Here is a 55,302-nt window from a genome sequence, read left to right on the forward strand (position 1 = left end):
GTGGTACCGGTAGGCTTATTTCTCGCAAATCCTAGAGACTTCTTACCGTTAGATCTGAGGTAGCCGGTGGTACCGGTGGTTGCCCCGGTAGTACCGGCAGTTGTTCAGGACCTATGTATAAATAGCTCTTCCCTCATTTCTAACCGTTAGCTCTCCCATTCCTTCAACTCTAGATCTGAGAAAATAGTCTCCAAGCTTTGACTCACCCACTCTCTCTCCCTCTTTGCTCCTAGACTTCACTCCTTGAGAGATTCGAGCTAGAGAAGTGAGATTAGAGAGTTGGGAGCTTCGATTTGTGACTTGAACACTTGGATTCTTCGTCTTGTCGGTTTGGTTTGCATTTGTTACTCTTGGGTTCTTGGAACCCTAGCCGGCTAGGCGTTCTTCGTGGTTGCCCGTGTTGATTCATTTGTGAGGGCACCCCGAAGTGTTTGTATAACCCTTTGATTCTTAGTGGAAATCTTGAGCTAACCTGTGTGGTTGCTTGAGGGAGGAGACCTAAGTGGTCGGACCTTCGTGGTCACCTCAACAACGGGGACGTAGGAACTCCTTTGTGGGGATTGCCGAACCTCGGGAAAAATATCTTGTCTTGCTGTGGAGGTAGCATCGACTACCCTTGTTCTTGTGTTCTTCATGTTCTTCCTCTCTACTCCCTTTCATAGGTGAACAAGAGCCGATCTACGTTTTGGAGAAGAACCGAGCCAAGGGGAACCTCAACATCACCCTCTACTACATCTAGGAGAGTGGGGTAACTCTCAGATCTGAAATCAAAACTCAATATACTCTGATTTCGTAGCTCTCTTAGGGCGTCGGTAGTACCAACAGTTGCGTCGGTAGTACTGGCTGTCTTACACCAGTAGTACCGGCCCAAACTGTCGGTAGTACCGGCAGGCATTTAACTTCCGCATCTTGAGTTTTTGAGTTTCAGGTTTTTAAGATACGCCTATTCACCCCCCTCTAGGCCAATTAGATCCTTTCAATTGGTATCAGAGCAAGGTTCCTCGTACAAACGCTTCACCGCGTGAGGAGCAACATTGGCCAAGATGGATCCAATAGCACAAAAGCAAATTGTTGATCAAATCACAGCACAGATCACTGCATCCTTGCAGCTGCAGCAACAAGAGCAAATGCAGAAGATGCAAACAGAGCTTGACAAGATGAGAGAGCTCCTAGGCAAAAAGAATCATGAATCGGGTAGCAAAGATGAAAATGAAGATAGTAGCAAAACATCAAGGAACTACAACAAAGCTAGCTTTGACTGTGGTGGTTCAAGCAAGAATCCAACCTTGTCAATGATCAATCCTGGAAAACCACCTCCATTTGATGGTGTAAGGTACACCGATTGGGCTCATAGGATGAAGCTACATCTCATAGCCGCAAGATGTTGGGAAGTGGTGGACATTGGAGTAAATCCGCCGCAAGATCCAAATGAGTGGACACTTGAAGATGAGAGAGACTTTCACCTAAATGCAATGGCAGCCACCTTGATCTTGCAATGCCTCACTCCGGAGGACAACAACAAAGTAAATGGTATGGTGAATGCAAAGCAAATCTGGGACACTTTGAAGGTGTCATTTTAAGGAGATAAAAGTGTAAGATTTGGAAACATTGAACTCTTACAAAGTAAGATTGAGAATTTTTGCATGATTGAGGGAGAAACAACAAAGGCCATGTTTGATAGATTCATGTCCTTGATCAACCAAATTAGAGCACTTGGAGCAACAACATGGGATGACAACTCTGCAGCAAGAAAGATATGTAGGGTGTATAGACAAAAGAACAATATGCTTGCATCTGTCATTATGGAGAAAGACAATTACCACACGATCACACCTCAAGAGATGCTTGCAAAATTGATGCATCATGAAGTCTTGGATGATGAAGCTAAGGAGACAATCAATCAAAGAAAGGGCATTGCACTCACGGCATCACAAGGAAGTGAGTCAAGTCATTGCAACAAAGAGTGTTGTGAGCATAAGCATAATGATGACGATGGTCTTGATAAAGAGCAAGCTATGCTAGTGGGAAACTACAAGAATTACTTGAGAATGAAGAAAGATAGTAAGAGGAGATATGGAGGAAACAAGCCATACAAGAAGAGGTTTTGCTATGAGTGTGGTGACACCGGCCATCTTGCGGCCGATTGTCCTAATAAAGAGGAGAGGTCAAGATACAACAAGCAAGGTGACAAGAAGTACAAGGATAAGAAGAGAGGTGAAACACATCTAGATCAAGAATGGCAATCTGACAGTGACAGTGATGATGACAATGACAATAAGAAGAAGAGTATGGTTGCCCTCGCCATACAAGAGGCATCTTCCTCAACAAACATCTTCACCAACAATGCTTCATCGACCTCTCTCTTCACCCACACTTCTTCATCAACTAGACTCTTCGCCAACCTCTCCGACGATGACCATGACACTCCTACATGCCTCATGGCAAGAGGAGATAAGGTACAATTTGACTCTCCCACTCACACCACTAGTAAATATGATAGTGATGATGAAGATGATGAAAACTATGCATCAAATCTCATTAAGAAATATGGTAAAGCTGCTGCAACTAAAATCTTAAAGCTAATATATGCTAAAGATAAGCTTGAGTCATGCATTGAGTCGCAAGGGGAATTGCTCCTAGAGGAAAGGGAGAAGAACCAAGGACTTGAAGCATGTCTCTCCAAGGAAAAGGAGAGGGCTGATAAGTTGAGTGTAGAATTGTCTTTAGCCAAAGATGCTAATGATCATTTGTCTAAGGGACATTCTTCACTTAATGACTCTTTGGCTAGCCTAAAGAATGATCATAGTTTGGCTCAAGAGAGCCTTACAAGCTTGACAACGAAATATCATGAGCTTGAACTAAACTATGACAAGCTTTGGACTAGCACCTCTACCATTTCCAAGGATTCCAAAGCTTCAACAAGTAAAAGCTGTGAAAGATGCTTAAATGTTGATATGAATGCTTGTGTTACTAACCTTGTTGAGCTAGCAAAGAAGGACAAGGAGATCCAAAGATTAAACACAATTGTCAAGATTGGTTGCAAGTGCAAGGACAAGCAACCGGCAAATGTGTTCAAGGCATCAAGGCACCCCATAATCAAGGATGGCCTCGGTTACAATAGGTATAATGGTAAGGCCAATGGAAGAAACATGATAAATGGGGTGGCTTGTGTGAAGTTCAACAAGAGTGTGCCTCTTGTTGACCTTATTGACAAGGTGAACAATATTGCTACTCCTACAATTCCTCTTACAAACAACAAGAACATCAAGAAGAAGCAAGTGGAGGTGCCCAAGCAACAAGTGCCTATTTCACGCAATCACATTTGTGATTACATGTGTTGTTGGGACAAGGATGGCAAGATTGTTGTGAAGTATGTGGGTGCCCTTAAGAAGAGACAAATCTTAAGGAGTGTTTGGGTGCCCAAGTCTTATATTTCTAACCCCCTAGGTCCCATCTCGGGACCTAAAACAAAAGCTTAATCTTGTGTTGTAGGAATACTCCTCCGGTGGACCAAAATGGGTGCTTGATAATGGATGCACCAATCATATGACCAGAGAGAAGAACATGTTCACATCCTTTAAATCAAATCAAGTTGCAAGTGAAAGGATTGTCTTTGGTGACAATAGTAAAGGAGATATCCTTGGTTTGGGTAAAATTGCTATCTCAAATGATAATTCAATTTCAAATGTATTACTTGTGAATTTGTTGGGATACAGTTTGTTGTCCATCTCACAACTTTGTGAGAAGGATTACAATTGTCTCTTTACGGATAAGGGTGTAGAAGTCTCTAGAAGGTCGGATTCCTCTATTGCTTTTACGGGTCAACTTAAGGGCAAGCTCTATCGAGTTGATTTCTCATCTAGTAGAGTGGGGTCCAAGACTTGTTTAGTGGCAAAATCTAGCATGGGCTGGTTATGGCATCTGTCTAGCTCATGTTGGGATGAGGAACTTGGCCGATCTTCAAAGAGGTGGATACATCCTAGGACTAACAAATGTTTCTTTTGAGAAAGATAGAATTTGCAGTGCATGTCAAGCGGGAAAGCAAGTTGGAGACAAGCATCCCACTAAAAGCATCATGACTACATCAAAGACCATGAGTTACTTCACATGGACTTATTCGGACCCAATGCTTATATAAGTATTGGAGGTAACAAATATGGTTTTGTAATTGTTGATGATTTTTCTCGCTTCACTTGGGTGTTCTTTTTGAGAGATAAAGGTGAAACCCAAGGGATCTTCAAGAAGTTTGTAAGAAGAGCTCAAAGTAAGTTTGAAATGAAGATCAAGAAAGTGAGAAGTGACAACAGAAGAGAGTTTAGAAACACCAACACTGAAGCTTTCCTTGATAAAAGAAGGCATCAAGCATGAGTTCTCGGTTCCATACTCTTCACAACAAAATGGTGTTGTGGAGAGGAAGAACCTGACACTCATTGAAGCCATAATAGCAATGTTGGATGAATACTAGATTTCACAAGAAGACTATTGGGCGGAAGCCGTCAACACGGCATGTCATACTATCAACCGTTTGTACCTCCACAAGTTGAGGAAGAAAACCGCCTACGAGCTTCTAACCGGTAAAAAGCCTAAGGTGGACTACTTTAGAGTTTTTGGATGCAAGTGTTTCATACTTAATAATAAATCCAAAAGCTCTAAGTTTGCACCAAAGGTTGATGAAGGTTTCTTACTTGGTTATGGTACTAACGAACATGGCTACCGTGTCTTCAATGAGACCACCGATCAAATTGAAATAGTGGTAGACATGACTTTTGATGAAAGCGACGGCTCTCAAAAGGAGCAAGTCAATGCTAAAATTTTAGGTGAAGAAGAACCATCTCATCAAGTGATCAAAAAGGCTTGCTACCGGTGAAGTGAAACCCGTTGATAAAGAAGAAGATGATGCACATATGCAAATTCCTCATGATCCAAACTTGCATCATGGGTCAACCAATGCCCATGATGATACTTCCACTTCAAGAAGGGGTCATGACTCAAGGTAATAAGCTAATCAAGATTCACCACAAGCTCAAGACCCAACCAAGGTGGTGATCAAGACAATCAAGATCTTGATTCTCAAATCAACCAAGATAATGAAGATGAAGATGACTGGCCATTTCAAACAAGAACAACAGTACCTCACCCAAGAGTTCATCAATTCATTCAATGAGATCATCCCATTTATAGCATTTTGGGAGACACACAACGAGGGGTAACAACACACTCTCGTTTAGTTGGTTTTTGTGAATATTACTCTTTTGTCTCCTTGATGTTGCCAAACAGGGTGAAGAATGCTTTGAAGGACCCGGATGGGGTGATTGCCATGCAAGTGGAGCTAAACAATTTCACCAAGAATAAAGTCTAGTCCTTGGTGGAAAGATCCAAGCAAAATGTGTTAGGTACCAAATGGGTCTTCCGCAACAAAGAAGATGAGTATGACATGGTCACAAGGAACAAGGCATGGTTGGTAGCCAAAGGTTTCACTCAAATCAAAGGTTTGTATTTTGGGGAGACCTATGCACCTACAGCTAAGCTTAATTAAATCTATTCGCATATTACTTGCCTTTGCTGCTCTCCATGATTTCAAGTTGTTTCAAATGGACGTGAAAAGTGCATTCCTCAATGGCCGCCTCTCCGAAACCGTGTATGTGGAGCAACCGTCGGGTTTTGAAGATCCACATCATCCTGATCATGTCTACAAGCTTTACAAGGCACTTTATGGGCTCAAACAAGCCCCTAGAGCTTGGTATGGTTGTATCAAAGATTTCCTACTCAAACAAGGGTTGAGATTGGAAAGGCCGATCTCACTTTATTTACTCGCAAAGTCAATAATGATATTTTTATATGCCAAATATATGTCGATGACATTATATTTGGTAGTACTAATGTGGACTTCAGTGAGCAATTTAGTAGGATCATGACCAAGAGGTTCGAGATGTCCATGATGGGGGAGTTGACATACTTTCTTGGATTTCAAATCAAGCAACTCAAAGACGGCACGTTCATAAGTCAAACCAAGTACACAACCGACATGCTAAAGAAGTTTGACATTGACAAGGCCAAACCCATAAAGACACCAATGCCAACAACCGGACATCTTAACCTTGATGGAGACGACAAGGCCATTGATCAAAAGGTATATCATTCCATGATTTAATCTTTGCTTTACCTTTGTGCATCTAGGCCTGTTATTATGCTTAGTGTGTGCATGTGTGTATTCGAATAGGCAAAAACTCTTATGAAAAATTGTGTGAATTTTTCAAAAACTATTTTTCACAGCTCAAATGTGTCCATAGTTATGTAATGGCTTCATGAAATCTGGACAAATTTGAGTTGGTTTGAGTATACTATGTGGTTCGCCTCCTTTAGAATTTCTGCTCACTGGTTTTTGACCTCCTGCAACTTATGACATTCAAGCATAACTGGAACACAGAGGTTATTTGTCAGTTTTGGGACACAGTTTACATTGATGTAGAGCACAAGATACTTCACTAGATGACTGGGGGCCTTCACTGTCAGTATGATTACCGCCAATTCTCCCACCTTTTTGGGTTTGATCACCATGTCTGTGATGCTCCTAGCTTATATGGTCATTGTCCAAATGGTGTGGGCAGTGCTGATTTCATTGAAGGAGCCTAATGTTGATCCGACTAAGGCAAATGGTAAGACAGAAGGTCTAAAGCCCTATTTCTATGTGCTCAACAATTTGCTCCGTGCTACTATTGACACAAAGGTTGGTGATGCTACTTCAGTTCAGAATCATACTCCAACCATCCATGTTTGCTTTGGGCTTAAGAAGAGGTTCAGTGTGACAGATCTCTTGTGGCATCACATTGAGGAGGGTTCCTAGACCTCCAACCAGTCCTTCCCCTATGCTCCGTATCTCATGTATATCATGGAGCAAGTCACTGGCTTTGCATTCTAGCAAGACAGCAAGCACCTGGATTAGAATGTCAGATGTATATATGCTAAGTCCAATCAAAGGGAAAGGACTAGTGGCAACAGTGCAGCACAGGATGATGAGGGGTACCGTGACACTGAGTTTGAGCAGCAGCAGGGTTTTTAGTGAACCGGTGCTTTTGATGATGATGATGATGATAATGTTGAGTAGTTCACCTACTGCCTTTGCCCCTTGGAGCTTCTTGAAGCCTACCCTTTTTGGCATTTGATGCCAAAGGGGGAGTGTTAGGCTTATCTCATATGGTATTAGGCTTGGTATTAGGATTATCTCGTGTGGTGAACCATGTGGTAAACTTAAACTTTGTGTGTGTGATGGTTGATTGTAAGCTAAACACCTTTGCTTCATTATTATATCCTGCTTGTGTTAGCTGTTTTGGGATTGTGTTGATGCAATGTTGTTTATGAATGGTTATGATAAGCTTTAAGTCCTTCTCTTTCTTGCATAACCATTCAAGTTCTTTCTTTTAATTCTTTGTGATATATCTTGTCATATGCATCACACTTTATTATCTCACACACACTTAGGCACCCCACGGATTCCAAAATTTAGGGGGACCTTGTTCTTGATGTATGCCATCTTGATTCTAATCAAGATTTGAAATTCCGAATCCAATGCATACATTAAGAGGGAGCTCAACTTGAATTTTTGGAATTCAAAAGCTTCAATTCTTTCAATTTTTATAAGCCTAAGTTGGTTGTCATCAATTACCAAAAAGGGGGAGTTTGTAAGTGCATTCGCCCCCGGTGTGGGTTTTGATAATTAATGACAACCAAATTAGGGACTAACATGTTTATCGAGCATAATCTACAGGTGTTAGTCCATTGATGGAATTGAACGAAAACATTTGGTGAATTATAGCACCCCTAATTTTCCAATGGATGAACGGTGTTTCGACTCAAGTGGCTACAAAGTTTTTATTCTTTGCTTGAGTTATAGGAAACGCCGCACTATCAAGAGGGATGCAAATTGAGTTGGTAAGATGAGGATAAGAGTGCTCAGGTCAACTTAGCTCTTGCGCTTGAGAGACACACTTGCACGCATGAAACAACTAGGAATTTTCTTCTCTGCCAGGGTGACCCGGTAGTACCAACCCTCAGGGCCGGTGGTACCGGCAGTGCCATCCCTTCTCCTGAGTTTTGCGAGAAAATGAACTACCGGTAGTACCGGGCTCGGGCCGGTGGTACCGGCCAGCACCAGTAGTACCGGTGTGAAACATCGGTAGTACCGGCAGGCCAAATCTGCGCTGACTTTGGTTGCGAAGATTTGAACTGCCGGTGGTACCGGCCTTCCACCGGTGGTACCGGCAATGGTCGGTAGTACCGACAAAAGCCCAGTGGTACCGGTAGGCTTATTTCTCGCAAATCCTAGAGACTTCTTACCGTTAGATCTGAGGTAGCCGGTGGTACCGGTGGTTGCCCCGGTAGTACCGGCAGTTGTTCAGGACCTATGTATAAATAGCTCTTCCCTCATTTCTAACCGTTAGCTCTCCCATTCCTTCAACTCTAGATCTGAGAAAATAGTCTCCAAGCTTTGACTCACCCACTCTCTCTCCCTCTTTGCTCCTAGACTTCACTCCTTGAGAGATTCGAGCTAGAGAAGTGAGATTAGAGAGTTGGGAGCTTCGATTTGTGACTTGAACACTTGGATTCTTCGTCTTGTCGGTTTGGTTTGCATTTGTTACTCTTGGGTTCTTGGAACCCTAGCCGGCTAGGCGTTCTTCGTGGTTGCCCGTGTTGATTCATTTGTGAGGGCACCCCGAAGTGTTTGTATAACCCTTTGATTCTTAGTGGAAATCTTGAGCTAACCTGTGTGGTTGCTTGAGGGAGGAGACCTAAGTGGTCGGACCTTCGTGGTCACCTCAACAACGGGGACGTAGGAACTCCTTTGTGGGGATTGCCGAACCTCGGGAAAAATATCTTGTCTTGCTGTGGAGGTAGCATCGACTACCCTTGTTCTTGTGTTCTTCATGTTCTTCCTCTCTACTCCCTTTCATAGGTGAACAAGAGCCGATCTACGTTTTGGAGAAGAACCGAGCCAAGGGGAACCTGAACATCACCCTCTACTACATCTAGGAGAGTGGGGTAACTCTCAGATCTGAAATCAAAACTCAATATACTCTGATTTCGTAGCTCTCTTAGGGCGTCGGTAGTACCAACAGTTGCGTCGGTAGTACTGGCTGTCTTACACCAGTAGTACCGGCCCAAACTGTCGGTAGTACCGGCAGGCATTTAACTTCCGCATCTTGAGTTTTGGAGTTTCAGGTTTCTAAGATACGCCTATTCACCCCCCTCTAGGCCAATTAGATCCTTTCAACTGTAAAGAAGGACGTGCTTAGCTAGAAAACAACAACAAAGCCAACCACAATGTACTGAAGTACACTATGAGATTGAAAACGTGAGAGAACCAGGAAGGAGTAACACACTACAAAGCGAGCACAAGCAAGAGATGAGAGAGGATGATCGAGGCAGTCTATGGTGATGAATATAATCCAAAAAATTGAAAATAAGTATTAAGAGATTTTGGTCCACAAGTAGGGCCAAGGCCTTAGTGGCCCTAGGTGGAGATCCGCCCCTGGATGGGATGACACCCTTCATGAATTGGTAGGGTTTGGTTTGCTAAGATTACTGGGATGAGAAAATCCCTGTATAGAGAATATACCACAATATATATTGGATTTACCACAATATTGGATTTCCTAGTTCGTAAAAATATCACGGATCAGCTTAATTATCCATGTCTTCTAAATCCACACCCGAACTAAAAAAAAAATCTAAAACCACCCCGAACAACATTTCAGGTGATAATCCTAACTCAAAACTAAACACAGTGGATCCCCAAAACCCAATTAGTTCCCTGAAACCTGAAACCCACCACTTTATCACAATAAAAAAAGACAATAAGGAATTTCTAGCTTCACATGTTTTAACAAGAGGCAATAAACGACACATAATTTCATGACTTAACTTAGAATAAACTTAATTAATAGTTATACAAACAATTTATTAATAAACATTAGTACAGAAAAGATTATTACTAACCGTCAAAAATAATTTTCAAAGTCGGTTTAAAACCGCTAGTATGCCATCGATTGTAAAAAGAAATGATTTTCAGGGGCACTTTTAAACCTATCCCTAGATATTGATTTTTAGGGATGATGTTCTTAAGACAACCATCTTTAAAAATCTATTTTCATGATCAATTCACTTAAGTCAACCGTTCGTAGAAGTATTTCTCAGATTTTTTAAAAAATCACGTAGAATCTGTGTAAAAATAAGAAAAATGTTTTAGTGTGGCGAATAGCTCTGAACCACTGGCGGAGTTTAGTGGCGGTCAACCTGGGCGCCGGCCCCCTTCCTCTACGCTAGTTTCACTACATGCATGTATGGTCACTGGTTATCATCTCTGTATCTCATCTGGCTAGCGACTGCAAGACAATGGTAAAAAAGAAAAAAAAATCAGGACAAGTACTAGACGCGTGTATTGAAAAAGAATAAGACGGTTCGTTTATCTAAGCCTTGAAAACTTGAGGATCATCATAAAGATTGGGCTATAACTAAACTAAACTTTGTACACCAGCACGACGTGCATAACAATCTTTTGTGTCAAGTACCGCCACTGCCGAGGACCAATCCACTACCATGAAAGGATTTACAGCAATGGCCCCTTTTTTTTTAAGGAGTCGCTCCTACAAATGTTTTTCAAACGATGCCGCCTATAAATCCATTTGTAGAGGCTGCTCGTTTTATCAACTGCTCCTACAAATGACCCTATTTGTAGGGGCAGCTCTATAACCAGCCATTTCTACAAATCTAATTTGTACACATAGCTCTATATTGAGCCGCCCCTAGATGCGAGTAGTAAAAATTAAGTACTTAAATTCAAAATTTTGAAACGATCTTAGATGGAGAAATGATCAAAATAAAAGTTGTAGATCTTAAAAAGTTATACAACTTTGTTGTTTACAATGTTTTTATTTGAAATTATTTACTGTTTCAAAATGCTATTTGAACTTCAGCTTTTAAATTGGTGTAGAACTCTGGTTTCTCTTTGTAATCTCTGGCTAAAGCTTGTAATTTTTGAAGCAGTAAATGATTTTAACTGAAAAAGTCATTAATATAGAACTCATCAAAATCTACATCTTTTATTTTAATCATTTCTTCATGGGATAAAATGATAGTAACACTATCCACAAACTTTGCATATCTCTCTTATAGTTTATGAAACTATATGTGGCATATGTAAAATTGTGAAGAATGTTACCACCACTTTGTTGGATGAATAAATGACTAAAACAAAATTTATAGATCTTGATGAGTTATAAAACTTTTGTTCTCATGACTTTTTCATTTGAAATCATTTTGTCAAGAAAAACTAAGTTTGGATGTCTCAAATTTTAAATTTACATTTTTTCAAATGACCAAGGATGAAGAAACAACCAACATGAAAGTTGTTCCACTCAAAAAGTTATAACTTTGTAGTTGACAAAATTTTCATTTTAAATTATATCTAAATTTCTCAAATTTAAAATTTAAATTTTTTAAATAACCTTAGATGGGCAAACAGAAAAAACAAAAGTTGTAGATCTCAAAAAATTATGCAGCTTTATAGTTGATAATTTTTTTATTTCAATTTATTTAGGATCTCAAGCAATTAATTTGAACTCAGTTGAGCATAATGTGAGGAGGTTCAAAATCCATTATAGACATAAATGAGTGTGAGGTGTAGCTATAGAGGACTAAGAAAGGTCACGGGTTTTAGGCCTTGTTTAGTTCCAAAAAATTTTGCAAAATTTTTCAGATTCTCCGTCACATTGAATCTTTAGACGCATGCATGTAGTATTAAATATAGACGAAAATAAAAATTAATTGCACAGTTTGGTCGAAATTGACGAAACGAATCCTTTGACCATAGTTAGTCTATGATTGGACAATATTTGTTAAATACAAACGAAAGTGTTACTATTTATATTTTGCAAAAAAAATTTAGAAGTAAACAAGGCCCGTCTCGTCGGTCATGAAGCGCGCGAAAAAAATGCTATGAATTGCAACTTCGATGGAGCAGGCGGGTGGTTGACCCGTGGGGCCTCCATGGATTAAAATTTATTTCTATTTATTTGGCCTGATTTCGTGATTTGTGGAACATGGAATCAGATTTATAGGGACTGGCTAACCGGTCCTATAAATCGGCCATTTATAGCTATGGTTTGATAGGGACAGCTGGCAAAAAAAAATCCTACAGGACGTAGTGACGAGGACGTAGTGACGAGCCACTATGGCCACAGAGCATCTCCAACAGTTTACTAAAACACTTGCTATCTTATAAATTTTGGCAAATCAATGATAAAAATTCTCTCTAACAGTTTGCTAAATATGTTTACCAAAAACCTAGACTTGCTATCCTCCTCATCCGCGCTCGCACTTCTACACGCGCGGACTCGCCGCGTATCTCGTCCCCGCGCCGTTCGTTAGTCTATGATTAGATAATATTTGTCACGAGATGAATCTTTTGATCCTAGCGTTTGTATTTGACAAATATTATCCAATCATAGACTAACTAGGCTCAAAAGATTCGTCTCGTCAATTCCGACCAAACTGTGTAATTAGTTTTTATTTTCGTCTATATTTAATACTTCATGCATACGTCTAAAGATTCAATGTGACGGGGAATCTGAAACATTTTGTAAAATTTTTTGGGAAGTAAATAAGCCCTATATTTCTAAGGCCAGATGAGTTTTATCTTCTAGTTTTCAACACATGAAACATTGACTTGAAATAAGGTTCTCTCACAGTATAAAATTTCATTGCACGGTTTTATAGCTTATTTTACTATTTTTTCTCTCATCTCTATCTTTCCTCTCCCTATCTCGTCGAGATCAATAACTTAGTTTATTTAGAAAATATTTTATAATTTAGCTACATGTCTTGGGCCTTGTTTAGTTCCCGAAGTGAAAAATTTCGTGACACTATAGCTCTTTCGTTTGTTTGTGGTAATTATTGTCCAACCATGGACTAACTAGGCTCAAAAGATTCGTCTCGTCAATTTCGACCAAACTGTGCAATTAGTTTTTATTTTTGTTTATATTTAATACTCCATGCATGCGTCTAAAGATTCGATGTGACGAGAAATCTTGAAAAATTTTAGGTTTTTGGGTGGAAGTAAACAAGCCCTTAATTGAGGTGAGCATCTCGTCAAAATTTAGATGGGCTTTGGCCCAAATAAGAGTTGATTGTATTCCTAAGAAAATCTCAAAGGCCCGTTCATGTATGCAAAAGAGAGAAGGTGAGAACTTTTGGAAAAAGCCTACTTTAGGTCCCTCAACTTTCGCGAAAGTCTAATTTTCATCCCTGAACTCTAAAACCGGACAAAATACATCCCTCAACTTTTAAAACCATGCACATTACATCCTTGACCTGGTTTTGAAAGCGGTTTTACCTTTTTCTTTTTATTTATTTTGGCTGAATTTTTTGAAAAATCACAGTAAATCACATAAAAATCATAAAATAGAAAACTCAATTTTTGTTGGACTTTAGATCAGTAGATCTACACATTGAATATATAATATAGTATGTTCTAGTACAAATTTTTTTGATGTATCTTTAGATCTATGTTTTTCTCTAATTAATTAGATTAATTATAGCTACATTTTCTATGGTCTAATCGTGATGAAATTTATATGGTGAGCTAATTATTCTATGTTTGAGTTATAGTAAAAATTTTATACTCATTGAATCACGTATTAGTTAGTTATAGATTTATTTAGGTTTATGCTTGTTAAATTATAATAAATCTATAACTAAGTTATACATGATCTAATGAGTATGAAATTTTTACCATAGTTTAAATATATAATAATTAGTCTAACATAAAAAATTCACCACAATTGCACCATACAAACTATAGCTATGCATTATTCTAATTAATTATAGAAAAACACAGATCTAAAGCTACAATAAAAAATTTGTACTAAAGCATACTATATTATATGTTCACTATGTAGATCTACTTATCTGAAGTTCAACAAAGTTAGAATTACTATTTTATGAATTTTATGTGATTTACTATAATTTTACAAATATTTAGCCAGAATAAATAAAAATGAAAAAGACAAAACTGCCTTCAAAACCGCTCATAACCATGTCAGGGACATAATATGCATGGTTTCAAAAATTGAGGGATGTATTTTATCCGGTTTTGAAGTTCAGGGATGAAAAACAGACTTTTGCAAAAGTTGAGGGACCTGAAGTGGACTTCTTCCACTCCATAGTCCATGCAGAAGCGGGCTCCACACAACTGGGCTTTGCTTTTTCCAACTTGATGAATGATGACCCAGCCTGTTTCGTACAAGTAAGCGGCGGCGGCATGTCTAGTCACCACTTCACAACATACTATTGATCTGCTATGGGGCTGATTGGTTGCCCCAACGGGATAGTGCAAAGGCCCATCCGGCTTCATTTGATGCACTCGGCCTGTGTTTGGTTGCTCGTCTTGTATCCTTTCGTTCTTTTCCCCTCCACCATCTAAGGCGCCTCCATCTTCTCGACCTTAGCTTCCCTCATGAGCCGGGACAACGTGGTGCTTGGCGAGATGGATTTAGTTGAGCGCGGGAGATGGCCACATCCGAGCGCGCAGGGATTCACAGCTAGGGTTACCGCCCCCCCCCCCTCCCCCATATCCACACCTCTTCTTCGCCTTTTGCTCTGGTGCGCCCTCTCCTCTTCATCCCTATCGACCTCGGTTCATCGATCGAGTCCACCTACTCCGTCGGCTCCGGTGCTGGTCTTCCAGAAATCCGACGACGCCTGAATCCTCTAGTCTCCTATGCGGCGATTTTGTTGATTTATTTGTGGATTTTGTTTGTTGTGCCATGAACTTTAGGGTTCGTACCATGAACTTCAGATTTGTGCTCTGCTACTGCTGATCTACATGTGTTTACTTCAGATCTGGATTTCGTTTCTTGATTCGTCTTCTTCCACTCTCGGATTTGTGCGATGCACTCCTCTTTTTAGCTATACATATGTGGTCTTGCTTTAGATCATGCACATGATGTTCATGCCATTTTTTATTCACACTGAGCAAAGTGTCTAAGTCAATGATGTTGAATTTGTAGGCGCAGGAGGAGCACCCTTGGGTGCGGCAGCCGCGCCTTGCTTAAGATTGTTGTCTACAGTTTTTACTTACTATCAGTACACCCCACAGTGCATCATCCCTTTCTAATTTGCACTACTTCCTCTTGGTATCTGTGTACTAGTAGCTTTGATGAGAACTTGTAATATTAATTGAAACCTAAGGCACTTTGCAATGATGTTTCTAATGCTCCAAGGTCATTTTTAATGATGATGCATAATGATCCGAGTCTGAAGAATTGTTGAATTATTTTGTGTTGTAGTTTTTTTCTATTGATTACGGTGGTAACCTCACCATTTCTATACCTGGGTGTTTACACCTCACTCCATTCTTGCAACCAAACACAACTAGGAGGCCAATTTTGTTCTGGCAATCGGTCGAACGGGACAACCAAACAAACTCGCTCTCATCCTGTGTAAGTCACTTTTGGGCAACCAAACACATGTGAGTGTATGGTTTAGATGTGTATGAAACCAGCTGGGACAGGGACTCCATCCTGGCTCACCGACGAAGGAGCAACCAATCACCCCCTATCTAACTCATGTTGACCTACGTGCTGCGTATCACGAGAGGAAGGAATTGTCAGCACGAACAGCATGATGCACATGAATATATCAGCCACACAAACATATACCCACACCCTCAAAGGCTCAAATTAATATATATCCCAATCTATAGTCAACCAAGTCACCTAAGTCAAAATATGATACTTATATTTCAGTTATTGACGTGCTAAGATCTCATGAAGGTTGTTTAGCTGATGTTGATTTGTTATGAGAGATAAATACTATGAATAAAAAAGTATGGCTTCTGGCTGATACAGAGAGAGTCCCACTGTACGCTTGAACTTGATAAGGGGCACTATTTATAGTGCACTTTTTATAAAGGGGGGGCCAAATTAAAAAAAAAAAACCTCATGCTACCCTAGATTTCAAGAAAATTTCTATCCTAAAAAAAGGTATTTTGGTCCTTCTCAGTATACATTAGTCAAAGTCGGATTTGGCCGTTCGGAACAGCCCGTCAACAATGCAACCTTGCTGCAAATGCTAGTCTTGACCCTTCATTCTCATTGAAGTGGGCTTCCGTTGAGTCCGATGATGCGTGAAACTCATGGGCAACGACAGGTTGCGCTGCGGGCCGAGGTCGCCGGCCACCGGGCGTGGGCAAGGCCGCCTGGTGCGGGCGGGGCACCGCCATGGAGCGCGCCCGTAACCACCTGTTCACGCGCTCCCTCCTCCTTCGGCTCCCTGCGCACAAGGAGCTCACGTATCTCATCTCCCTCCCTTTCGCATCTGCACATTGGACAACCGGTCGTAGCTCTTGCCGGGGCCTCGTCGGGTCCGGCCGTTCCGACCGAACGCATCGTCCGGCAGACTCCCGCGTCCGAATTCCCGCCTCGGGTGTTTAATGGACCACGACGATTCTTTTTTTTTTTTCTCTGTAGGATATCGAATGGCACTGTGGACTATATATTTAATGAACCTTATTAACTGTTTGTTGGCCGGATTATTTTGACTGTTTTTTTGAACTGTTTTTTTTTAGAGCGACCTATACATTTTCTAAATGACTGCTATTGAATGAATTAGTTGATAATGGTTTTAGTGCCGAAAATTACATTTACCTCTGCAGCGCACGTCGTTTTCAGACTGTTTCCAAATTAGACCTTTAGTGTACTTTTTCTATGGCCGGTGCTGGTACGTATTTATTCTCACCTATAATAATTAATTTTAGCTCGTGGCTTTACCATACGCAGCTGGTGCGAGGAGATAATGCAGCAACATATCCATGTTAGCTACGACGCATGCACATAATGACTTTTAATGAAAAAAAGTCATAACTCCTAAATAAAATATCCAAATTAAATTTCGATTACACCATTTGATTTCTTGTAATAAATCCTTCAAAACAAGATCTAACATGGATATATTTAGATAAAATTTTAATAACGAATAATTATCATATAAAGATAGAACATTTTTGTATTAAGCTGAGACGATGTTTAAGGTTTAAAAAATATTGTTCCATCTTCATAATAAAATATTCTAAGAACCGTATTGGTATTATAAACATGGCGACGATGTTCCATCTTCATTAAAAAATAATGTTCCATCTTCATAAGAGACGATATTCCATCTTCGTTATAGTTAGCAAATCAAGTATCCAAATTAAATTCAGATTGCACTATTGGATTCCTTATACTAAATGCTTCAAAATAAGATCTCAACATGAATATATTCAGATAAAGTTTTATTAACGAATATGTATTTCATAAAGATAGAATATTTTCTTTTATTATTGAATAAAGGTGGTGTTCTAGATTCATAAAACAATATTCCGCCTTCACAGAAAAATGTTTTAAATTTAAAAAAACAATATTCCATATGAAAACACACTTAAATGATTGGTATTATAATACCGATAAATAAATAAAATAAAAATATAGAATTATATAATAAATAACATTACACAAGTAGAACATCATGTGTATAATATAACAAATGGAACATGGGAAAATACTACATAACATGTTGTATAAATACTACATAACATGTTGTATGAATACTACATAATATGTTGTGAAAATACTTAAAGATAATCATACAATATCTCATTCATCATGTGTATACCATATACAATGGAATATGGAAAAAATAAAAGGCAAACATCACATGTATGTTAAGTGAACATAACTAAATACACTACGGAACATCACTAAATATATTATAGAACATCACAAATACATTACATGAACATCACTCAGTACATCATAGAACACCACATGCATACTAAGTGAACATCACTAAATACACCATAGAACATTACTAAATACATTATAGAACATCATATATATATTACCTGAACATCACTAAATATATCAAAAAAACATCACATGTATACTAAATGAACATCACTGAATTCACTATCGAACATTAACATGAACATCGCTAAATACATCATAGAACATCACTAAATACAATACAGAACACCATTAAATACACTATAGAACATCACATATATATTACGTGAATATCACTATGTACATCATCATATATACTAAGTGAACATCACTAAATGAACCATCGAACATCACCAAATGCAATATAGAACATCGCCAAATACAATATAGAATATTGCATTTTCAGATATATATTACACGAACATCACAAAAAAATCGTAGAACATCACAAAAATACCACACGAACATCAAAAAAATATCATAGAACATTACATGTATAACACATGAACATCATAAAAAACCATAGAACATTACATATACTACATAAACATCATAAAAACATCAAAAAACATGGCATTGTATATCACATGAACGTTGCAAAAAACATCATTTTACATCACATCTCATGAAATATAGAAAAGAAAAAGTAAATATAAAAAATAATTAAGTAAGATAAAGTAGAAAAATAAAAAATCTATAAAAGCATAAAGACAAAAAAAAGAAATAAAAAAGAATAAATAAAACTAATTAATGATAGTAAATAAAAAATAAAATAAAAAATAATATGGAAAATTGAATGAAACAAAAACAAAAAATAATATCACTCGCTTCCTATATGATATTAGTCCACTAAAAAAATTAAACAACCACCATAGGATCAATATCAAGACGTTTGTAGCGTTTCAATCACATGCATGCATGTATTCCACAAAAAATAATCTAATAAACACCTTTGTAACCAGCACTAAATTAATGTGTTGCAAAAAAACAAAAAAATAAAAAGATGAATGAAATAAAAAATGAAAAAAAGAAAGGGAAAAAATGAAGCACAAAAAGGAATAAAAAAAGAGGAAAAAATAAAAGAAATATAAAAATATAAAATAACATAAAAGAAAAATAAAAATAAATTGAATCTATAAACATGAATTAGAGAAAAAGAAAAAGAAAAAAACAAAATAAAGAAAAGGAAAAATACAAGAAAAAACAAATAGGAAAAAAAACTATACAACAACGGGCAGAAGAAAAATGAAAAGATAAAGAAAAATAAAATAAAATAAGAAAAAAGAAAAAAGAAAAGAAAAAAGAAAAGGAAATAAATAAATAAAAAGAAAAAGAAAAAGAAAAAGAAAAAAACAAAAAAAGAGAAGAAAACTAACAGCAACGATCGGGAGGGAAAAATAAAAGAAATATAAAAAAATAAAAGAAGAAGAAAAGAATAGGAAAGAAAAACAAAAAAGAAAAGAAATAAAAGAAAACGTACGTGCCTCGTAGCTCGTCCGTGCGGACAGCGTCCTAACGTTCCCACCGGAAGATTTCTGGCTCTTGCCCGCGATGGCGGCGGTGTCCCCACCGCAGGCGGGCATGGTGCGTGCGCTACAGAACCTGTCGTCCTAGCATCACACTTTGCATCGTTATCCATCGGATAAGCTAGCAAAACTTGCGCACAGAATCGGTACGCATATGCGCCTGCTTCCGAAAGGACAAGTTGATTTGCTTCTTTCTAGTGCACGTACTCATTTCATCCCACGTTTGATTTTTTAAACTTGAAGTTTAACCACTCGTCTAACTAAAAAAAATTATGCAAACATAATTAAATTTAAGTCATCCTTATAGAACTTTTATTAATAAAGCAAGCCACGACAAAAAAGTAATATTTTGTACAAACTTTAAAATAAGATGAATAGTCAAACTTGATATAAAAAAGTCAAACGTTTTATAATTTAGAATGGATTGAGTACTGACGAGACCTACAAAAAATAAAATATACCTACAAAACTATATGACGATATTATACCTTGAGAGGGACTTTTTTCGTGACTAGTCATATCTTGATAAAATCCCTAATAGACCGTTGCTCAGTTTCCGTAGCCTCCAGGATCGATTTGTATGGGTTGGTTCATGTTTGAGCCACCTTTATAAACAATTAATTTTTAGAAACACCTAGACGGCTACTTGTGTATAAATATTTGATTTCCAACAACCGAAGATGCAGCGTGGCTTGTATAAATTCAGACTGTAGCCGGCCTTCTAGATACACTCTAGAATATGCCTCGTCCATGATGGAGATCGTCTAAAGGCCTGGTTTAGTTCCCAATTTTTTTAAAAATTTTCTCTGTTACATCAAATATTTAACACATATATAAAACATAAATATACTAATTCTATAGTTTATTTATAATTTACGAGATAATTTTTTTAAGTCTAGTTAATTTATAATTAAACAATAATTATTAAATATAAATAAAAGTACTATAGTAACTAAAACTAAATTTTTTTCAAACTAAACAAGGCCTAAGTGAGCGGTCACAAGCGACACAGTGATATCCTGGTTATTGACAAACATGTGGGGACAAAAACAAAGGCCTTGTTTAGTTCCGAAAAGTGAAAACTTTTCGGTACTGTAGTACTTTCATTTGTTTGTGATAAATATTATCTAATCATGGACTAACTAGGATCAAAATATTCGTCTCGTAATTTACAGCTAAACTGTGTAATTAGTTTTTGTTTTCGTCTATATTTAATGTTTCATGCATGTGCCACAAAATTTAATGTAACGGAGAATCTTGAAAACTTTTTGGTTTTCAGAATGAACTAAACAAGGCCAAAGGGCAAATAAGTCGACCATCAATTTTGGAGCCAACCTAGCTATAGGGCCTGCTAGGGGCAGTGTCGTTTGCTAGGGGCCTTGTTTAGTTCCGCTACTATAGCACTTTCATTTTTATTTGATAAATATTGTCTAATCATGAACTAACTAGGATCAAAAGATTCGTCTCACGATTTACAGACAAACTGTGTAATTAGTTTTTGTTTTCGTCTATATTTAATCCTTCATGCATGTGCCGCAAGATTCGATGTGATGAGGAATCTTGAAAACTTTTTCGATTTCGGGGTGAACTAAACAAGGCCTAAGGGCACTTCCAATACAGAAATCATCATAGTTTCTATAGACATGCATTTTGTTGATGTGGCAAGGTAGTTATTGAAGAGAGGGAGTAAAAAATCATAGAAACTGGGGCCTTGTTTAGTTCACCCTGAAAACTAAAAAGTTTTCAAGATTCTCCGTCACATCGAATCTTGTGGCACATGCATAAAACATTAAATATAGACGAAAACAAAAACTAATTACACAGTTTAGCTGTAAATCATGAGACGAATCTTTTGATCCTAGTTAGTCCATGATTGGATAATATTTGTCACAAACAAATGAAAGTGCTACAGTACCGAAAACTTTTCACTTTTCAGAACTAAACAAAGCCTGGGTCTAAGTTAGAAACCATGTCTATACGAAATCCAAGATATGAAGTGATATGATTGGTTGAGAATGAAGAGAAAATAAATGTGATTAGATAAAAAATTATTCTATAGAAACTATCTATTGGGACCATAGTTTCTACATATAGTGTCTATAGAAATTAATAAGTATAGAAACTCTAGCATTGGGAGTGCTCTAAAGGCACTCATAATGCAGACTCGATCATAGAGCCTAAAGTTATTTATTACCTCGAATAATGTGGACTTAAAGTCTAAATAAGACTTGGAGTCTTATTTTTTCTACCTCTTTCTTCAATAAATATGCTGTTACATCAGCAAATACCATAAATAATATATAATTAATTGTTTTGGACTCTGTGATAGAGTCTTGCATTGTGAGTGCCCTAAGAGACTATAATATAACAAAGAGACAACTAAAAAGACAGGTCATAGAAGGTCGTCTCTTTAGACTTTAATGTTTTGCTGTAGCCAAGATCAATCATGAAATATCAATTTGTATACCATTGTGTGGCCTTTTGATGAAAGATGGTCCAAGCATAAATAAATAGACATAATTATAATATTTTTAAAACCATCAATACAATTGCAAATTATTGGCTATTTGTTTTCTCATGTGAAATCAGCACATGCAGGGTCGGCAGTGAAATCAGTACACTCAAGTTACAAATATCACCACGATCAGTATAATAGAAATTTTAACAGTACAACACACTCAAGCATGATAGCACACTCAGAAATTCAACTGAACAAGAAGAACCAGACTTCATAATAGTTCATAGCACACTCAGAAATTTAACATTACAGCAAGGTAGATCATAGCAGATATAACTGAACAAAAGGGAACAGACTTCAATATAAAATAGAATGCCATCCAGAACATACTCAGAAGCGTAAAGTTTGCTGCTACATTTGCATAAGCCATGTTATCTATTGTGTTTGTCTGTCGGACACATATGTATTGATACTTTCATCATTCAGGTTTCAGATTCAGGTTTCAGACAGCACGTTTGTATTGAAACATTTGGATATTGAACGGTACTGTATTCTGGTTGTTCTTCTCAGGCATCCCCAGTTTGTTGAGACTACTTTGCAATTCCAAAGCATATATAAGAACTAAGAAGCAGCAAGACAAGTGAGAAATACAGAAAAACAAGTGCAAATTCAGAGGAGGAGAAGCGACAACAAATGAGCACTTGACTGCTGCGGCGAAGATTGCAGCGGAGATGAGCACACCATCATTCAGAAGGATTCAGGACATTCAGAAACTTAAACTGAACAAAAAATACAGAAATATCACCACCATCCATCCAATTTAATTGAACAAAAGTTTAACTGAAACTTTAGACACCATCCAGTTTTCAGAAACTTAGCTGAACAAAAGTTTTAGGACATTCACAAACTTAGGCGGCCCTGTTTAGTTTACCACCCAAAATTTTTTCATCCATCCCATCGAATCTTTGAAAAAATGCATGGAACATTAAATGTACATACAAAAATAAACTAATTACACAGTTTGGTTGAAAATTGCGAGACGAATCTTTTAAGCCTAGTTACTCTATGATTAGCCTTAAGTGCTACAGTAACCCACATGTGCTAATGACAGATTAATTATACTTAATAGATTTGTCTTGCAGTTTCCTAACGAGCTATGTAATTTGTTTTTTTATTAGTTTCTAAAAACCCTTCCCAACATCCTTCCGACATATTCGATGTGACACAAAAAAAAATTTCATCCTCAAACTAAACAGGGCCTTAATAGTACGGAACGTGTAGCAAGGTAGCATGTAGCCCAAACAGCTAGCAGATAGTACATCAGAAAAAGGACATAGACTTCAATTCCATTCTGAGCTCTCTTTAAACCCTCAGATGTAAATTATGGAAAGAATAGATCTCTGAGGAAGGAAATCCATCGACCTGCTGCCCCACAACTCCTTGACGCTAGTGGCCTCCGTCATGGCCATGCTGGTGCCTGCCGCGCCGGCCATGGCCGCGCTCAAGGCCTCCGGCGGGGACGCTTCTGGCCACGGCCGTGGTCACCATGGACGCATCAACAGGGTTCGGCTGTCACATCTCGTCGAGGAGCAGCGCAACTCAACAACAGCCATAGCACCTTACCGCGCATGCGAGGGCCCGGGATCCGCGCAGCGACGAGTCGAGGAGGGGGCGTACATCGCTGCTGGAGCGTCTTCTCCACCTCAGAGAACGGGACGTCCCGTCGCCTCGTGAGGCGACGCCTGTTCCGTCTCCAGGCTCGTACGGGGTGTTTTTCGTAAAAATTGCGTCGAAGGGACGGGGTTAAGGGACCTGCTGAACATGCCCTAAGTTATTTTAATGCATCTAATGTTATCTTCGTATAAATATTTTGAGAAAATAGATTAAGATTTACCTAGGCCCAAAAAACTCAGAAACAGCCCTGAACCTAACTAATGGAACTCTGCTTGTTTTGCGTTTGCCTGGTACCTGATGAACCTTGCGAGGCTTGTTGCAGATGTGGCTTTCCGTGGCCTCTTTATTATGTGAGTTTTTAGATAATGAAAAATTTCTGGCTTCAGCCTTCTTCTGAAAGGAAAAACAGTAGTCCAAACTGATTATAATAGCACATTCAAAATTAAAACTTATTAGACTTGTTAAGAAGTAAAGTTTAAGACGGTAAACGAAAGATTGGACCATCCATTCAATGTGAAAAAATTACGGCTCTCGATTCTGGTAGCTTGTTCCTTGCCATCATCCGATGAGCGCTGTAATAGAGTCTAAAATATATACATGAAATATGTTCAACTTATTTTCTAGCTTTTATGTTGAAATGTGTTCTACCTAGTCGACTCGTCCCACATGATCGAATTGTCCATATCCTCATTGCATTCTTCCTCAATGATCTTTCTTTTAGATCCGCTAGCTCTAGTAGAATCGAAGAAGAAAAGTCTAGTGTGTGATGAAGATCGATGGTCCGGGACGTATTTTGGACCAGTGAATAGGGCCTTGTTTAATTCCAAAATATTTTGCAAAATTGACACTATAGCTCTTTCGTTTGTATTTGATAAATATTGTCCAATCATGGACTAACTAGGCTCAAAAGAATTGTCTCGTCAATTCCGACCAAACTGTACACAATTAGTTTTTATTTTTGTCTATATATAGTACTTTATGCATGTATCTAAAAATTCGATGTGACGGAGAATCTGAAAAATTTTGCAAAATTTTTTTAAAACTAAACAAGGCCCCTGAAAAGCAGAACCCACACGCGTCAACCATGACGAAACCCTTTTTGGAGCTCAGCTAGGCTATAGCGCCCGCCCGGACTGTCGTTTGTTCTTTGTTGGGACTCGGTCACTCTCACTCGGATGTTTGAACTTGGAAACATCGACGGTGATCGATGGGGATGACTCGTATGCATCAGGCATCCAGCCGATCCACCAACCAAACGCCGTGACGGATCTAACATCCTATCGATGCTATGCATGGCGACAACACGTCAACACAGCCTACTATATTTCTCATGCGTACCTTATTCGCTTGAGGCCTTGTTTGTAAAAAAACCCAAAATTTTATAAGATTTCCCATCACATTAAATCTTACGGCACATGCATAAAGCATTAAATATAGATAAAAGTTATAACTAATTACACAGTTTATCTGTAAATCATGAAACAAATTTTTTAAACCTAGTTACTCTATAATTGGACAATGTTTGTCAAATAAAAACGAAAGTACTACAGTGTCAAAATCCAAAAACTTTTTGCATCTAAACAAGGCCTGAGCTTGTCAATCATTAAGGGCTTGTTTGACACAGCTCAACTTACCAACTACTTTATACATAGATAAGAAAGAGAAATGAGGGAGAGAGCTGCAATAAGCTACTTTTTTCAGCTTCATCTCAACTCATATCTTTGTGAGAGGAGAAAAAAACAGTTTCACCCATGAAGCTGTTGTAAAAATAAGGCCTTGTTTAGTTTCCACCAAAATCCAAAAAGTTTCAAGATTCTCCGTTACATCGAATCTTGCGACACATGCATGAAACACTAAATATAGACGAAAATAAAAACTAATTACACAGTTTGGCTGTAAATTGCGAAACAAATCTTTTGATCCTAGTTAGTCTATGATTGGACAATATTTGCCACAAACAAACGAAAGTGCTACAGTAGCGAAATCCAAAAAAATTCACATCTAAACAAGGCCTAAGTGTTTGGCAAGAAAAAAAACAGCTCACAACAACTTCGAGGAGAAAAAAATAGTTCACCCATGAAGCTGTTTTAGAAATAAGTGTTTGGCAAAAAAAACAACTCACAACAGCTCATGAAGTTGTTGTAAGCTGTATCAAACAGACCCTAAGTAGTGTTTTTATCCCACAACAAATCAGACTGGCTTATCAGCCAAACGAACACTCCAGCAACCTAAAAAAAGGTGATTATAGATATAGAACAGGTTAAACTAATTAACATAGACAAAAACAAATTGCAACTTCTTATATATATAAATATATAATATATTATGTCGAAGAAATTGATAACCGGCAAAAATAGACAGAAAAACACTTAAGAATTTTTGTTCGTGAAAAACACTTTACTTCGATGGACAATAGCTGCACGCATGCTTAATTTGTTTCACATGATCTGTATGTCGTCTCTTGTCCATCACGCACGCACGCACGCGTCTGCCTTGTTGATCCATCCATCCATCACTTGCCCTCCACCTCGTCCTCCGGCGGCGGCGCCGACGCCGACGAGGCGAAGACGTGCGCCTTGAACTCGTCCATGCGCGCGGGGTCCAGCGACACGGACATCTGCACCTCGCCGTCGCGCCTCCCGCCGACGAGCACCATCTCGCCGTCGTGGTTCATGGACACGAGCTCCACGCGCTCGGGGCGGCCGAACCCGAAGTCGGACGCCTCGTAGACGCGGAACCTCGGGCTGGCGGCCACGTTGCAGAGGCGCGTGAAGGGGAGCCCCATCATCTTCTCCAGCCACCGCTCCGTCCCGGCCAGCGGCGCCGCCTCCATCTCCGCCACGGCCGCCTGGATCGCGCGCGACGCCGCCAGCAGGCCCCGCGCGCCGCCGTCGACCAGCAGGTCCCCGGCGTCCGCCGTCGCTAGGACGCCCTTGATGCAGTTGCCCAGGTACCCGTCCCCCACCGGCGGGTCCAGCCGCGCGCGCAGGTCCGCCAGGAACACCAGGTACGTGTCGTCGCCGGCGACCAGGCCCTTGGACCGCACGAACGACGTCCAGCCCACCGCCGCCAGCGCCACGAACGTCGACACCGGCTTCTTGTTTCTGCTATTATTATTACTGCCGTCGTCGTCCTCCTCGGCCGCGGCGATGCGGCGCTTCAGCGCCCGGATGTCGTCGCCGGCGAGGTAGAACGTCCGGCGCGCCAGACGGAAGCGCTGGCTGAAGTCGTAGTCGGCCATGGTGCTGGCCTGCATGCATGCACAGTACACACGCAAAGAGGTCCCGTGAGCGAGTCTGTCACGACAGACAAGACAACACACAAAAACCGTGCACACACAAAAAAAAAAGTTGCAAGCTTGGTAGCGTATGTACGTACGACGGGCAGGTTGGGCGCGATCATCTTGAGCATGTGACGGGCGGACTCGTCGCCGTTGGGGACATGGATGACCTCCCGTCCGAAGTGCGGCGCCGGGAGGGACTTGGTGACCGGCGACCCTTCGCGGGCGGCGGACACCCAGGCGGCCATGAACCGCCACACGGCCTGGCCGTCAGCGACGGCGTGGTGCACGGAGAGCCCCAGCGCGAGGCCGCCGCCGCCGCGGCGGAGGAGCCGCGTGGCCTGCACGGACATCACGGGCGCCGGGAGCACCTTGGTGGGGAGGTCCGGCACCAGCGCCAGGAACGCCGGGATGTCGTGCGCCTCGTCGTCGGCGAGATGGCGCACGTCGAAGGTGGTCTCGTCGTCGGCGTCGGCCTCCGCCTCGACGAAGGCCACGCCGAGGTCGTCCGCGGCGGCGCAGTCGACGACCACGTCACCGGTGCCCGCGTCGTACGCCAGTTTTCCGGCCAGCGGCAGGTACACCGCGAGCGTGGCGGCGAGGGAGGTCTTGAGGGTCGCCACCGCGTCCGTGAACTCGTGACCGTCGGCGTCGTCACCGCCCCCGGGCAGCGAGTAAAGGAACACCCGCTGGATGGGCGGGAGCACGACCCACGGCGTGTCGAAGAAGGACAGCTTCACGACCATGGCGGGGTCGTCGCCGTCGGCGGCGGCCGCGCGATCCGCCGGCGCGACGCGCGACACGGACAGCACGCGCACCGCCGGCGCGGCGGCCGGTGGCGCGCCGCCTGTCGCGTTGGCCTCGCCCATCGGTGTCGCTCGCCGCCGAAGAGTTGGTGCTAGACTAGATATATAGCTAGCAGCGGTAAGGGACAGGGGGTTCTTGGAGCACACGACGACGACGACGACGACGACGACGGATTGATTGAAGCCGCGCCGGCCGGTGCTTTCGAGGACGAGGAAGACAAGTTCAAGTACGTTTTGCGCTGGCTCGCTCGTCGTCGTCTCTCTCGTCGCGGAGCTATATATATAGTAGTACAAGTACGTACAACGACGCTGGATTAATGAGAATCGAGGACTGCACCGAGGTTTATGCCCCAAGCTAGCTAGGCAACCAACCACCGTACGTATCCGTGTCCATCGCCATGTCTCGTTGGATCTCACCACCATGCATTGAATTTGAATTGAACTCGTAGCAAATCAGGACCGAACTGCAGGTATATATATATATATATAGTGATACTGCACGCGTCAGGCGGGACGGGCCGGGGATATGGGTGCGACGAAAGAACGCCAAACGTAGGGACGGGTCCGGGCGGTGGAAACGCGCACGCAGAGACATGTACACACACGTCGACAGTGTGATCGAGCTCAAGTTGTCCGTACATGGCACGTCTCTGGACCGCTGCCTGCTTGTTAATTAGTACACGTAGAGCGGCTGCAAAAGCCTTGAGCGGTTCCCGCTTTTTTTGTTTGCAAGAGCCGGAACACTAGCACATGCTGGGCTGCTGCTGGCCGTGGCCGGCCGCCTTGCATTGCATGCGTTTGCGGCTGCTGCTAGAGGACTAAAGATGGTAACGGGTGCTCGAGGCCTGAAACTCGATGGGTTTTCTCTATTAGTGTAAGAATATGAGTCAACTTTTGCTACCGTAGGTTTGTTAATGGGGTAAGACCCAGCGGGTTTGTGGGCATGGGTCTAGGTGTGTAGTACCCAAACCCGCAAACCAATGGATTTTTTAAATCCGAACCACCGTATCATCACACAATATAATTAGTATATAAAGTACAAAATGCAAGAAAAAATAAACAAAATAGAGAACATGCATGCTCCGTACTTTTTTTTAGTAGAAGCTCCTTATGTGAAAGCTGCAGCTAGCTAGTGCGTCTTAGTGCATGCACTCAGTTCATCTGGACTCAAAGATATGACAGATGTTGGCACCGAGCATTAGCAGGTCATGGCCCAGTGCATGCTAGAGGTGAGTGTTTCTGTCAGAACTCGCAAATTTCTAGTGCGGAGGTGTAATAACACATAACATGAGTCCCACCTTGCCAATTAATTCAACTTTAAGTATTTTGGTGCGCTATAGAGTAGACTTGCTCACTTGACTAGATGACCATCTTATGACATGTTGTGATGGGCACGGGCAACCCGTTAAATACCCGTGACCCGATGGACATGAGTTTGGGCACAAAATCAAACCCGTGATGGGTCATGAGTTTTTTAATGGGCATATTTTATATTAATGGGCATGGATTTGGGATGGCAAAACCCAATGAATTTGTACCCGTTGCCATCTTTATACAAGCTAGCAAGCTAGATTATCGGAGGAAAACTACATATCCTCGTCGTCGAGGACTTTGCACTTGATTTTAATTTCGCAACACTGTAGCACTTTCGTTTGTTTATGGTAATTATTATCCAATCATAGACTAATTAGGCTCAAAAGATTCGTCTCTTAAATTTCAATCAAACTGTGTAATTAGTTTTTATTTTCGTTTATATTTGATACTCCATGCATGCGTTTAAAGATTCGATGTGACAGAGAATCTTAAAACATTTTGGGTTTTTGGTGGAAGTAAACAAGCCCTAAGTTGCATTCATTAGGGCCTTGTTTACTTCCACCCAAAAACGTAAAATTTTTTAAGATTCTCCGTCACATCGAATATTTAGACGCATGCATGGAGTATTAAATATAGATAAAAATAAAAACTAATTGCACAGTTTGATCGATATTGACGAAATGAATCTTTTAAGTCTATTTAGTCCATGATTAGATAATAATTACCACAAATAAATAAAAATGCTACAGTATCATAAAATTTTTCGAACAATGCCTAGATCCTTCATCGAAGGCAAAGGCAAAAGCCGGCTCACTACAATATATCTATTAATAGAAGGCATTTTGTCAAAGGTGTTTTTTTCAAAATGCCTTAGCTTCTTATTCTATAAAGGCATTCCTCTAAAATGCCTCTAAAAGTATTTTTTAAAGGCTAAACTAAAAAATGCCTTAAATAGTTGTAATATCTAGAGGCGTTTTTATCAAAAATGCCTTAGTTACCTACGACATTTTGAGGCGTTTTCTGAGAGTGCCTTCCTTGTGCTATATGCGTAACAGCCAGTCTTCTTTCAAGCCCCATTATCCTCCAGCGCCTTCTCAAGCCGTCAAGCGTTACTTTTTTTTAAAAAAAAACACGACCTCCCCCTGTCGCGATAGGGTTCGAGGGACTGCACAACTATGGAAAGTCTGATCCAGCTCGGGCCTTTGTGGGGAGGCAGCTCGCTTGCGCCGGGCAGCACGGGGACCGGCGAGGACGGCGCAGCTGCGGGGAGGCAGCGCGGGGAGGACGAAGCGGCTACAGGATGGCACAACTGTGGATAGGTGGCATGACTGCGTCAGGCTCAGGCGGTGCGGGGAGGACGGCGCAGCTGTGGGTAGGCGGTGTGACTGCGTCAGGCTCAGGCGACGCGAGGAGGACGACACAGCTGCGGGGGAGGCGACGCGAAGAAGACGGCACAACTGCGTCAGGCGTCATGGGGAGCACGGCGCAACTGCGGCGGCGGGGAGATTGCTGGATTCATCGAGATTCTGAAGCGTCGGCTTCGTCAGGTACGCCGTATCCTCAAGTGCTACTCCATGAAGAGCACTGCGTAATACGGAATCGGGCATGATGACGGTGTCTGCATCGACATGGATTCCGCCCAACATGTGTTCGATAAAATGCACTCAAGGTAAAAGAATTTCTGACATCCTCCATCGATCTACCTTCACCCACGTGACCTCACTGAGATGCAAATCCCTATATTATCTACAGGTGCTTGTCCTCCAAGGTTACCTCTCTAGCACTCATGATGATCTCCTTCCTCGTCGGTGTGCCTTTGGCCTAAGTGATTGACGCTGCACGACGACATGTATGACATGAAATTCCTAATTGGCATGCCGCAGCATATGTGATGGATAATTCTCCATGCAGTATTATTGCTACAAAATGTTTTGCTGCCTGTTACTTCTTTTTTTTGGATGTTTCACTTAGTAGAGTAATGCTAAGCTTGATTGCTATCAGTCTAGCTGTAAAGCTTAACAAGGTTTCCTGAATATAAGATCTGGTGAATATCCAGCTGCTTGCCAGTAACTACGGTTATTCAGTTAGCATATATCAGTAGCTCACCCTCCTGTTGTTTATGATCTTTACCATATGAACTTTGCAACGACTACTATAGTCATGACCCTGTACTTAACTTTTAGTTGCTTGGTTAATTTTGGGGACCGCTACTTTTCTGATATCAACTGCTGAAGTGAAGTTCAGTTACCTATTGTGATTTAGTGGTAGTTTTGTGGTAATCCTGACAGTTGATAATATTCATTTGAGTGGGCTTCTTGACTAATATAATTGTAATTTTCATGGAAATAACCAAATTATATATAAAATTAATAACCAAACTCTATTGACCGTTATATGGTTTGTGCATATGGATTCTTCTGTTCAGTGTTATAGATATCTGATAAATCTTCAATATCTATCTTTATTATAGTTTGGAGCTGTAATTTCTGACATGCACTATGGATTGGAACTCACTCAGTTCACCATTTGCAGCGTGTAAATAGCAGCGACACATGAGCGTTATAGTCGGATGAGATATCCCAGCCTAAGGTTATTTGGTCCCTTCATTTTTTTTTGCGGAAACAAGAGGGGTCAAGGACCCCAGGTCACTGTAAGGAAGATATGAAGTCTACTTTTTCTCCAGGCCACTCATGTTTTTCTCCAGGTCAGAGCTCTTTCGTCATTGGGAATGTCTATGATCATTCTGGTCCATCTCTAATGGAGCTTCTTTATCCTGAATCTAGCAAGCAAGCATTCAACACACACAAAGGCACTAAATACTGGTTCACAATATGCCAGAAGAAAAAGATTGTTATTACTGATTTTATCTATTAATCTGCTTGTAGTACGGTAATTCACAAGTTTCACTACCAAAGATTTTATCTATTAACCTGCTGACAAGTTTATATGTCAATACGGATTCTCCAATGTTTTGAAAACTTTTAGGTATGAATATGCTTCCTTCAGTATTTTCTCAACTTGCCTTCCGATACCCTGTGCTTTCATTTTCCAACCATTTCCTTCTCTGCAGTTTATATTGTCAGGGGAAAACCATTCTAAGACAGGGGGAAGAAGCTTGTTGGTGGTGGTGTCGCCATTCTCTTTCTGGTACCAGTAGTTATATAGTATGAGACTGTGAGTTATGTCTTTTGTCATTTGAGCATGTTATTGTCAAGAGCTTGAAAGGCTTGTCAGCTGGACTCGAGAAACAGCACCCAGGAGAATTTTATGACTGCACAAGAGTAGTTCAGTACCAAAGTCTGTATGAAAGATTGGAGATGTGACTATGGATTGGAGATGTTTTGTTCTCTTGACTAAATATTTGAATCGTTGCATTGAAGTCGTAGTGGTCTTCCACTGCTGAATCCATAGTTGTTTAGATTTCTGTACGAAAACTTGTCTGTACGAAAGATTTTAAGTTTGGATGCATCCAACGTTGATGTATGCTCTCATTGTTAATGTGCTAATTTGATATTGGTCAAAAGGGTTGCATGGATACCTTGGTTTTGGAGGTATTTCTAATAATGCCTCCATCAATATTTGAAGGCAAATTCCAGAGTGCCTCTAAAAACTTTTCTAGGCAGCTAGAAAATGCCTTTAAAAGTTGATATTAAAAGGCATTAAAAAAACGCCTTAAAAGACCTTTTACTTTAATATTATAGACGGCATTTAAAAAATGCCTCAAAAGGTTTTTAAAGGCGATTTGATCACTTTTGGAGGCATTTTTAAACGCCTTGTATAATGAGTCATGTTGTAGTGGCTATCCCATCCCTGCAATTGGGGCTAGGCAGCTACAACACATGGCATTCGGTACCGATGGATTTATGATGGTAGCAGTGGCAGATCTGTTCTTGAACTTCCCTAATTCTATTGTTTAGTTTCTAAATTTTTTTTATCAAAGTACTATAACATTTTCATTTTTATTTGATAAACATTGTCCAATCATATAGTAACTAGGCTCCATAGATTCATCTCGTAATTACAGGTAAACTGTGCAATTAGTTTTTATTTTTATCTATATTTAATGTTCTATATTTGTGTCTAAAATTCAATATGACAGGAAATTTTAAAAAGTTTTTTATTTTAGTGTGAACTACGACTGATTGCAACGTGCTGCGAACTTCAAAAACATCGGCCAAAGACCCACATAGTGACAATGTGTGTAATTCAGATTCCAAGAGGGAAAGATGAGAAGCAGCTCGTATGAGGCCTTGTTTACTTCCAAAATTTTTGGCAAAATATGAATAGTAATATTTTCGTTTGTATTTGACAAATATTGTTCAGTTATAGACTAACTATGTTCAAAAGATTCGTCTCGTCAATTCCGACCAAACTGTGTAATTAGTTTTTATTTTTATTTATATTTAATACTTCATGCATACATCTCAAGATTTGATGTGATGGGAAATCTGAAAAATTTTACAAAATTTTTGGGAACTAAACAAGGCCTGAGATGAGAAGCAGTTCTAGCCCTTGTTTAGATGTGAAAAAGATTTGGATTTCGTTATTGTAGTATTTTTGTTTGTTTGTGGTAAATATTGTTCAATCATAGACTAACTAGGATCAAAAAATTCGTCTCGTGATTTACAAGCAAACTGTGTGATTAGTTTTTATTTTTTTCTATATTTAATGCTGCATGCATATGCCGTAAGATTTGATGTGATGGAGAATCTTGAAAACTTTTTGGTTTTCGGGATGAACTAAACAAGGCCCTATTTTTTTTCTTGATTTAGAGAAGCAGCTCCCGAGACATCAAAATACTGTTGTATTCTCCAAATTTGTTTAGAAACCAATTTCAGGTCCACATATTTTTTTGTTCCGCACCACAACTTAAGTTTCTTCTATGTTGTTCTTTCAATTTTTAAACCATCCAATCTAATGAAACACAGGGCTCTCATTATTTCCAAAAACCATAAAATTTCACTTTGGCCGTGTTTAGTTGGTGAATGAAAAAATTTCGCGATACTGTAGCACTTTTATTTGTTTGCGGTAATTATTATCCAACCATGGACTAACTAGGCTCAAAAGATTCGTCTCGTAAATTTCAACCAAACTGTGCAATTAGTTTTTATTTTTATCTATATTTAATACTCCATGTATGTGTCTAAAGATTCGATGTGACGAGAAATCTTGAAAAATTTTAGGTTTTGGGTAGAAGTAAACAAGGCCTTTCTTTTATAAAGCAGTATTTTTTTGACAAAATTTTATAAAGCAGTATCACATTATTACAGAAACAATACCTGAGTTTTGATTTTTCTTCAGCACTCCTAATTCTGAATTGGCAACCTCTTCAGTAGGTCTCCTAAGGCTATTCTCATTAGAAGTTTCATGACCTAGTTTACAACGCATCTATATTTTAGAAACCGTATACAAGAGTTTTATCTTTTTAAAACTCTTTCTACTCCCATAAAACTCTAGTCTGTTCGCTGGTCTTAAAAGTCATAACTGAAATTATTGTTGGCTGATTTATTATGAGAGAAAAATACTGCGGTAGAAAAAATACGGCTCAACCTAGGTATGCGAGCGCCGCAAGAGGCCTTCCGGTAGAAGCAACGACGAGGATGGCCACAACGCCAGACCAGTGCCCTGATCGGCTAGTGGTGATGTGCAAGAGGACGCAAGAGGCCTACGTTGTACCTGTGATTCTCAAAAAGCTATATATTCATAGGTGATTGTGATATGTGTGGACGTTTACGTTGTAACGTGATTTTCAAAAAAAAAATTACAAAGGTAATCCGAGATGAAGCAGCAAAATTGAACATCCGAAACGTGTCACCACATTTTCTAGGTTTAAGTCATCATAATGAGAGCTTGTTTGGCAGGGCTTCTCTCTTGCTCCAACTCTGGCTCATCCAAAAAAGCCTCCAAATGTTTTTCTCAAAAAACCATTTTTCATTAAAAAAACCAAGAAGTCAAAGTCATTTTGATAAAGCCATAAATTATGACTTCTCAAAAAGCCCATCGTGAGAAGTCATGCCAAACATCCCCTGAATCTCAGGCTTGTGGGGAATGAGCTTCCCCCATCGTTTCTAGGAAGTCAAACCAAGGCCTTGTTTAGTTCACCCAGAAATTCAAAAAAAAAATAAGATTTTCTATCACATCGAATGTTGTTGCACATGCATGAAGTATTATAGATAAAAATAAAAATTAATTACACAGTTCGCCTTTAAGGCCTTCTTTAGTTCATCCTAAACCAAAAACTTTTTAAGATTTCTTGTCACGTCGAATCTCACGGACATGTATGAAACATTAAATATATATGAAAACAAAAACTAATTGTACAGTTTGGGTTAAATCGCGAGATGAATCTTTTAAACCTAGTTACTTCATGATTGGACAATGTTTATCAAATAGAGATAAAAGTGCTATAGTGTCAAAATCTAAAAACTTTTTGGATCTAAACAAGTTCTAAATCACGATATGAATCTTTTAAACCTAGTTAATCTATAATTAGACAATAATTATCAAATAAAAATAAAAATGTTACAGCATCAAAACTAAAAAAAATCGGATCTAAACAATGCCGAAGAGATTCTAGTACTTGGTGCATTAACTGCGTCTGGCTACATATCGTATTTCTAGGAAGTCAACACCTCTTCTTTTGCACACTCTCGTCACCATCACCACGCAAAATCTAAGCCGACACCATATACCAACAGCAACCAACTTGTGTGCGCCGTGCCATTGCCAGTGCCATCGCGCCATGCCACCGTCCGTCAACATCATCGAAGAGGCCCGCGTGGCCGTGCCGCGCACCGCCGCGCTGCCGCCGGAGCCCATCCGTCTGTCCGCGCTCGACGCGCAGTGGATCACGCTCCCGCTCATCCAGCGCGTGCTCATCTTCGTCAACGACGGCGGCAGCAGCATGCCGCCGCCGTTCGCGTCCGCGGTGGACGCCCTCCGCGCGTCACTCGCGGAGACGCTCGCGCGGTTCCCGACGCTGGCCGGGCGGATCGTGCACGTTCCGGCCACGGGCGACGCCGCCTTCGACTGCGGCACCGCGGGCAGCGGCGGCGGCGGCGGGGTGAGGTTCCTCGTCGCGGAGGCGAGCGACGCCGACGCGGCCCGCCTCGCGGAGGACGATGACCACGACGCGGAGGCGTTCGCGGGGCTCGTGCCGGCGCTCGACACGGGGTTCCTCCCCGCGGAGACGCTGGCCGCGCAGGTCACGCGGCTGCGGGGCGGCGGGCTGGCGGTCGGCGTGGCGATGCACCACGCCGCGGTCGACGGCCGGTCCGTGTGGAGGTTCCTCCGCGCGTGGGCCGCGGCGTGCCGCGGTGAAGGCGACGCCGACGCCGCGGCCGGCCCACCGACGACGTTCGACCGCGCGGTGATCAGGCTCCCCGGCGGTGGTGGCGGCGGCGGCGAGGAGCTGGCGAGGAGCGTGCTGCGGAAGTGGACGCCCGATCTGCCGGTGGTACGTATATGCCTGCCTGCGCCTTCTTGGTCGGTCGGACTTGTTTCTTCTCTTGCTGCTCCGGCTGCCGCCGGCCGGCCGGCCAGCAGCATTCAACACGATCAAGCATGGCGGCGGCGTTCGTGTGCTACTGACACTACGACACGACGTGTCGATGGCTCCTGTTCAAAGCCAAGCCACGCACCGCACGTCATCAGATAAACAAACTTACCGTTATGGGCTCTTTTGTCTTGTTATTATTTTGTCACTTTGCAGTGTTTTCTGTCTCTATTTTGGCTCTGTTGATTTTCCTATAAAATACAAAATATTAACTTTGGAATGATGAAATGTATAATAACAATATTTTCAGAATTATGTTTAGTTTTTATTTAAAATGTCAAAAATTTCAGAGTTAAGAGGTAGTGAAGCTTTTTGGGGTTTTTTTGCCTCTTGAAATCAAAATCTAGAATGCAAAATGACAATTATTTCTATCTCTATTTTGGCTCTTTGAGTTTCCTGTAGAATACAAAGGGGGTGTTTGGGACTGCTTCACAAACTCTGCTCCACAAACTCTACCGTGGAGCAGCTCCACGAAAAACTGGAGTTTATGGAGTACCTTTTTAGGTGCTCTCACAACTTCACCATTTTTAATCGAACTGAGTGCGTGGAGCTGAAACTGTTTGGCTAAAAAACATGGAGCGGAGCTGAAAAACGTGGAGCAGAGCAGTCCCAAACACCTCCAAAATATCAACTTTGGAATACGAAATGTATAATAATAAAATTTTCAAAATTATGTTTAATATCTATTTGAAATGTAAAAATTTTCAGAGTTATGAAACTTTTTGGCGGTTTTTTTTGGCCTCAGACCAATCTAGAATGCAAAATGACAATTATTTTGTCAAAAATTTTAGATGATGTTTAGACCTTGTTTAGATCCAAAATCTTTTTGGATTTGAGCACCGTAGCATTTTTTTGTATTTAACAATAATTGTTCAACCATGAATTAACTAGGCTCAAAAGATCCGTCTTGCAAATTACAAATGAACTACGTAATTAGTTATTTTTATCTATATTTAATACTTTATACATGTGCCGCAAGATTTAATGTGATAAAAAATCTTGAAAAGTTTTTGGATTTTAGGTGTAACTAACAAGGCCTAGTTCCATTCTATAGAATGCTGGGCTAAAATCCAAAAAAATTTTGCTCCAACGGGAAACTAAACAGGCCCTTTATCACTTCTGCAGTTTTTTCTGCCCTCTGTTTTGTCGGATGTAGACATAGGCCATGTTTACTTCCACTCAAAATCCAAAAACTTTTCAAGATTTTCCGTTACATCGAATCTTTAGACGTATGTATGGAGTATTAAATATAAACGAAAATAAAAACTAATTACACAGTTTGGTTGAAATTTACGAGACGAATCTTTTGAGCTTAGATAGCCCATAATTAGACAATAATTACCACAAACAAACGAAAGTGCTGCAGTGTCGCGAAAACATTTCGACAAGGCACTAAACAAGGCCATATAACTTGAGTGATATGATCCCTTCTGATCGGATACCTTAGGCCTTGTTTAAATGCACCCAAAAATCCAAAATTTTACAAGATTTCTCATCACATCGAATCTTGCGGCACGTGCATGAAACATTAAATATAGATGAAAAAGATAATTAATTGGACAGTTTACATGTAAATCACGAGACGAATCTTTTAAGCGTAGTTACTCTATGATTGGACAATATTTGTTAAATAAAAACAAAAATACTACAGTGTCAAAATCAAAAAAATTAGATCTAAACAATCCCTTAGTTTTTGGCAACAGATATCATATATATATATATATATATATATATATATATATATATATATATAGTGCTAGTTGGTAGCAAATCGAGTGTAGTCAAAGGTCACCTAATTAAGTAATGGATAGAGAAAAATAACACAGATCACGAAACAAAATAACCTTGTGATTTGAACTTTGAACCATCCTTCCACCACCAACAGATAAAGAATTATGAAGAGTAAATTGATGTTGATAGGCCATCAGTATACACAGACGTGTCTTCTAGAGATGAATGCAGTGTAAATATTTTCACCTATAGTTTGTATGCTGAACCATTGGTGAAATGATTTTTACCACTAATTTGTATCACGTATCGACTAATCGACGGTAAAAAAAAGTATATTATTATTACCAATGGCTTTGTACATACGTGGTCAACTAAAAAATGCCATTGAGGAAAACCATTTATAGTAGTAGTGTGTTTTACTCCATCTATCCTTAGAAGCTTTAACTTCTAAAAGTTGTCCTAAGTCAAACTTTTGAAACTTTGATCGATTTTTTTTTTAAAAAAAAAGCTAAGATTTATAGTAACAAATTAATATCATTAGATTTACCATAAAATATATTTTTATAAGCTACTCATTTTATGTCATAGATATTGATGTTCTTTTCTAGAAAGTTGGTCAAATTTTAAAAAAATTGACTGATACGCTTTCAGGGATGGAGGAGTATTATTTTGGTGAAAAACTATTTCACAGGAATTTTTATTGATTTATTATTTTATTCTTATTAAGATAAATTTGCAAGTGGCCCATCATGGAGATGGACCCAAATTAGTAAGCCACACCCAACAGCCCATTAATCAACACATCTGCTGGGCCCATTGCCCAACAGCCCATCTCTATCTCTGTTTTCTCATTTACTTTTGCTATTTTTTTTTATAATAACTTCACAATTTTTTTGGCGCGGGCGCGCGGTTTGCAGGCCGCCGTGGCCGGGCACTTCATCCGCCCCAACCTGTCTCGCCGGACGTTCACCGTCACGGCACAAGACATGCGCCGCCTGAAGCAGCGCGTCGTGGCCGAGCTCTCGCCCGCGCACACGCAGGACGCCGGCGGCACACCGCCGCCGTCCAGCTTCGTGGCGGTGGCGGCGCTGGCGTGGGTGTCCTTCGTGCGCTCCAAACGACACCCGGCGGGCATCATCTCCGCCGCCGACGAGGTCTACCTCTTCTTCTTCGCGGACTGCCGCGCGCGCCTGGACCCGCCGCCGGGGGACGGCTACTTCGGGACGTGCATCTCCGGGTGCCTGGCGCGGGCCACCGCGGGGGACCTCCTCGCCGACGACGGCGGGGTGGGCGTCGCGGCGGCGGCGGTCGCCGAGGAGGTCCGGCGCGCCGCCGAGGACCCGCTGGCCGGGTGGGATTGGATGTCTACCCTGGAACAGGTGGACATGGACCGGCTGATGAACCTCGCCGGGTCCACGAGGTTCGATGCCTACGAGGCGGCCGACTTCGGGTGGGGCCCGCCTGCCAGGACGGAGCTGGTCACCATGAACCACGACGGGCAGGTCGTCCTCGTGGCCGGGAAGGGCGGCGGCGTCCAGGCGTCCGTGTCGCTGCACCCGGCGCACATGGACGCGTACAAGTCGCACTTCCTCAGCTACTTTGGGTGATTTTGTATACTCCTATATATGTAACGCATTTATAATGATGTTGGATCAAGAGAAAAGCCTTGTTTAGTTTCTTAAATTTTTTTTGCAGATTATCTATCACATCGAATCCTACGACACATGCATGAGCACTAAGTCTATATCTATATCTACTAATAAAGAGATAAAATTTTAGTATGCCTTTTTTTTCTACCCGCTCCTCTCTCCTGTCCACGTCCCGGCTTCCCCGTCTGCATCTGCCCCTGCCTCGGATTCCATCGCCGCCCTTTTCCTTCCTTCTTTCCTTGCGCGCCCGCCCAGGACTCACCTTCGTGCTTCTTAGCTAGCAACGTCCTTTGTGATTCTTCGCCAGCTAACCCTGGGCGTTCGGGTTACCCCATTTTTTCGGGTCGGGTAATTCGGGTAACGAAAATTGTTACCCGATATTAGTCTCGAAAAAACACTACTCGCAATTTCGGGTACCCGATAATTCGGGTTCGGGTATTCCCGATTTACCCGAATTTTCATAAGACAACACACTACACAAAATTTCAATAACAATTTATATATAATTTCAGCAGCAATTCGTATAGAATTTCAATAGCATTTTGTAGAGAATAATATATTACGGTCACTTGTTCAAACAAAGAGAATTGTATTCTAATAAATTGATAAGTTCTAATGTTTAACTAATAACACATGATAAATACAAAGACATAGACAAATATTTGGGTAATTCGGGTATCGGGGATATTACCTGAATTACCTAAACTAATTTCGGATAATCAAAATTGCTATCCGAATTTAGGATTGGGTAACTCGGGTTCGAGTAATTCGGGTCCGAGTCCAGGTAATTAGGGTACGAATAATAGGTATTAGGTAACTTATCACCGCCGGCCGTCAGAGAGAGAGAGAAGGAAGGGATCGTTCGTGCGTTGCGCTCACTCGAGACTCAGGATCGCGCGGCGCCACGCTCGCCGGCGAACCTCCCTCCCGCGGTTCCGTCGGCCGCCCAACCGCGGGTCGGTTGCGAGCATGGAACTGATTTTCATTTTCTCCGTGGTGGTTGGTTGCTTCCGAGTCACCCTTTTCCTCTCGAAATGCAAATGCTTCCTCTCTGGAAATATTTGTTTGGTAATAAAATATAGGTACGGCTAGGATCAGGTTAGTTAATATTTATTGAAACGCCAGTAGAATTAAACAACTCCCGTATTCTTAGCTTCAATATAATTCTATGGAACCATGATAAATTTATTCAAGATTATTGCCTTTACATTGTTAATAAAAACTTTTTTATAATTTATGATTTTATTATGGTTGTTATAATTATTTTTTTCCCGTGCATTACTTTTGCTAGTATAGATTGAAAAATAACTAATTGCATAGTTTATCTATAATTTGCAAGACGAATATTTAACAAAAACAAATAACCAAAACCAAAATTTTTCACCAATTGAACAATGCCTTACTCTTCATTAGAGCAGTTTACTGTTTGCCTCGTTGTACAATTAGCTGAATTTCTTCCAGATCAATAGAAAATACTTTGAGTTTAAATTCAAATGAACTCATTAAACATTTAACGAAAAGCAGAAACAGCAATTGATTAGTACGCAAATTTAGATACGATGCACTGCGTGTGGACCAGCCGGCCAGCAGTGCAGGTGCAAGTGCAACACCATGCAAGTATCGTTTGTCGTCGTCTTCTACACCCTAGCTACGCGCGCCCTTTTCACCATTGCACGGCGCCGTGGAGATGGTTGTTGGCAAACCCTCTCCCCCTCTGCACGCCGCCGTTCTCCTCCTCGCCGGCGATGCCTTCGAACTCCATCACCTTCGTCGACCCTTCCCCCGCGCCGTACGCCTTCCGTGCTGCCGTGGCCGTGTAGTACGACGCTGCCGCACCGCCGCCGGCGCCGAACCCGACGACGCTGCTGGCCCCTCCCATCATGAGCCCGACGTGCGCGTCAGCGTCGGCGGCGCCGTCGTGGCCCGCGCGGTCACCACCGGCGGCCCCGGACGGCGGAACGGCGCCGCCCGCGGCGAGCGGGCCGTCGTCCACCGCGCCGTCGCCGTGGCGGGCGCCGCCGAGCACGGCGGCCTTCTCGCCCTCGGCCTCGCGGTAGCGGTTGAGGTAGGACTTGAGCGGGGAGACGTAGGCCTCGAAGCCGAGCGTGGTCATGGCCCAGAGCAGGTCGTCGCCGTTGATGGTCTTGCGCTTCTCGCGCTGGCACTTGTCGGAGGCCTCGCCGGTGACGAAGCTGATGAACTCGGACACGCACTCCTGCACCGTCTCCTTGGCCTCCTTGGAGATCTTGGCGTTCGCGGGGAGGGAGCGCTTCATGATGCGCGACACGTTGGCGATGGGGAGGAACCGGTCCTGCTCCTTGGCCGGCGACTCGCCGCCGCCACCGCCGCAGTAACCCACGCTGCTCCCGCACCCGCCGCCGCCGCCGGCCGTGGCCGCCGCTGCCACGGCACCGGACTCGTTGTCCGACGGCGGGCTGCCCACCGGGCTCAGCAGGTGGCCCTGGTGCCCGTACCCCTTCCTGCTCTTCATGCCCTTGTTTTGGTGGGGATGGATGGATGGAGAGATGGTGCAAGAGAGATGATCTCCTTTTAAAGTTGGAAAGGAGGGAGCAAGCTACCAGCTTGGTATGTACTGTAGCATGTACAGTAGGAGAGATGCATGCGAGTGGGAGGACGGTATTGATGCCGACACAAAGAAAAGCAACACATAACATTATTATGTTTATGGGAACATTGCAAGATTCTTGCCCTGCTAAGAGCCTAAGACTAAAGGAGCTAGGAGCTAGTCAGCTAGCTACTAGCTTATAGTGAAGTCAAACCGTGTTTAGTTTTTTTTTGAAAAAATTTCGCGGCATTGTAGCACTTTCGTTTGTTTGTGCCTTTGTGGTAATTATTATCTAATTATGGACTAACTAGGCTCAAAAGATTCGTCTCGTAAATTTCGACCAAACTATGCAATTAGTTTTTATTTTTGTTTATATTTAATACTCAATGCATGCGTCTAAATATTCGATGTGACGGAGAATCTTGAAAAAATTTTGAATTTTGGGGTGGAACTAAACAAGGCCTATGTTTGGAACACACATATTCTCGGGAGACATGTTCGTGAAAAAAGAACACATATGTTCTATGTATTTACAAGAATTTCAGGTGAAACAAATCAACTTACTAATAAATATTCAGAAACAAGTTCTATGGTAGATCAGAACTAGAAAAAAAAAATCTCAATCGAGATTTAACTCTGTTATCTAAAACAAAAAAAATGAATTCTTGCTTTTGAAGCAAGGACTATGCTTATGTGCCACTGTCAAAACTATACTATTCAAATTTCAGAGAGCATATCGTATATATTGTTTTATGTATATAGCTACTCACTATTTGCATATAATACAGCGATGTGTGTGTGACTACGCTCACCTCCGTTCCAAATTATAAGATGCTTTATTTTTTATATATTTGTTTTTACTATGAATCTAGATATGATGTATATTTAAATGCATAACAAAATTTATGTATGTATCTAGAAAGACCGAAACATCTTGTAATTTGGGATCAAGGGAGTATATACGTCTCAATAAAAATTGAGACTTAACTATAGTGCTGTGGCGGCAGTGGAGCATCTATCATATGCAAAATCGACCCGAACATATATGAAGTTCCAGAACATGGAGACCAGAGTTCCAAATTGAAGATAAAGACAGTGGAAACACCAAAATATTCCATGTGATAGCAAGGCATACTCCACAGCCTGGCCACTGCCCGTGTCACCTCAAGCAAATGCAAAGCTAGGCATCTCACAAAGATTTTTGAGGTTCCTAGACCAATGGCAAGGGCATCACACTAGTGGAACAAGATGCACAACACCCTTTTTACCAAAAAAAGGGGGCCTTAGGGTCTTTGCCTTCACAGAACTTGTTTAGCCCCATAACCAAAGATGGTATCTACAAATACGTATTATATTAATTAATTGCTTAAAAATAAAAATAAAAAACCTTAGTTTAGGGTGCAAAATATCTACTGTACGAACTACAGCTCTCTCTAACTTGCATTGGTCGAATATGGTATCTCTTGTTATTTCAAAAAAGCCACGGGAAAGGCCAAAGGGCAGGATGCCTCTCTTATCTCCCTCTTTTTCTTGTCTTTCCCAGGTTCAAAGGCGCCAAGGATTATTCATTTATTCGCGCCATCGCATCTTGCACAATAATAGAAGATGAAGAAGAATATATAATATGTTAGGGCAACTTGGGGTGAGGAGCAGGATTAATTAACGTAATCTGTGATTAGTTTAGCCGTTCATGCAGGCTTTGCATTATGAAATGCATGAAGGTGATGACGCTTTTGGAGTTGAATGGTAAACGGATGCTTAGGTCAGTCTCAATGTGATTTCATCAGAGTTTTATGGGCATTAAATATGCTGATGTGGCACCATATTAATGAAGTGAGAGATGATAAGAGTTTCATAGGAGCATAGAGAGTTTCATCCCCATGAAACTTTTCTGCACTGTTTCCAAAATCAGATATGTTGGAAACTGAAATATGAAACTCCCCATTAAAACTGGCCTTAGTTTAGTTTTAGCAACCGGAGATTAGTGGCTAGCTCTTTGAACTGAGATTGTGCCATTTGTCAGCTTCTTGTGCAGCCGAAATAGCACGTTTTTAAGTGGTTATTAGATGATGCTGAACCTAGTTTTCTTTAATTCCAAGAGGAGCTAGGAGGAAGATGCTAATTGCGTTGTCTTCACGGCCTTTCCATAAACGGTAGAGATCTGATGCGTGAGCAAACTTGGCCCCGGCCCATTGCTCAGCTGTTTTGCCCTTTGGAAGAAGTCCTTGTAAAAGGCTATTAAATCAAGTTTTGAAAGAGTAGTATACTTGTGGTTAACTACTAAGGGTGCATTTGGTAGTGAGAAACGTTTTAGATTCTCAGTAAAGCCACTAGAATCGCTACCAAATGTCATAAGGCTAGTCTCAATGCATGTTTCGTGAGTGTCATGCACATTAAATATGGTGCCACATAAGCAAAATTGCTGACTTGGCAGGGTTATTAAATGAAGGAGTTTCATCATATGAGAGAGGAGTTTCATCCTCATGAAACTCATATGGCTCGGTTACCTAGTTTATAATTTTGGTAACTGTGCCATAAAACTATGCATTGAGACTGGCCTAAAGAGAGAAATGTTTTAGGGAGAATCACCATGTTCTTGTTTTTACTAATAATACGAAGTGATTTCAATTCAGTGGAGAAACATTTAAAGAGAGTCTAAATCTGAAACATTTTTTTAGGAGAAACTGTATCCCTACTGAACAGCTAATATACAAACATGCAATAAATTAATTGAGACCAATATCCCCGTAGTCCGAGTTTTTTTATTGTACAAACCGAATTAGGCCTGGGCATTCAGGTTACCCGATTTTTTCGGGTCGGGTAATTCGGGTAATTCAAAATTTGGGTAATGAAAATTGTTACCCGATATTAGTCCTGAAAAAACACTACCCGCAATTTCGGGTACCCGATAATTCGGGTTCGGGTATTTCCGATTTACCCGAATTTTCAAAAAACAACACACTATACAAATTTTTAATAGCAATTTATATATAATTTCAGTAGCAATTTGTATAGAATTTCAATAGCATTTTGTAGAGAATAATATATTACTATCACTTGTTCAAACAAAGAGAATTACGTTCTAATAAATTGATAAATTCTAATATTTAACTAACAACACATGATAAATACAAAGATATAGACAAATATTCGGGTAATTCGGGTACCAGAAGATATTACCCGAATTACCCAAACTAACTTCGGGTAATCAAAATCATTATCCGAATTTAGGATCGGGTACCTCGGGTTCGGGTAATTCGGATCCATGTACGGGTAATGGGTATCGAGTAATTTGCCCAGGCCTAAACCGAATACCCATTTGGCTCGGACAGAAAAAGTGCTCGTAGATGATAGTAGATCGTTGGACCCCTGATTCATTTGATTAACGCACACTGCCCCCAAGGGTCGATGGAATGGTGAAATATCCCACGCCCATTCAAAGGGCATCTTCGGCATAGCTCCAGCTCCATGAATTTTTTGGAGTTAATTATTTCTAGCTTCAGAAAATCTTAGCTTAGAGATGGCACCATGGAACAGTGGAGGAGCTTGGTTAAGAATGTTTATCATCGTTTTAGATTAAACTCACCAAGTACCGACTTGCCGGTTACCTCGGCGCTCCCTACGCTGTCGAACTGTCATGGTCTCCACCACCTTGCCAGGGACTGCAGATGCCCCAGGCATGCTGTGGCACCCCAGCGCATGTCCCACAACTCGACTTGCGCGGAGGGACCTGTGCAGGTCACCGTGGCGGGCATAGGGGGAAGCCGGCGACATCGACATCGACGACGAGGAAAGCTGGCGAGGGCCACCACCTCTAGCGGCAATAGCAACGCCGCTACTGCCGTCGAAGCCGACGACTCCCCTGTGCCAGACCTCATGGGGATAGTGCCGCTCAGGAGCTCGATGCCACCCGTGCAAATTGACCCAATGCTTGAGGAGTTCGCTATCTTGCTTCAGGTTGCTACTTCCTCGATGACAGTTGCTCCGCGCAAGGCAGGCCTGCCTCCGTCATCGCCTGTGCAGACCGTGGCTCCTCAGATAAGACCCGTTGTGCTGGTCGCGGAGGCGCCCGCAGCAGGCCCTTCGCTGCCGATGGACGGTCTGATGGCCGATCAAGCCACGTCTGGCCTCAGTGACGCGGCGCCCACGTCGGGCGAGGCCGTCGCCCCGTCTCAGCCATTGGTGCCAGAGTCGGCACTGCTGACGCCTCCTCGTGTGGGTCAACTTGGCGTCGAGTGTGGGGACAAGACGTCGACGCTGCTCGGCGGCTTGCAAGGTTTCTTGACGAGGTGCGAGTCAAGCGGGAGCCGCCCCTAATCGCCTCTCCACCTCGGCAGAGGACGCCGAGGCCTCCGCCTGTCTGGCCAAGGAGAAGTCGGATACCGCCCAGCCGTTGGCGCACATTCCGACCTCCAAGCGGGGGCGAGGTTCTCCTAAACAGGCGGCTAGGGATCGCTCCGCCGACCGCATCAAATTCGCTCGTGCCAAGAGAGATACTCGACGCTCTGCGTACTGGGACCTTGTTGTCGAGCGAGGTGGAGGGCCTGAACGCGTTGTTCCTAGGGTTGAGTGTATTTTGGTTGATCCATTTATGTAATATCGGTCCATAAAACTCTTTTGCTAGGTCGGTCCAGCTAGTGACCACCTAGCGCGCTTGTTGCGCATTGGTTGTATTATGAATACTTTCTTCTTAATATAATGATACGCATATCTCCTACATATTCGAGAAAAAAGTCATAATATGTTTTTTTTTAAATTCTATAAAACTCAATTCTCCAATGTACTGAAGAGTAGGGCACTACTCTCCATTAGAAACATGTGTGTGTATTATTACTCCATCCAGTAAAATCAAAAAGAATGATGTTGATATAAAAGGTCTATTTGGTTTCCTTGCTAAATTTTAGTTAGTTAAACTTTAGTCACTTTATCTAAACCTACTAACTAAAAAGAAGCTTGATCATCTATAAAAATAGCTAAAATAGTTTTAACTATCTAAAATTTAGCAAGGAAAACCAAACAGCCTAAAATCAAACTAGCAATAATATGATTCTAAAAAAATAGCAATAATATTGCGAATAAAAAAAGATGTATGCTACCCCGTCTTTATTCATACACACACTCGAGCGGGCTGAAAGCCGAGGTAAAACGTACTGTACGTACCTTTAGAAAGGCAAGGCCCAAACACAGCCCAGCCCAGCCCAAAAAGGTAGGCTGCCAGGTAGAAAAGGGCCGTGCCGTGCTTTTCCCCTACCTAGGGGATGCCTGCACTTTGCTGACCTTTCAAGCTTTTTTTGCTCATGTGACGTGACATGTGAACGTGTTGTGAACCTTCGAAAGCAATCCGCGTAGTACGTGCAGGAAAAGCAGTGCACGAGGATTGATTTGATCACATATATCATATACCGCGTCTTGCTCGGGTCAGCAACAGCTACCAAAGCAAAAAATTAATTGACCGTGCAGGATGTTGCTTATCGGATCTGTAATAATGTGCAAGTTCGTACAAGTTACGTTTTGAATAGTCATTTTGCACATGCATCGATCGTACTAGCGGAGATGAGAGAGGATCGATATCCTTTAAAAAAAATATATAACAAAACAATTGAACCGAAGAACCATGCACTAGTTTATTAACTAAAACCTCTTTGACTTGTCGGTTATTCAACGTGCCCAGCTCGAGCCAACTTGGCTCCTCACTCATCAGGCTTGAGTTGAGCTTATTAGAGGATTGGGCAGAACTTGATCATATGATCTATATCGTCATCTATGCATAACTACGTGACTAATCTGTGCTAGCACTTAAGCTTTCTATTAGCTCTAAACTTAGCTAGCCAAAGTGTCTTCTACTGTAATGGAGCTTAGTTAGCTCGATCGAGGTGTTGTTTTGTGGGCCCTAAGAGCAACTCCAGCCCAAATCCCTAAATTAAGTCCTTAAACTTTTATTTACAGGCTATGATAAAAAAAGTAGGGGCTCAAATTAAGACCCAACTCCAATGAAAAAAACAGACCAAGTCTTTATCTCACATGGGACCCACCTGTCATTGACAAATCCTACATCAACTCCACCATTTCTAATTCTTGTTTTGATTTATGAGTGGAAAGAGAGGAAAGTGGGTGGGACCTACTGGATAGGGGGTTCTGGATGTGAGAGGCTGAAACTATAATTTCGGAGGGCATGAAAAATGGGAGCCCAAGTAGGAGATCAACTCCTAGATTTAGAATAGGAACTTATTTAGGAGGTGGGCTGAAGTTGCTCTAACAGATTTAATGAACAGTTGATGTTTAGTCGTCGTTGCTGTCGTTGATCCACCTTCAAAGGGTGCTAATAATTTAGAATAGATAGAGTATAATATTAGCATTAATTAACATTTGTTTATATATTATTCAACGTGCATGTTATTGTTTATCACTAGTAGCAGTAAGCTATATATTTCCCTTTTTGACAAAATTTCTACGCGACAGGTCCGGTATCCCCCTGAAAAAGATTAAGAGAGGAACATTTCAACGTCGCCGGCCGGGCACCTTTCGATCATATCTTTATATTATTGCTACTGTACTCGATTGACAAAAGGGAGATGAGCCTGATTGAAAAATCGACAGCAAAGAAAAAGCCACTGGATTAACGTATGTAACCTCGTCCTTGTTCCATCATTTTCCTCAGCTAGCTTTGTGTTATTGTCGTTATGATCTTGCATCATGTCAGTATGTCACTGATAACCCTCCTCATTGTTGACTTCAAGATACAAATGATGCACCTACTTTTGTACGTTGATGGTCCAACCGTTCAAAAAAAAATCCCTGCATGCATGTCCCCACTATTACTAGGCCTTGTTTAGTTCGCGAAAAAAAAGTTTTGAGATACTGTGGCACATCTATAACTATAACAATTAGTGTCCAATTATAGACTAATTAGGCTTTAAAAATTCGTCTCATAAAATACATACAAACTGTGTACTTATTTATTTTTAAATCTATATTAAATGCTCCATGCATGTGTCCAAACATTTGATTGATGATGAGGCAAAAAGTTTTTGGGTAGAAGCTAAACATGGTCTAAGCTTTGTGCTTCTCCCTCCCCTTTTATTCGCTCTCCTTCCTTGGTCCTATCATGAAACTTGCATTGGTTCATTGTGCTGGACCTGCAAGACAACAGTCCGATGAGAGTGTAAACGTCTCAAGAATATTTTGGTGAAAGCTAGGTCTTTTTCCTTCCTTTTCTCATAATAACTATGCAAACACACATGGAGAAAAGAAAATTCCTGCATCTTCAAAGGAAAAAGAGGCATAGATGATAAAAGAAACGAGATGCTATGGCGATATATGAGAATCTTGTTCCTCACCCGCGATGTGAAAGATTATCTTTTCAAGTCCCTCGTGTGTCTTCTGATCTAGAGGACGTTTCTTTTACATTTTGTTTATTACTATGGATTTTTTTACATTTTGATTATTACTAGATTATTACAAAATATGCATTTTTTTTGCAAATATTGGTATAACAATAGAAGTAAAAGCACTATATCACAAAGAGAAAGAAAAATAAAACCTACCTTAATAAGGGTCTATTTCGATCTAGAGTTGTAGGGCGACTTGACGATATGGAATATTGTGATCAGATCAAATCGAGATGACATGGCACTGCACTTGCAAAACATGAAGACCGACTAATTTAGAATGACTAATGTGATACTGTTGTAACGGAGGGGTTGAATTTCTTGGAGAGCATGAGAGCATCTCTAATAGTGTTCCATGCAATATGTTGAAGTCAAAATTAAGGTCTATATATAGTCGTATCTTATAAATTACTCCATTTCTTTGTCCTTAATTTTGGGTTGATATATATCGTCCACCATATATTTGTCATTGGGGTAGCTAGGTTAAGCTATTGGAGGAGAGAAATATAGATGCCTTATTATGAGAATATAGGAGGACCCTTGAGATGCTCCCAGAATCTCTGTTTTGCAATCCTTTGCTCCTAAGTCCTAACAACTACTATCTCCATTGTATAGATTTTTCTAGATATATAGACTTGGCTATGCATTTAGATATACACTAAATAATATATCTAAACAATTCTAAGGTTCTATTTAGATATAGTCGAATTCATATGAACTTAAACTAAATTTCACCATAATCCACACGTAATAAACATCCAATAATTCAAAGTAGATGGCGCAGAATTCAAATGGCCTTTAAGCGGTGTTTGGTTGAGAGTGTTAAAGTTTAACAGGTATTATAATATTTTTATTTTATTTGGTAATTATTGTGCAATCATGGACTAACTAGATTTAAAAGATTATCTCGTAAATTACTCTTTAGTCGTGTCCTTAGTTTCATACATAATTTATATTTAATACTTTATGCATGTGTCAAATATTCAATATGATATGAGTTAAACTTTATCGGAGAAAACCAAGCATGCAGAAGTGTTAGGCCTTGTTTAGTTCTTAAAAATTTTAGTTTTTGGCTACTGTAGCACTTTAGTTTTTATTTGACAAATATTGTCCAATCACGGAGTAACTAGGCTCAAAAGATTCATCTCACAAATTATAGGTAAACTGCGTAATTAGTTTTTATTTTCGTTTATATTTAATGTTCAATGTATATGATCAAAGATTCGATGCGACATGAAATTTTGAAAATTTTTACGAACTAAACAAAGCCTTAGGCCTTGTTTAGATGCACGCAAAAACCCAAAACTTTACAAGATTCCCCATCACATCGAATCTTGTGACACATGCATGGAGTATTAAATATAGATAAAAATAAAAACTAATTACACAGTTTGTCTGTAAATCCGAGACGAATTTTTTATGCCTAGTTACTCTATGATTGGACAATGTTTGTCAAATAAAAACGAAAGTGCTACAGTGTCAAAATTCAAAAAGTTTTTCATCTAAACAAGCCCTAGTGTTAGTATCTGCGTATTGTGTACGGACGATAATCGGCGCACAACAGTAGTAGTACACCACAGCCTGGGCTGGGGCCCGTCGGCGACGGAACGGAACGTGATATTGAATGGCCTGTGGAACGGAAGACAGCGATCCCGTTGACCAGACCCCACGTGGAGGCGGGACTGCAACTGGGGACCACCTTGCGGCTCCCGATCCTGCGGCGCCCAGGGGACCAACGAACACGAAACAGCGGGCCTTTGAAACGGTGCACGTGTTGCCTTTTCCACCCTCTAGCCTCGTGGCTCAACATTAGCGATGAAAACAGACGGAACAGATATCTTTGATATTATATTTATTTTTATATTTTTAATTAAATTTAAATTTGAATATAAATAATATTAATTATGTCAGATAAAATATGATTAAATATTAACTTCGTATATGTACGATTTAAATATTTAGTTTTATCAGATGTTGAATATTTAAACTTAGATATGAACATATCTAAATATTTCTAAATAAATTTAATTTCAAATATGGTCCGAAATTTCAGTACCTTTTGCTCAACCGAAGCGCGCTGCTCCGTCCCACATTCCCCGGCTCCCGCCCAGGATGTTCCAACTGTGCAACATGTAAGCATCTTCAAAGGCTTTGGTAAATTAACTTGATATTTGTTGTTGTTTGCAAATTCCTATAACAAAATGTAAAGAATAAAAATAGACCATCATCAAGGGAATTGGCATTTGAACTTGGCAAAGGATAAAAATAGAAGGTCTTCAGGCGTGCGCGCTTTTCTTGCGCGTGACTTTACTCGTGTGATCGGGTTTGCAAAGCCATCCACAGCTTGATATTTTTGCTAAATTTGCTCCCTCATTTGCCAAGTTGCCTAAATTGCAAACTCCAAATACAAAACCGTTGGATACCTCTTTTGAAGCTTTTTGATAAATTACTCAAATGCAAACTTTAAATGCAAAATTCCTGGAGATGGTAACCTGTCAACCTACGATTCGTTATTATTGTTCATTCAAAGCTACGGACTCTAGTCCATCGGCTATCGCTCCATCACTTGGGTTGGGTCGGATCTTAGCAGCCGGGGTACGGGACACATGGGCACGTTCTCCGTTCCGAGAATTTCGTCCCGAAACGTGGAACGAGAACATCATGGAACATCGTTCCCAAATGCGGTGGAACACGAATCGTATATAGGAGCAATCATAGGAACGTCAGTCCCAAGCGACTATGGAACTTCGTGATGTGTGTGCATACTGCGCCGTGCCCGTCCGTGAGCGGTCGGCGAAAAATCTAGATGGTGATTGACTCATTGGCCTAGACCTGCAATGAGCCTTAAGGTTGGAGTTGGACAGCCCTAAATGAAACAAAAATACAATAGTAAACTAAATCACGCTAGGAATCGAACTCATTTGATTCAAAACAACACGTAAAACTACCTGAGCCAACCACTACGTCCCAAACACGTTTCTTTAGAAAGTGGAACGCGTTCCGCAACTTAAAGGAACGAGACGAAGCTATATACCCCCTACGTTCCATAGTTTATGAGAATATCGTACCGCGTACCACGTTCTCGTACCACGTACCCTATGACCTTGTTTAGTTCTCAAAAAATTTTGCAAAATTTTTCAGATTCCCCGTCACATCGAATCTTTAGACGTATGCATGGAGTATTAAATATAGACAAAAATAAAAACTAATTGCACAGTTTGGTCGAAATTGACGAGACGAATCTTTTAACCCTAGTTAGTCTATAATTGGATAATATTTGTCAAATACAAACAAAAGTGTCACTATTTATATTTTGTAAAATGTTTTGCAAGTAAACAACTTGCCTGCTAAGGGTCGGATATGTCTTCTCACGTTTCAGAGTGCAAGGGTCGTATCGTAGGTTTAAACTTGTCTTTGTAAAGTTACATGAGCTGCAAATTAAGAATATCTACCACCGTCTTTAGGCTAACTGCAAATTCACATTTCCGTTTTGCTTCTTTTAATAAAAGAATCGCATAATAGTCTTTGCACAACGGGTTACATTTCTTCGTGGCAAAAATACTAGAACTCACTTCTTTAGTTTGAAAAATATCATATTAATAGTGTGTTAGTGTATTTTAGCTTGCATTTTTATTTCACGATGACAACTTTCACATAGACATTACTTTTATGCTATTATTAGTAGCGTGAGCGACGAAATATGTATATGGATACTTTATATGTGTGCGCCTATATTTATATTGTGTTCCTTTTACTTTCTTTTGGTATGTTTCTCTCATTCTCTTTTATAAGGCGCGTACACACATTAAGTTTCAAACTTTAAATCATTGACCAATAATTTATTTAATATTTTAAAATTATCATAATATAAACTTAATCTGATTAGACTTGTAATTCAACATACTATCGAATTATCATGAACTTATAAGTATAAATAATACAATATAAATAAAAAAGAAAATTGCAGGGAATTGAATAGATGCTATAGTATAATTAGACGTACTAGTAAAAGTGTAGTTTATTAAGAGACCGTGCATGTTAGGCTGCATCTTACAAAAAGAAAATGGAGTGAATAGATGTTACAATGGCCGTGTTTGGATACTCTAGCTCCGCTAGAGGTTAGAGTTAGTTTCTAGCTCAGAACTAGCTCTAAACTAGCTCTAGCTGAAGACGTGTTTGTATGCAAGGGTTAGAATGAAAACAAATATGACGGATCGGTACGGCGGCAGATCGGTGCGGCGGATCAATCGCTAGGGAATAGGATAAGCTCGATCCCGTGTGGCCTGAGTTGGAGAAAAAAGGAATTGATATAGGTCCAAGCAGAACTAGCCTAAATAATCACCTCTTTGGAGGGATAGTTTTTTTGGATGGGCTAGTTGCAAAAAACTAACTCTAACCCTTCTGTTTGGCTACTTTTGGGCTAGTTGAGCGTAAACTAGCCCAAACTAACTCTAGCCCCCTGGATTCAAACAGGGCCATATGATCAATAGTTGTATTAAGTAGTAAGAGTACAATGTCAAAACCACCTTGTTTGATTGGAAGCAAGATCTGATTATGCTTTAACACGTGCTCTTTATGGTTTTGTCTCTATCACTAGGGGTAGATCCAATGATGAGACGCATGAGGCTCAAGCTCTTCGTATCAATTTCGCCACAATAGAGTCTCTCCTCTAGATCTCATCAATTTTTTATACTAGTTAACATGAAAAAGAAGAAAATATGCTTTAAATTTTTAGATCGCTACCATCCAGTATTAGTTTGAAGTTAATTTTCTCACTATAACAATTCTATAGAAAATGTTTACTAAGCAATGAAACAAATAAAGGCTAAGAGTACGTTTTCGCCACACCAAACCTACGCGCGCCGCAATTGTTTGGGCTAGCGTTTTGCTCCATGGCCACATGTTAAAACGTAGCCGCACATTTTCCTTAGGTGCCAGTGCAGTCAAGGCATGTTTGGATAGCAGCCGCGCGCCGCATTTTGGGGCAGGCGTTTTGCTTCACTGATGCAGCTCGCAACGTCACCATGCTCCTCTAATTGATTTTCGCCGCCCAAAATTGACGAAAGTGTGCGGCGGCCAGTTTCAGCGCCATATGCACTATTGGTGTAGCCACAATGCCGATGCAACGTGTCGTGAGGTGCCATCCAAACACATCCTTATTTTATTTTATATATTTCTTACCAAAATATTTGCCACCTGTTTTGCTCGCCACAAATCTAGCGGCTCCTCTGTTAGGATTTGACATACTCAGATGCAGGCCAAGCAGGCCGTAACCAACCGTTGAGATAGGGAAACCCACAAACAACCACTTTGAGGCCTTGTTTAGTTCGCAAAAAAAATTTAGCTTTGGCTACTGTAGTATTACTTTCGTTTGTATTTACTAATTATTGTTCAAACATAAACTAACTAGACTTAAAAGATTCGTTTCGTAAATTATAGATAAATTGTATAGTTAATTTTTGGTTTTATCTATATTTAATATTCTATGTATGCATTTAAAAATTCGATGGGATAAAAAATCTTGAAATATTTTTTGATA

At 40.9% G+C, this 55,302-nt stretch overlaps 3 protein-coding genes and 1 long non-coding RNA gene across 5 annotated transcripts; 2 read left to right on the forward strand and 2 right to left on the reverse strand.

The window, feature by feature from the left end:
* On the reverse strand, nt 25,779-28,019 carry LOC8080893 (malonyl-CoA:anthocyanidin 5-O-glucoside-6''-O-malonyltransferase). Its single transcript, XM_002445096.2, has 2 exons — nt 26,853-28,019; nt 25,779-26,724 (listed from the first exon to the last, which is right to left on the reverse strand). Exons 1-2 carry the CDS (start codon nt 27,981-27,983, stop codon nt 25,987-25,989), a joined length of 1,869 nt encoding a protein of 622 aa, XP_002445141.2. The 5' UTR covers nt 27,984-28,019; the 3' UTR covers nt 25,779-25,986.
* On the forward strand, nt 29,982-32,357 carry LOC110436918. Of its 2 annotated transcripts, none has more exons than XR_002454850.1 (4): nt 29,982-30,543; nt 30,627-30,723; nt 31,407-31,859; nt 31,945-32,357. It is a non-coding gene; the product is annotated as an uncharacterized LOC110436918 (long non-coding RNA). The 2 variants fall into 2 exon arrangements; XR_002454851.1 differs by having other exon boundaries at nt 29,983-30,543; nt 31,407-31,578.
* On the forward strand, nt 35,446-39,876 carry LOC8080894 (phenolic glucoside malonyltransferase 1). The gene is made up of 2 exons (XM_002443893.2): nt 35,446-36,330; nt 39,078-39,876. The coding sequence occupies exons 1-2, from the start codon at nt 35,617-35,619 to the stop codon at nt 39,765-39,767; spliced, it is 1,404 nt and encodes a 467-aa protein (XP_002443938.1). The 5' UTR covers nt 35,446-35,616; the 3' UTR covers nt 39,768-39,876.
* LOC8069671 (nuclear transcription factor Y subunit B-11) lies at nt 41,191-42,347 on the reverse strand. Its single transcript, XM_002445097.2, has one exon. It carries the CDS (start codon nt 42,298-42,300, stop codon nt 41,473-41,475), a length of 828 nt encoding a protein of 275 aa, XP_002445142.1. The 5' UTR covers nt 42,301-42,347; the 3' UTR covers nt 41,191-41,472.

The sequence above is a fragment of the Sorghum bicolor genome, chromosome 7 (genome assembly GCF_000003195.3).
Source record: "Sorghum bicolor cultivar BTx623 chromosome 7, Sorghum_bicolor_NCBIv3, whole genome shotgun sequence".
NCBI lineage: Eukaryota > Viridiplantae > Streptophyta > Magnoliopsida > Poales > Poaceae > Sorghum > Sorghum bicolor.

Excerpts from the sequence above, each read along its gene's own strand:
- LOC8080893 (XM_002445096.2), bottom strand. The coding sequence starts at position 27,983 with ATGGTGGTGAGATCCAACGAGACATGGCGATGGACACGGATACGTACG. Across the intron at positions 26,725-26,852 it reads TCGCGCCCAACCTGCCCGTC|GCCAGCACCATGGCCGACTA; the intron begins GTACGTACATAC and ends GCATGCATGCAG.
- LOC8080894 (XM_002443893.2), top strand. The coding sequence starts at position 35,617 with ATGCCACCGTCCGTCAACATCATCGAAGAGGCCCGCGTGGCCGTGCCG. Across the intron at positions 36,331-39,077 it reads GGACGCCCGATCTGCCGGTG|GCCGCCGTGGCCGGGCACTT; the intron begins GTACGTATATGC and ends CGCGGTTTGCAG.
- LOC8069671 (XM_002445097.2), bottom strand. The coding sequence starts at position 42,300 with ATGAAGAGCAGGAAGGGGTACGGGCACCAGGGCCACCTGCTGAGCCCG.